This window comes from Rhinoraja longicauda, chromosome 28 (assembly GCF_053455715.1).
Source record: "Rhinoraja longicauda isolate Sanriku21f chromosome 28, sRhiLon1.1, whole genome shotgun sequence".
NCBI classification, from domain to species: domain Eukaryota; kingdom Metazoa; phylum Chordata; class Chondrichthyes; order Rajiformes; family Arhynchobatidae; genus Rhinoraja; species Rhinoraja longicauda.
In genome coordinates this window covers 22,146,963-22,219,051 of record NC_135980.1, presented here as the reverse complement: position 1 = coordinate 22,219,051, position 72,089 = coordinate 22,146,963, and the positions used below count along the sequence as shown (strand labels likewise).

Here is a 72,089-nt window from a genome sequence, read left to right as displayed (position 1 = left end):
GACAATGTGGTAAGTGTCTAATCCAAAATACCTTTGTAAGTACTATTTTAGAGCTAGGAAGTGAATGAGAAAGATGTCTGACCGTCTGACCCAGAGCTGCAGAGAACAATGGGCTTAGCAGGTGTTGGGTGTATGAACATTGGACAGTGAAAAAATAGGTCCCCCCCTTTGTGGCCAACATCAGGGTATATTAAAGGATAGTTTTCGTGAGAGTGTGGAAGTCAATTGTTCATATTCTATGAAATAAATTGCACAAACTGATTACTTCTGATTTGCTTTCTGACTGATCAAAAGATACAGCATGGAAACAGGCCCTTCGGCCCAGCAAGACCACGTCTACCATCGATCTCCTGTACACGCTAGTTTAATGTTATCCCACTTTCTCATCCACTCCCTGCACGCCAGCTGCAACCTACAGAGGTCAAATAACCAACGACCCTGCATGTCTTTGGGAGGTGAGAGGAAACCAGAGCATCCAGATTAAACCCACGTAGTCACGGGGAAAAACATGCAAACTCCACACAGACAGCAGCTGAGGGTCAGGTTCGAACCCAAGTCTCTGGCGCTGTGAGGCAGCAGCACTACTGTTGTATGCTGCCCATTTGCTAATGCAGAAGGTATTGACGAATTAATAGTGAAATATTTTTATTTCAGTTTATTAGCTGCAGACGTATGTTTAATGTTTCAAATGACTGCAGCTAAGGTAGACAGAAATTAGACTTTCCCTAAATTGAATATGAGATAGCAGCTAGACACAAAATGCTGGAGTAACTCAGCGGGACGGGCAGCATCTCTGGAAAGAAGGAATGGGTGACGTTTCGGGTCGGGCCACAGTTTAAGAATAAGGGGTAGGCCATTTAGAATGGAGATGAGGAAAAACCTTTTCAGCCAGAGAGTTGTAAATCTGTGGAATTCTCTGCCTCAGAAGGCAGTGGAGGCCAATTCTCTGAATGCATTCAAGAGAGAGCTAGATAGAGCTCTTAAGGATAGCAGAGTCAGGGGGTATGGGGAGAAGGCAGGAACGGGGTACTGATTGAGAATGATCAGCCATGATCACATTGAATGGTGGTGCTGGCTCGAAGGGCCAAATGGCCTACTCCTGCACCTATTGTCTATTGTGAGACCATTCGAAGGGCATTTGAATGGCCTTCATTCAAGGCCATTTTGTGGTATTTGTGTCGATCTTCGGTTTAAACCAGCATCTGCAGTTCCTTCCTACACATGATAGAGCAGCTTTTAATTTCCTACTATCCTTTTCTTATTAATATCTTCTCAGACAATCTCGGTATTGTTGCTAAAAATATGGATTGCACACTGTTCAAGACTGCCATTGGTGAAACCGGCATGACTCACCCAGATTAACGTAGATCTTGGCCGCCGAGTCCACACTGCTGGTGGAGTCTTGGGTGCTGAATGTGTCAGAGTCATATGAAATCGAAGATAGTTCTTGTGAGCAGGTGCTGTTCGAGTCCACATCAGAGACACCTTCACTCATTCTGACTGCGAACCTTTCCCTGTGAGATCAAACATAAAAGCAGTAGTAATTTTTCCCCCCCCCCCACCTCGTTTAAACTGACCAGACCTTTTTTCTTGATTCAGGAAGTTCTGAGGCAAGCTGATGTGCGACGTGACAAGCTCGCACCAATGAAAGGTGGTGCTCGCTGTAAACTGCCAAAAAAAAACAAACGCGAAACAACCAAATTAAATGCCCGTCCTTCTAACTGCCTCTGGACATTTGCGTCTCGAAACATATGAGTGCATGCGTGTGCAGTGCAGCTAAACCTTCATGCAGAGCGGATGTGCATTTTACTTTTCTGTTAAATCACCGCAAAAAAATAAAAAGAGCTCTCAGTTTCAGCTCCATTGCAGGAGGCTTAATGTGCCAAGGGGTTAATTACTTTGCAAGTGTCGTTTTGCGACTGGTCTTATGTTCGCACTTCTTCCATATGCCCACCCTTTTATTCACAGAACGTAGAACAGTACAGCACAGGAACAGGCACCTCTAGCCCACAGTGTCTGTCAAACATGACGCTGAGATAAATTAATCTCATCTGCCTACATATGATCCATACCCCTCTATCCCTGCTTGTCCACGTGCTGATCTAAAAGTACCTTAAACGCTGGTATCTTATCTGCCTCCACCACCATCTCAGGCACCCACCACTATCTATATACTAAAACTCTCGTTTGTTTGTTTGTTTGTTACTGAACTACAGCCAAAACGGTACACGATAGCGCGACAATTTTAGGCCCACCTTACTCACCGTCGTCCCTTTGGTGCTAATCGAAGAAGTTTCATTGAAATCGGTTATATTTTTAAAGTTATTCACATTTTTAAGTTTAAATCTATCTAGGGAGGGAGGTAGGGGGGAGGGGTTGAGGGGGATGGAGTGGGGGAGGGGAAGGGGCGAGGGGAAGGGGGGTGGGGGAGGGGGGTGGAGGGAGAAGGGGAGGAGAGTGGAAGGAGGGGGGAGGAGGGAGAGAGGGGGCAGGAGGGAGGGGGGAGGGGGAGGGGAGTGGGGAAGGGTGTAGGGGGGGAGAGGGGAGTGGGGGAGGAGGGAGTGGGGGAGGAGAGGGTGCTGCACCAAAGCAGGAGAGGTTTGGGCCCAACGGGTCCACTTGGTCTCGTGGGGGAGGGGGAGGGGGAGGGGGATGGAGGGAGGGGGAGGAGAAGGGGAGGGGAGTGGAAGGAGGGGGGAGAAGGGGAGGAGGGAGGGGGAGGGGGATGGAGGGAGGGGGAGGAGAAGGGGAGGGGAGTGGAAGGAGGGGGGAGGAGGGAGGGGGAGGAGGGAGAGAGGAGGCAGGAGGGAGGGGGGAGGGGAGAGGGGTTAGGGGGGTTGGGGGGAGGGGGGAGTGGGGGAGGAGGTAGTGGGGGAGGAGGTAGTGGGGGAGGAGAGGGTGCTGCACTAATGCAGGAGAGGTTTGGGCCCAACGGGTCCATTTGGTCTCGTGGGGAGGGGGATGGGGGTGGAGGGGGGGGGGTGGCAGGAGGGGGGAGAAAGGGAGAGGGGAGGAGGGAGAAAGGGGGCAGGAGGGAGGGGGGAGGGGGGAGGGGAGAGGGGAGGGGGGAGTGGGGGAGGAGGGAGTGGGGGAGGAGAGGGTGCTGCACCAATGCAGGAGAGGAACAGGATTAATCTACACTTGGAAGTGAGGGGATTAAGTCAGTGTGGTTCTGTTAGGGGCAGGTCCTACCCAACTTTTCCTTTCTCCTGACTCTCGGACTGAAGAAAGGTCTCGACCCAAAATGTCACCTATTCCTTTTCTCCAGAGATGCTGCCTGACCACCTGAGTTACTCCAGCTTTTTGTGCCCTACCTAACCAAGTTGACATAAATTTTGAAGAGTTGACAAAGTGTATTGATGAGGCTAGGGTGGTTCCTGCAGCCTACATGGGCTTCAGTAATACCTTCGACTTGGTCACACGAGGGAGGCTGGTGCAAATGGCTACCTGGGGAAATAGATGTAATTAGTACAGGTGTCAGAGGTAATGGGGAGATGGCAGGAGAATAGGGTTAGGTGGGAGAGATAGTTTAGCCATGATTGAATGGCGAAGTAGACTTGATGGGCCGAATGGCCCAATTCTACTCCTATCACTTATGACCTTATGATCTTATGATGAGATGCAATGATGATTCTCTGTTTAAACTGTACTTTATATCCTACCATTCGTGTGTTGGGCAGTCTGAAATCTAAAAATCTATCGAACGGCATGATTCCAATACCATTTCATGTAGCCGAGTTGAAATAAATTGTACTGTACTGCTACCTAACTAGTCAATAAAACGTGCAGTTAAATGTCAATGGAGAAATTAAGTTGAAAAGGACACTGTGTGAGATTCTGCAAAACTTCTGCATTTCCTGCTCTCTAGCACATATCTACCATTCTCATCTCAGTGCCCAGAGACCAGGCAGACAAAATGCAGCCTGATATCTAGGTCGAGACTGTCGTGATGGTTCCTGTGGCATTGCCAGAAGTCTCCTGCAATTGAGATGCTAAAACAAGGAACTGCAGATGCTGGAATCTTGAGTAAAGGGCAAAGTGCTGGATGTTTACTATCCTTTCACATTTGTACTTGGGTATGATTGTGCTCATGTGGAGTAAGATTTTACTGAATTGTATGCAAAGAAAGAATTTCACTGTGCCTAGGCACATGTGACAATAAAGTACCATTGAACCAGGTCAGGCAACATCAGTGGAGGGAATGAACAGATGAACTTTCAGGTCCGCTTAGTTTTCTCAATTAGGCTTCAAAGGTCTCATGACAGGTTTTGTAAAGACCAGAACATTTTATCTAGTGGCCTAGTTAAAATCCATCCACCGAACAACTCTCAAAACCAATGAACTGGTTTCTTATCTCATCGATGTTGCTAAGAACTTGCGGTACGAAAGCTGACTGCCATTTTGCCTCCAAAGTAACGTTCAGCAACAAATAGTATAAGAAAATAACTGCAGATCGAATGTATTTATTCACAAAATGCTGGAGTAACTCAGCAGGTCAGGCAGCATCTCGGGAGAGAAGGAATGGGCGACGTTTCGGGTCGAGACCCTTCTTCAGACTGAAGAAGGGTCTCGACCCAAAACGTCGCCCATTCCTTCTCTCCCGAGATGCTGCCTGACCTGCTGAGTTACTCCAGCATTTTGTGAATAAATACGTTCAGCAACAAATGATAATTATAAGTCACAAACACAAGTTCTGCAATATTTTCCTGTTAATACTTGACTTTAGGGGTGGCAGCGGTAGAGTTGCTGCCTTACAGCGCCAGAGGCCCGGGTTCGGTCCTATCTATTGGTGAGTTTGTACGTTCTCCCTGTGACCGCGTGGGTTTTCTCCGGGTGTTCCGGTTTCCTCCCACACTCCAAAGACATATAGGTTTGCAGGTTAATTGGTTTCAGTAAGAATTCTAAATTGTCCATAGTGCACAGGATAGTGCTAGCGTCCGGGGAGATCACTGGTCGGCGCGGACTCGGTGGGCTGAAGGGCCTGTTTTCCACGCTGTATCTCTAAACTAAACTGAACTAAACTAAACTAAACTAAAGACAAATAATAATTCCTGGTAAATTCCACTTTTTTTTTGCTGGGATCAAAATAGTATTGCTCGGTTAGTGAAAGGTAAGGATCGGGACACATTTGCTGTGCTGGCAATTAATGGCACCATGAACATTTTCTGAATGTACAAATTCTACTGCCTGGTTCAGTGTAGACCCACTGCTCACTTTATATAGCGAGGAAGCGATCCAATTTTGTGAGGTTTGTAACACAATTATCTGATCATCAGATTGAAAGGAAAGACAGAGATAACTGAAATTTCCGGTACTAAGTTCTGACGTTTCTTATCTGAAAATGCCAAGTGGTTTCCTCTGCAGTAAGACAGATTGCTGGTTGAGCTGCTCACAGGGGACTTGCTACCAACCTCCATGAACACCAACGTGTCTGCCTTCAGGCTACCAGCTGCAGATTTAGAGAGTGGAAGCTGCTAAAAGTTTCGGGCGGCATGGTGGAGTAACGGTAGACTTGCTGTCTGACAGCGCTTATAGCGCCAGAGACCCAGGTTTGATCCCGACTACGGGTGCTGTCTGCACGGAGTTTGTACGTTCTCCCCGTGACCGCATGTGTTTTCTCCGAGATCTTCGGTTTCCTCCCACCCTCCAAAGACGTACCGGTTTGTAGGTTAATTGACTTTGTATTAATGTATAAATATAAATTGTCCCTAGTGTGTAGGATAGTGTTAATATGCGGGGCAATCGCTGGTCGGTGTGGACTCGGTTGGCCGAAGGGCCTGGCTGTATCTCTAAACTAAATTAAACTAAACTAAACTAAAAACAGGCACATTTTTAGTTTAGAGTGAAGATAGACACAAAGCGCTGGGGATAACTCAACGGGTCAGGCAGCATCTCTGGATAAAAAGGATGGGTGTAGTTTTGGGTCAGACTGAAAGTGGGGGGTGGGGGGGGGGGAGAGGTAGGAAAGGGTCAGAACAAATCAGGGACGGCAACAGATGACCAAGTGCCATCTGTCAAGACATCAGGCAAATGTTTAGTTTAGAAATACAGCATGGAAACAGGCCATTTAGCCCGTCCACAGAGTCCACGCCGACCATCGATCACCAGTTCACACTAGTCACTAGTTCTATGTTATACCACTTATCCATTAAGATAACAGGCTTTGAAGGCCAAGGTAGGATTTTTAAGAACCTTGAAAATTGGAGGAGAGAAGATAGCACCAGAAACTTGACAACTCTTGAGTAGAAATAAGGAACTGCAGTTGCTGGTCTACCCAAAAGGACACAAAGTGTTGCAGTAACTCAGCGGGTCGAGCAGCATTTCTGGAGAACATGGAAAGGTGACGTTTCGGGCTTGGACCCTTCTTCAGACTGATTGTCGGGTGGGAGAGGGGAAGAAAGCTGTAAGAGAGGAGGCAGGACAAAGCATGGCAGGTAATATGTGGACACAGGTGAGTTTAAAAAAAATATATAGGCAAATGGATGGAACAAATGCCAGAGATAAAAACAGGAGGTGTGAGACAGATGGAATGAAGGGCCTAAACACTTGTGTACTGCCTCAGTGTAATCCACTATGGTTACATTCTTGTACTTAAGTATGATTGTACTTATGGACAGTAATATTCTACTGCATTGTATATAAAAGAAGTATTTCACTGTATCCAGATACAGGTGACAATAGAGTACCATTGAACCATTGATTCTCATCCATTCCCTACACACCAGAAGCAACTTATAGAGGCCAATTAACCTACAAATCCGCATGTGTTTGAGGACCAGTCTAGAATGCCAACTTGGTCGGCATGGACGAGGTGGGCCGATTGGGCCTGTTTCTGTGCTCTATGACTCTATAAAGGAATCTTTTTATCACCTCAGAATATTTTTGTCTCGTGATGTGGTCTACGGCAGCAAAACGTGCGCCGGTACAAGAGGAAATGATGGAAGAACACAACAGGCCAGTCACAAAATGCCGGAGTACCTCAGCGGGACAGGCAGCATCTCTGGAGAGAAGGAACGCGTGACGTTTTGGGTTGAGACCCTTCTTCGGGTCTGAAGTTGAAGGATCTACGGAATCCCTCGACGTAAAGCAAAGGACAAACGAAGTTTAGCTGAGCCAGACACCTGCAGCGCAGTGGTTGTCTCCATGACAACGTCGGCCTGTTTTGCTGGCTGATTGAAACATATCTATAACATATCTATCAGGTTCCCCTGCACCTGAGTAGGCATGCAGCGGAGAAACTTCTGGCAGTTCAGTCTGAAGAAGGATGTCGACCCGAAATGTTACCCATTCCTTCTCTCCAGAGATGCCGCCTGTCCCGCTGAGTTACATAGAAACATAGAAAACATAGAAAATAGGTGCAGGAGGAGGCCATTTGACCCTACGAGCCAGTACCGCCATTCATTGTGATCATGGCTGATCATCCACAATCAGTAACCCGTGCCTGCCTTCTCCCCGTATCCCTTGACTCCACTAGCCCCTAGAGCTCTATCTAACTCTCTTTTAAATTCATCCAGTGAATTGGCCTCCTCTGCCTTCTGTGGCAGAGAATTCCACAAATTCACAACTCTCTGGGTGAAAAAGTTTCTTCTCACCTCAGGTTTAAATGGCCTCCCCTTTATTCTTAGACTGTGGCCCCTGATTCTGGACTCCCTCAACATTGGGAACATTTTTCCTGCATCTAGCTTGTCCAGTCCTTTTATAAATTTTATACGTCTCTCTCATCCTTCTAAACTCCAGTGAATACAAGCCCAGTCTTTCCAATCTTTCCTCATATGACAGTCCGACCATCCCGGGGATTAACCTTGTGAACCTACACTGAGCTGCCTCAATAGCAAGGATGTCCTTTCTCAAATTAGGAGACCAAAACTGCACACAATACTCCAGATGTGGTCTCACCAGGGCCCTATACAACCGCAGAAGGACCTCTTTACTCCTTTACTCAAATCCTCTCGTTATGAAAGCCAACATGCCATTAGCTTTCTTCACTGCCTGCTGTACCTGCACACCAACTTTCAGTGACTGGTGTACAAGGATGCCCAGGTCTCGTTGAACTTCCCCTTTACCTGATCTGACACCATTGAGATAATAACCTGCCTCCTTGTGTTTACCGCCAAAGTGGATAACCTCACATTTATCTACATTATTTTAATGCATCTACCATGCATCTGCCCACTCACTCAACCTGTCCAAGTCACCCTGCAACCTCCTAACGTCCTCTTCACAGTCCACACTGTTACTCCAGCATTTTGTGTCTATCTTTGGTTTAAACCAGCATCTGCAGTTCTTTCCTACACACCTGACAGTGGCTTTGATCTTATCGAATGATCGGACTCGAAGCTCGGCTCTGCCTCCGCCCTCTGGTGGAGAGGGAAGGGGTTTGCAGGGGGGATGTCTGACGGCGGTGATAATCCAGACCCTGGTGATCAAACACTGAGGATGCACCAAGGCCCAGGACAGGAGCCAGTGTTTTTGCAGCAGAAAGCTCAATGCTGTGACACAGCATCTTCACACATTCTACCCTGGCACCTTCATGCACAGATCACATCATTCCATTCGGGACTTATTTATCAGCAATCTCTGTCGGTCGTGACTCAGGGTGCTTGTTTTTCACACTCTCTCTCACTCCCAATGCTACTGTAACCGTTGCATGCACAGCTCAGAGCCCCACACACACTTCACTCCAGCTCTGCCTTTACCCTTAAACATTAACTCTGTTTCTCTTTCCACGTCTCTACTTCCTTAGCAGATTGAGGCGATTTGGTATGTCGGCAAATATGTAGATACATAGTTACGTAGACAATAGGTTGGGGGTAGGCCATTCAATGTGGTCGTGGCTGATCATCCACAATCAGTACCCCGTTCATGCCTTCTCCGCATATCCCTTGATTCCCGCTAGCCCTAAGAGCTCCATCTAACTCTCCTTTGAATGCTCTCTTGAAGTTCTGCAGGCGTACGGTAGAGAGTATATTGTCGAGGCAGCTGCCTCAGAAAGGCAGCCATCATCATCAAAGACTCTCGCCACCCTGGCCAAGCACCCATTTTGCTTCTAAACATCGGTAAAAAGGCATAGATGCGAGGAGGCTGCTCAGATATTTCGCTGAAGGTCAAGAGTGCCCTCTTGTGCTGAGTCTGCAGGTTACCTTGTGAAGTTAGTGACAAAGCCACTTGCGGATAAATGCTATCAATGGTTCAATGATAACTGCAGCAACTCAATGCACCCACCAGATAAATGGGCCTAATGGGACAAGCAGCAGAAAGGTTACTAACCTTTTGTGCTAAAACGCTGTATGGTTTAGTTATGGAGAGATACAGCATGGAAACCCACCCGTTGGCGCTCCGAGTCCACAAGCACCAGGTTAATCACTCATTTACACTAATCAAACACTCATTTAACCCATCTTTATTCTCCATGCAGGCACAAACTGCTGGAGTAACTCAGCGGGTCAGGCAGCATCTCTGGAGAAAAAGCATAGGCGACATTTAGAGTCAAGACCCTTGGTCAGACTGAGAGTCTAAATCACTCTCTCAGTCTGAAGAAGGGTCTCGATCCGAAACATCACTTATTCCTTTTCTCTGAGTTACTCCAGCACTTTGTGTCTATCTTTGGTGTAAACCAGCATCTGGAGTTCCTTCTTACATGCTTAGTCTCTACATAGATTGTTGACATTTCAGGTCTGCATCCTTTTTCACACTGAAGAAAGGTCCTGACCCTAAACGTCACCTATCCATGATTTCTGGAGATGCTGCCTGACCAGCTGAGTTATTCTCGCACTTTGTGTCTTTTTTTTGTAAACCAACATCTGCAGTTCCATGTATCTCCTTTATTCTCTCCATCTTTAGATTCCACCACTCGCCTACACACAAGGAGCAATTTACAGAGGCCAATTAACCGAGCAAACCCTCACTTTCAGACGTGGGGGGAAATAGGAGCAGCTGGAGGAAACATGCAAACTCCACACAGATAGTACCCGAGGTCAGGATTGAACCCGGGTTTCCAGCACTGTGAGGTGGTGGCACTGCCAGCTTTGCCACTGTGTCACCTTATATTCTGAAGATAGACACAAAATGCTGGAGTAACTCAGCGGGACAGGCAGCGTCTCTGCAGAGAGGGAATGGGTGACGTTTCATGTTGAGACCATTCTTCAGACTGAAGTGAGTTAGGGGGATTAACAGTCACCAGGGGTCTACATATAATAACATATAATAACACATCATTATTTAAATAAGTATATCTATATGAACATATAAGGGTGTATGAGTATTTTTGTATTAATATCTGATACTTGATAAATATTGATTAGGGAATGGGGGTAGGATTAAATAAGTTCACACTTCTTCCTATTCCTTTTCGCACATGTTAAGTAATGGATGAAATTCCTTGTATTTCTTCTGTTTTTTTGTTTATTTTGTTTTTTAATTGATGTCTTTTAACATGTTCGAAATAAAATATAGGCAAAAAAAAAAAGTTACTCCAGCATTTTGTGTCTATCTTCAGTTTAAATCAGCATCTGCAGTTCCTTCCTTCACCTTATTTTCTTGGTCGAACCTACTGTAGGTGCATGCTATTATCTGAATCAGATGAGCTACAAATTGCCCAACTGAGACTCTTATAGCACTGTGCATTGGAGTGAAGTTCAGTTCAAGTTCTGGACTTTTCCCAAAACACACATTCCTATCCCGTGGAAATTGCAGCAGCCCCTTTTCAGATTAATTGTGGCTTTCATAGAGTCATAGAGTGATACAGTGTAGAAACAGGCCCTTTGGCCCAACTTGCCCACACCGACCAACATGTTCCATCTATCCTAGTCCCACCTGCTTGTGTTTGGCCCATATCCCTCTAAAACTGTCCTCTCCATGTACCTGGCTAATTGTTTCTTAAATGCTGCAATAGTCCCAGCCTCAACTACCTCCTGTGGAAGCTTGTTCCATACACCCACCACCCTTTGTGTGAAAAAAATCACCCCTCGGGTCCCTATTAAATCTCTCCAGCTTCGCCTTAACCTATTTCCTCTGGTTCTCGATCTTTAGCGGCCATTTTCTAGCCACCATGACACAGGATGCAGCCACAGGCATCAAAGGCCGAGAGGTGTTTGATTAGTGCGGTCTGTTTGAACCGCCTGATGCTGCGGTTGTCTGGTGACCACAGGCAGAGTTTGTCGAGTGGTCAGATGTTGGAATGTTGATCATTAACAAACTACCAGAGGTCAGGCAGCATCTGCGGATTGAAATAGACAGATGAGGAAAAAGACATAAAGTGCTGGAGTAACTCAGCTGGTCAGGCAACATCTCTGGAGAACGTGGATAGGTGTTATAGTGGGGAATGGGTGACATGTTGGGTCCAGATCCTTCTTCAAAATCGTAAATTGTCCCTAGTGTGTGTAGGATAGTGTTAGTGTGCGGGGATCGATGGTTGGTGTGAACTCGGTGGGCCGAAGGGCCTGTTTCCGCGCTGTGTCACTAAACTAAACTAAACTAAACTAAACTAAACTAAACTAAACTAAACTAAACTAAACTAAATTAAACTCATACTGTTCAAACAAAGTGCTGGCGGCAACAGCAAAAAGCCAGTGAAGCATGGCTGTATTTAGGGACGTGTTGCTGTTTGACTGAGAGATGGGAGTGTCGATATAATTATTCACGCGCGGCTGTGCCAAAAGGTTCTTAATAAGTTATGTGGCCGTAACTGAAGATGCTGCAGTGAATAGCTGGACAGATGGACAGTCTAGTAACTGGCAGCGAGGCAATTAATATGTGTACTGATGTAATTGAGAGTACAGTACTTTTGTGTAAAACTGTCATTTCCTGTTATACAAAAAGGCAAATGTTTTATTTTCCACTCATACCCCCTCCAACTGCTACTGATTAAATAGACTTCCTGTCACATTACATTGCTGTACAGAATTATTGGTAGCCAAAATGATATGATAAGGAAATGCTAAATGGAAAAAAAAACAGATGCCCAAGGCTCAATTCAGGCGATAAAATATCTTCTTCTTCTTAAGCCCTTTGCTCCTCTACGGAGCATAAGCCATTGACCAATGTCCTCCATCTCACTTGGTTGTTGGCGGTTCTTTCGATAAAATATAATCCAACAAAAAGTTGACAAAAACTATGCAACAACACCCATGGACATTTATTATTTATTAGGATAAACCCAGTAGAATATTCTCGTGGAGACACAAGGGACTGCAGATGCTAGAATCTTGAGCAAAACACAAATTGCTGGAGTAACTCAGCGGGTCAGGCAGCACCTTTAGTTTAGTTTAGTTTAGTTTAGTTTAGAGATAGAGCGTGGAAATAGGACCTTCTGCCCACCGAGTCTGCACCGACCAGCGATCCCCGCACATTAACATTATCGTACAAAAACACTAGGGACAATCTACAATTTGACCATTTTCTCCGGGTGCCCCTGACTCTTATACTCAATGATAAACACAAAATGCTGGAGTAACTCAGCGAGACAGGCAGCATCTCTGGAGAGAAGGAATGGGTGATGTTTCGGGTTGAGACCCTTCTTCAGATTTACAGTTTACAGAGGCCAATTAACCTACAAACCCCACGCATCTTTGGGACAGTTCAGTCTGATGCAGGATCTTGACCCGAAACGCCACCCATTCCTTCTCTCCAGAGATGCTGCCTGAGTCACTCCAGCATTTTGTGTCTATCTTCGATTTAAACCAGCATCTGCAGTTCTTTCCTACACATTTTGTACTCAATGCCCTGACTCTTACACTCCTATACTCAATGAGGGCAATGCCTTATGCCTTCTCTACCACTCTATTTACTCGAGTTACCACTTTCAGGAAGTTATGGACAGGGAAGTGTTTCAGGCAGTTTTAGAATAGAGAACAGTGCAGGACAGCAACAGGCCCTTCGGCCCACAATGTCTGTGCCGAACATGATAACAAGCTAAACTAATCTGCGTATGATCCATATCCCACCATTCCGGGCATATCCATGAGCCTATCTTAAAGCCTCTAAACACCACTATCATATCTGGTGCCGCCATCTCCCCCAGCAGCATGTTCTAGACACCCACCACCCTTAGTATTAAAGACTTGCCCTGCACATCTCCTTTAAAGATTGCCCCATTCACCTGAAAGCTATGCCCTCTAGTCTTTGACATTTCCATGCTGTGATAAAGGTTCTGACTATCTAGCCTTTCTATGGCATTTATACTTTTAAATACCTCTGTCAGGACTCCAATCAACCTCTGGCGTTCCCGAGAAACAAACCAAGAATGTCCATCCTCTACTTATCGCTAATAATTTCACAAGAAATGCCTATTTTCAATTACATACGGTGCAAATTTTGATTTTAGTTAGAACCAAATACCTTCTAAACTTTGCAGGGAGAGGTGGGGGCCGAGGGCCTGAAGAATCAGACGTCTTTGTTGTGTCTTTGCTCAAGGTTCTTCTTCTATCTTGACTTACAAAGAGCTCAGACGGAGTTGTGTAGGTGATGGTATTTTGGGCATACACCTGGAGGTGTTTCTGTCCCCAATACGCATCCAGATTCTCATACAGGCTGTTCTCATCCAAAATGTCCTCAAAGGCACTGTTGTTGGCGTTGGTGGATGCTGCCCTGTATTTTTGATTGTCGTTCAGCACCGGGAGATGAGCGTTCCCGCGTCGTGTCTCGCCACGTCCACTTGGAAAGTCGCTCCCATCCATTCTGCTTTCCGAAGGATTGGGATAACAGAAGAATTGCTGCCTTCTCATCGTGATGAAGTCCTTCACGAGAGGTCTGACTGCCTGCGATTTCCCCGTGGGAGACACGGCAGCATATGATGGGGAGGCATTGTCACCGTGGAACCTCCTGTGCTGCAGGTCGGCCTTTTTCCTCGCTGTCGTCTTGTAATTCTGTGCGGGGAAGTTGCTATAATTGCTGTCCATTTCGAAATTTCCTCAGGGGAGGTCCATTCCCATTCAATTATGCCACGTGTGGGAAGGAACAGCGAACGCTGGTTTAAACCGAAGATAGACACAAAATGCTGGAGTACCTCAGCGGGACAGGCAGCATCTCTGGAGAGAAGGAATGGGTGTCGTTTCGGGAGGAGACCCTTCTTCAGACTTATGCCATGGCCTCCCACGCATTCTCTGATAGAGACCTGAACTGATGACAAATTTGGTGCCAAATAATTCCTTGTTAACACCAACACGTCACTACGAATGTTTGACCATCATCTATTCAGTCCTGTAGAAAGATCCCGAGAATGGATATTCCTTAAGTACAAACCTAACAATTTTATATAAGCCGTCGCCACCGAGGAAGTGACAACGAGATGTACCAACGGGGGATAGTGGTCCCAAAATCCCTTCGTTTCCTTTCTGTAGCTCTGACGTTTTGCTCCACTCTGCAAACGTGCTCAACGCCAATACAGTCCTGGTCGAATTAATGACTGTTCTTCATCGATGGCTCTTCACGTTCCCCGGTGGTGCCTCTGCAATAATTCGGCTTTCTGATCATCGCTCCTCACATCCAATGGTTTATCTTCACAGGCCTACTCTTAACGGGTTAGAACAAGGCCTCTGCTGGTTCTGGGGCTTCCTGTGCTCGGGTCACAATGGTTTCAATGGCATCCAATGAATACACTCATTGACACACGGAGAACTTTCTACTGGCTTCCTCGCTAAGATATTGACAGTATCATTATGTAAAATCTAACGCGCACTTTCCGGTGTAACACACATTCATAAAATCTCTAATTTCAGAGCTGCACAGATGCACAGTTCAAAGGATCTGTGGCAGTGCCTCAGTAACCAGCTTAATGTTGAAGATTTCAATATTTTTCTTTCACCTGCAGAGAGTAACAAAAAAGTAACTTTCAGCACTTCCTTCCAAATTATCTTGAACCGCAAAAACTGAAATTTGTTCATTGCAGGTGTTGCATTCTTTAGTTTAGTATAGTTTAGTTTAGTTTAGTTTAGTTTAGTTTAGTTTAGTTTGGAGACACAGGGTGGAAACAGGTCCTTTGGCCCACCGAGTCCTCTCCGACCAGCGATTACCTGTACACTAGTTCTATCCTACACACTAGGGGCAATTTACAGAAGCCAATTAACCCTCAAACCCGCACGTCTTTTGGAATGTGGGAGGACGCTGGGGCACCTGGAGAAAACCCATGTGCAGGGAATACAGGGATATGGATCACATTCAGGCAGATGAGATTAATTGAACCTGATACCTCGTTCGACCCGGATGCTGTGAGCCGAAGGGCCTGTTCCTGTGCTGTATGTTCTATGTCCTATGCTCTTCTCTGACCAAATTCAACTTGAAAATTCTGACAAGGGGTCTTTGACCTGAAACTTTGAGACTGTTTCTTTGCCCACAGATGCGGGCTGACCTGCTGAGTATTTCCATCAGTTTTCGGTTTTGGTGTTGCTGAAAATTCACTTTCCACTCATCATTAAAATGACTTATTTAAGAAGTGCCTCGCACTCTAATCAACAGTTTACTGCCACCGAGGACCTAATAAAATTATTCATTGAGTGCAATTGCCAGGAGAATTTCTAACATTATCAGATCTTATTACAGTAAAACTATACCCATAGTCTATCAGCTGCACAAAGTTAAAATAAACTTGTGTTGTGTTACTGAGCTGCCATTTTGTCTTCAGTTTGGGAAGAGGGCCTCAAAATGCATTCAATGTCCATTAAATGTCCAGATCTATTTGCATCATTTTTTTTAAATTGGAAAATTACAAATGCATTAGGTCATCATTTCAAAATGGCAATGAAGTCATCAGTTTCTCCAATGGTTCAGTAGCTGATTTGTTCTGCTATAAATAAGTAATAATAAGAAAATGAATGGAATGGGAGACACTGCAGATTGCTGTAACCCTGAAGAACAAAATGGAGTAACTCGGCAGGTCAGACAATAGGTCCAAGCCCGCAGACCGGACTGGACTTTGAAAATGGCGCCAAGACCTGGTGGAGGACTATTTTGATGTACTTTGTACAAATTAGGAATTGTGCTTAGGTATGGCAATACTTAACTGAACTGAATGCAAAAACAAAATTTCACTGTACATCTGTACATGTGATAGTAAAGAACCATCGAACCATTAAGTAATTGAACTAAAGATAGACACACAATGCTGGAGTAACTCAACAGGTTAGGCAGCAGCCCTGGAGAAAAGGAATAGGTGACGCTTTGGGTCGAGACCCTTCTTTAGACCCTCTTATTCCTTTTCTCCAGAGATGCTGCTTGACCCCATGAGTTACGCCAGAATTTTGAGTTATCTTTGGTGTAAACCAGCATCAGCAGTTCCTTCCGAACTATTAAACCATCTGCACCTAACAGTTATGTAATCAGTCTGAAGAATGGTCCTGACCTGAAACATGGTCTTTCCATTTCCTCCACAGATGCTGCCTGACCCACTAAGTTCCTCCAGAACATTGTATTTTGCAAAGGAAAGAAAGCTATATTTTGGTTTTTTTCTTGACTGATTGATTGATTGAAAGATTCAGTATGGAAACAGGCCCTTTGGCCCATCGAGTTCACATCGATTGTCAATCACCCGTTCACATTAGTTTTATGTTATCTCACTTTCTCACTCACTCCCTATGCACTAAGGGGCAATTTGCAAAAGATAGACACAAAAAGATGGAGTAACTCAGGCAGCATCTCCGGAGAGCAGGAATGGGTGGCTTTTCGGGTTGAGACCCTTCTTCAGATTTACAATTTACAGAGGCCAATTAACCTACAAACCCCACGCATCTTTGGGATGTGGGAGGTAACTTGGAAGAAACCCACACAGTCACAGGGAGAACGTGCAAACTCCACACAGAGAGCACCTGAGGTCAAGATCAAGAGATCGTGCCACCTTCTCTGATGTATCCTTCTCAACACTTTCTACATGACTTGTGCTTCCACGGGATACCCACGCCGAACATAACACCAAGTTAAACTGAACTCTTCTGCCTGCACATTATCCATATCCTTCCATTACCCACATCGCCATGTGCCCATCCAAAGGTCTCTTAAGTGCCACTCTCCTCACCATCACCACCCCGGGCAGTGTGTACCCACATCACCACCCCGGGCAGTGTGTATTCCAGACACCCACCACTAGGGTTGTCAACCTCACTCCCAAATACGGGACAAAGGGTGATGTCACCGCCCCGCGCCCCACGTGACCTCACCCAGCCAGCGGCCACGTGCTCCCGCTCCCGCTCCACCAATGGCGGCCGCCATTGGTGGAGCGGGAACACGTGGCCGCTGGCTGGGTGAGGTCATGTGGGGCGGGGGGGGGTGGGTTACGTCGCCCTTTGTCCCTTATTTGGGAGTGAGGAAGTTGGCAACCCTACTAAAACGGTACAAGGGCGGTCCCGTACGGGACGAACTAATTTAGCCCAAAATACGGGATGTCCCGGCTAATAGGGGGCAGTTGGCAACCCTCCCCACCACCCTCTGTGTAAAAAAAACTCACCCTGCGTATCTCCTGGTGGAAACGGGGCAACTTGTTTGGTGTGGTTGGGCCAAAGGGCCTGTTACCATGCTGTGCAACTCTATGACTGCTGTATGTGCAGGGCAGGCTTTATAAACAGAGAGTGGTGAGTGCTTGGAAAGTACTGCCAGAAGTGGTGGTGGAGGCAGATAGTGGCGTTTAAGAGACTTTTGGATAGGCGTGTGGGTATGCAGGAAATGAGGGGATATGTATAATGATAAAAATTGGTCTTGGCATCATGGTCGGTATGGATTTTGAGGGCCGAATGTCCTGTTCTAAGACTGGATAGACTCGGCTTGTACTCGCTGGAATTTAGAAGATTGAAGGGGGATCTTATAGAAACGTACAAAATTCTTAAGGGGTTGGACAGGCTAGATTCAGGAAGATTGTTCCCGATGTTGGGGAAGTCCAGAACAAGGGGCCACAGTTTAAGGATAAGGGGGAAGTCTTTTAGGACCGAGATGAGAAAGTTTTTTTTCACACCGAGAGTGGTGAATCTGTGGAATTCTCTGCCACAGAAGGTAGTTGAGGCCAGTTCATTGGCTATATTTAAGAGGGAGTTAGATGTGGCCCTTGTGGCTGAAGGGATCAGGGGGTATGGAGAGAAGGCAGGTACGGGATACTGAGTTGGATGATCAGCCATAATCATATTGAATGGCGGTGCAGGCTCGAAGGGCCGAATGGCCTACTCCTGCACCTATTTTCTATGTTTCTATGTTTCTATGTTTCTGTTGAATGTCCTGTTCTATGATCTAAGTAGCCCAATATTTAGACTTAGGTGACACTTTGGAATCCACAGTCAGTTGTGTTTATTGGCAAAAAGGACTTCAAATTTGTCTTTTGATGGCCGGCAGGCTGATGACGAGAGAGTGATGCAGAGTGTCTTTTTCCTTTAATGAGATTACCTGGTAAGTTATGTATAAGGTTTTGTTTTTTGTGCTCCGAGCTCCGAGCCAGGCTCGTGTTACCCACGTCCGCCCGCTTGCAGCGTGTGGCGAAAGTCATCTTTTATTCAGAAGGCAGTGTCTGTGCATTGCAGAGCAAGATGCTGCGTGGCTCCAGGAGGAAATGTAAAAAGTCGGCAAAGTCGGAGGAGACCAGGTTGATGGAGAATGGAGCGGCCGATGAGAGTCAGACGCGGGCCACGGTGCAGGCTAAAGGGCCGGTGGCGAGCGAAGCCCCTGCCCCTGCCCCTGCCCCTGCCCCTGCCCCTCCCGCTCCCCGCGCCCGCCCCCGGCTGATATTCCACACGCAGCTGGCTCACGGCAGCCCCACCGGCAGGATCGAGGGCTTCACCAACGTTAAGGAACTGTACACCAAAATCGCAGAGGTCTTCGAGATCTCACCGACAGAGGTGGGTGCATTTGGGGAAGGTGACTGACTTTATCCAGTGCTTCACGTTGCTTGTGAATTAGTCTTACCAGTCTAAGGTAGACACATAATGCTGGAGTAACTCAGCGGGACAGGCAGCATCTCAGGAGAGAAGGAACGGGTGACGTTTCGGGTCGAGACCCTTCTTCAGTCTGAAGAAGGGTCTCGATCCGAAATGCACATCAGTCTGAACAAGGGTCTCGACCCGAAACGTCACCCATTCCTTCTCTCCTGAGATGCTGCCTGACCCGCTGTGTTACTCCAGCATTTTGTGTCTACCTTCGATTTGAACCAGCACCTGCAGTTATTTTCCTACAGTCTTATTTGTCTGATGCTTCAATCCAAAATCCCCATCAGCGCCATAAAATTGTGGTTCCATTTAATATACACAAGGTAATCAACTCAAAGATGAACACAAAATGTTGGAATAACACGGCAGCATCTCTGGATAGAAGGACTCCCGCTGAATTACATGACATGAACCGTCGAATTAGGAGCAGGGGTCGAAGTGACCCGAAACGTCACCCCTTCCTTCTCTCTAGAGATGCTGCCCGTCCCGCCGAGTTACTCCAGCATTGTGTGTCTATCTTCGGTGTGAAACCAGCATCTGCAGTTCCTTCCTATACATAATCAACCCAAAAGCTGCTGGTAAAAGGATTTTATCTCCGGCAAATGATCTATTTGTGTGCTTTTAGATTTCAGAGGATAATCTCAAAAAATGGACCAGTTGTCACGGTAGATGATTTATGAATGCAAACATAGATTTCAAATTCCTTTGTTGATTTTTACACTTGTCAACTCATTGCCTCAGTGTGATTGCTGGCAATATTGGATGATTATATTCCTGCAGGTTTTGCCTCGCTGTGCTATTCCATAGAGAGAAACAGCACCAGAAACAGGCCCTTCAACCCATCTAGTCTGTGCCGACCATTGACCTCATATTTATACTAACCCCAGTTAAGTATAAGAGCCAGGAAGACATATTGCAGCTTTATATGACTTTAGTTAGGCCTAGAGTTGCCAACTTCCTCACACCCAAATACGGGACAAGGTGACGTCCACCGCCATTGGTGGAGCGGGAGCACATGGCCGCTGGCAGGGTGAGGTCACGTGGAGCGCGGGGCGGTGACATCACCGTTTGTCCCTTATTTGGGAGTGAGGAAGTTGACAACCCTACTAATACGGGACAAGGGCGGTCCCATACGGGACAAACTAATTTAGCCCAAAATACGGGATGTTCCAGCTAATACGGGACAGTTGGCAACCCTAGTTAGGCCCCATTTGAAGATCTGTTTGCAGCTCTGGTCACCCCATTACAGGAAGGATGTGGAGCCATTGGAGAGGGTGTGGTAGCAGGTTACTAGAATTCTACCTGGATTCAAGAGAGAGCTCTTAGGGCTAACGGAATCAAGGGATATGGGGAGGAAGCTGGAATGGGGTACTGATTTTGGACGATCAGCCATGATCATATTGAATGGCGGTGCTGGTTCGAAGGGCCGAATGGCCTACTCCTGCAGCTATGTTTCTATTAGAGGATACTACCTATAAGGAAAGGTTGGCCCAACTTGGATTGTTTCCTCTAGAGTGTTGGAGGCTTGAGGGGAGATCTAATAGAAGTATATACAATTATGAGAGGCAAAGATATATAGACAGTCAGAACCTTTTTCTCAAAGACTAGAGGGCATAACGTTAAGCTGAGAGGAGCAAGGTTTAAATGCACCAAGCTCTGCATGGACATTGTGGGCTGAAGGGCCTGTTCCTGTGCTGTATTCTCTATGGTTAATGTACCCTATTCACCTGAGTCACCATTTCCAGTGAGCTCTGGACTTGGACCCCAGAGTCGCTCTGTACATCAATGCTCCTGAGGTCCCTGCCACTACTGTATATGTTTAGTTTAGTTTAGAGATACAGTGCAGATACAGGCCCTTCAGCCTACTGAGTCCGCAACGACCAGCGATCCCCTTATCGCTTATGCGATAACATAAGCTTAAACAGACTAGGGGCAATTTACATTTATAACAAGTATACAAACCCCAGCCAATTAACCTACAAACGTGTACTTCTTTGAAGGTGGGAAGACACTGAACCTCTCGGAGAAACTTCACGCGGTCACGGGGAGAAAGTACAACCTCCGTACAGACTGCACCCCGTAATCGGGATCGAACCCGGGTCTCCCGCGCTGCAAGCGCTGTAAAGCAGCAACTCTACTGCTGCGCCACCGTGCCTCCCGCAATTTGACTGCCCAAAGTGCATTGCCTCACACTAGTCCGGATTAAATTCCAATTGCCACCACTTTGTCCAACTTTTCAACTGATCTGGGTCTCTCAAATGTTTCTTAGAAAAGTTTTTTCGCGATCGACAACTCCATCACTTTATGTGCCACTGCACTTTTGTTAATCGGAATACCTACATTCTCTCCAACTCATTTAGACTTTGCTTTAGACTGTAGAGATACAACGCAGTAACAGAGCCTTCAGCACACCAAGTCTGCGCCGACCAGCGATAAACCTGTACACTACCACTGTCCGACACAATAGGTACAATTTTTACAATTTCACCAAAGCCCATGCAAACATTGAGTGTGGGAGGAAATTGGATCATATGATATGATATGATACCAAAGCCCATGCAAACATTGAGTGTGGGAGGAAATTGGATCACCCAGAGAAAATCTATGCAGTCACAAGGAAAACGTACAATCACCGTACAGACAGCAGCCATAGTCAGGGTCGAACCCAGGTCTCTGGCATTGTAAAGCAGCAACAAATTTAATGGAGATGTGTGGGGCAGGTTTTTTTTTACACACAGAGGGTGATGGGGGCCTGCAACACATTGCCAGGGGTGGTGGTGAAGGCACGTATGATCGTGGTGTTAAAGAGACTTTTAGAGAGGTACATGGATGTCCAGATAATAGAGGGATACAGATCTTGTACAGGCAGATGAGATCAGTTTAACATGGCACCTTGATCGACACAAACATTATGGGCCGAAGGGCCTGTTCCTATGCCGTACTGCTCCATATTCAATGTTTGAAATCAAACGCTAACATGAGCTTACATGTTTTCATCAGGCTCAGTACAAAAAGGTAAGGGGTGGAGAGGACTGTATTAATGTACATTTATGTTTTCATTGCAGGGAATTCCCACACAGAAGACATTTAGATCAACTCAATAGAGAACTCGAGATAGCTGGTTAAAGAATTGTCTAATAATTCACAATGCTGTCCTTCACAAATTCGATACATCTAAAAAGGAACATGGAATTCTGTGCCGATAAATAATCTGATTCCAAAATTACTGTCGTAGATAATCTTTTGACATGTCCAAGGCTTTGTTGGTCGACCATGTGCGATTCAAATGCATCACTTAAAAATGTGTCCTCTTTGTGCAAAGCATCAAATTGGTACCAATCGAAGGTAGACACAAAATGCTGGAGCAACTCAGCGGGTCAGGCAGCATCTCTGGAGAGAAGGAATGGGCGACATCTCAGGTCGAGACCCTTCGTCACCCATTCTTTCTCTCCAGAGATGCTGCCTGACCCGCTGGGTTGCTCCAGCATTTTGTGTCTACCTTCCATTTAAACCAGCATCTGCAGTTTTTTTTCCTACTCAAATTGGTGCCACATTCTCGCTGCCACAACCACAGGAACACACTTTGACAGTATAAACACTTGCGAATTCTTTGTAAGGGATGTGAAGAGTATCATGCAATGAACTTTTTATTTCTTCCGATACTTTTATAGGTCTTGCTAATGCTGTAATCTAATTCCCAAAGATTATTTTGACACAAAGCAATTAAATAAAACGGTTCATAAAAGCTGTGGTAAATATCCAACTGAGTGGAAAGTTTTGGTGGTTGATATTAATTTTGTAGAGATGTCGTCTCAAACATCTCTCTCCAATAATCACTAACCTGTTTTAATTGAGAAAGAATGGGTGACGTTTCGGGTCGAGACCCTTCTCTCCAGAGATGCTGCCTGTCTCGTTGAGTTACTCCAGGATTTTGTGTCTGTTTTCGGTGTAAACCAGCATCTGCAGTTCATTCCTACACAGCCTGTTTCAATATCTGTAGCTGCATTTTAAGTTTTTTCTTCTTCTTTTGTCCAGCAGATTCTGTTCTGCACGTTAAACACCCACAAGGTAGACATGCAGAAGTTATTGGGAGGCCAGATTGGGCTGGAGGATTTCATCTTCGCCCATGTGAAAGGACAAATGAAAGAAGTGGAGGTGACAAAGTCCGAAGATGCTCTTGGTCTGACCATCACAGACAATGGGACAGGCTATGCCTTCATTAAGGTACAAACATTGACTGCTCACCAAGTAGAGTTGTACAGTCATTCAGTCCCAAGACCCTTCAGCTCACTGCGTCCATGTTAATCAGCGCAGGAGAATGAGGGGCAGATCTTATAGAAGTGTATAAGATCACGAGGTGAATAGGTCGGGTGAACGCACAGAGTTTTTTTTACCCGGTATATGGGAATCAGTTATGGCACTGGGCCTGTACGCACTGGGGTTTAGAAGGATGAGGGGGGACTTCATTGAAACTTACCGAATAGTGAAAAGCCTGGATAGAGTGGATGTGGAGAGGATGTTTCCACTAGTGGGAGAGTCTAGGACTAGAGGTCATAGCCACAGAATTAAAGGATGTACCTTTAGGAAGGAGATGAGAAGGAACTTCTTTAGTCAGAGGGTGGTGAATCTGTGGAATTCTAATGCCACAGAAGGCTGTGGAGGCCAAGCCAATGGATATTTTTAAGGCAGAAATAGATAGATTCTTGATTAGTACGGGTCTCAGGGTTTATGGGGAGAAGGCAGGAGAATGGGGATAGATCAGCCATGATTGGATGGCGGAGTAGCCTTGACGGGCCAAATGGCCTAATTCTGCTCCTATCACTTATGACCTTATGTAAGCATTTTCACACTTCTGTACCTCTTACCTGATGGGGGAGGGGAGAAGAGAGAGTGCAGCAGGCCTTGCGGTGATCTTATAGAGGTTTATAACATCACACGGGAAGAGACATGGTGAACTAACAGAGTCTTTTACCCAGGATAGGCGAATCAAGAACCAGAGGACACAGGTTTAAGATGAGAGGGAAAAGATTTAACGGGAACCTGAGGGGCAACATCTTCACGCAGAGGGTAGCAGTTCTATGGAACAAGCTGACAAAGGAGGTGTTTGGGGCTGCTCCTATAGCAACATTTAAAAGATATTTGGACAAACACAATGATAGGATTGGTTTAGAAGGATGTGGGCCAAACGCTGGCATGTCGGACTAGTGTTGAATGGGGCACGCTGGTTGGCATGAGCAAGATGGGCCGAAGGGCCTGTTTCCACGCTGTATGGCTCTACGACTCTATGACACAACAAAAACCCAGAGGATGTAGGTTTGAGGTAAAGGAGTGGAAGATACTTTTTTTCACCCAGAGGATGGATCAATCTACCTGAGAGGGTGATGGCTTCCACAACATTAACAGTAATTTCTAGGCCAGCACTTAACTTGCCCAGGCTTGCGAGGCCAGAGAGCAAGGGCTGGTGAATGGGATTAGTGTGGATGGGTAACTGATGGACAGTATGTTGTGCTGCATGACTCCATGACTCAGCGCATGCAACTTTACAGAGGGGTTTATGATAGAGTGGGTGGGAGGGTTACCCAATTTGGTGCTGTCAGCCAACAGATTATACAATGTTAAATTACGGTAAAAGATCACCACTAGATGGAGAACAGCTAAAGTGAACAAAAACCTCAGTCCATCTTGTATCTTGTATACACTGGAATTTAGAAAGATGAGGGGGGATCTTATTGAAACATATAAGATAATTAGGGGATTGGACACATTAGAGGCAGGAAACATGTTCCCAATGTTGGGGGAGTCCAGAACAAGGGGCCACAGTTTAAGAATAAGGGGTAGGCCATTTAGAACGGAGATGAGGAAGAACTTTTTCAGTCAGAGAGTGGTGAAGGTGTGGAATTCTCTGCCTCAGAAGGCAGTGGAGGCCAGTTCGTTGGATGCTTTCAAGAGAGAGCTGGATAGAGCTCTTAAGGATAGTGGAGTGAGGGGGTATGGGGAGAAGGCAGGAACTGATTGAGAGTGATCAGCCATGATCGCATTGAATGGCGGTGCTGGCTCGAAGGGCTGAATGGCCTACTCCTGCACCTATTGTCTATTGTCTATTGTCTATTGTCATCTACATATGGACTACATATCCAACAGGGTTTTAACAAGTTCATCACAAAGGCTGGCTAAGTCCTGGGGGCAGAGTTGGATTCATGGGAGGTGGTCTTGGAGGGGAGGATGCTCCTCAAACTGCGGGGCATCTTAGACAATACAGCTCACCCCCTCCATGACACACTGGTCAACCTGAGGAGCACCTTCAGCAACAGACTGGTTCCACCAAGATGCAGCACAGAACACCACAGGAGATCCTTTTTCTCTGTGGCTATCACACTGTACAACTCCACCCCCTTCTGTCGTTGGGTAGACTGACTCCCCTTTCCCCCCTCTCCAATCTTTGCACAGCCCCCGATCTTTTCCACTCATCACTTTAATTTCATGTTTCATGTATCTTGTGTTTTATGACTGCTGGCCGATCAATCTCCCTCCTGGGATAAATAAAGTTCTATCGTATCGTATTGTCTCGTATATGTCCTGAAAGGGAGGTACGTAATGTAGTTTACGATGGCATTTTTTATTGTCTCGTGTACCTCGAGACAATGTATACAATCCAGTAAAATCGTACTATACCTAAGGACAATCATGCAAAAAGTAAGAGTCTAACAGTTGGAGTATAACAAAAATAGTGCATTTCTTCTGAGACAGTACACAAAGAGATGCCAAGATTCTGACACCAACTTGTATCTTTCAAGTATCAAGTTTGTAAAAATATCTCATATTGGCCTTAAATGCCCATTGTCCTGGCAACGGGCCTTTGGAAGGATTATGACATGGACCCCTGAATGCTGTGCTGGTGATATTGTCCACTGTATCTGGCCTGGAGGGGTAGCAAAGGTCGTTTGTGTGGCAGGACTAAATGTATTTGCATTACTTGCAGTAAGGGCAGGCACAGTGTCACGTCTAGTAGAGCTGCTGCCTCACAGTGACGGGTTCGATCCCGACCTTAGGTGCTGTGTGTGTGGCGTTTGCACGTTCTCCCTGTGACCACGTGGGTTTTCTTCGGCTGATTTGATTTCCTCCGACGTCCCAAAGACGTGCGGGTTTGTAGGTTAATCGGCCCTCTGTAAATTGCCCTGAGTGCCTAGGGAGTGGTTGTGAAAGTGGGATAACATAGAACTAGTGTGAACGAATGATGGATGGTAAGCGTGGACTCAGTGGGCTGAAGGACCGTAGGTCTAAACTGTTGTAGATGTCTAATGTACGTCTAAACTGTATGTCTGAACTGATCCATGCTGTATTTATAAACTAAATTCATTTACGATCAATTATTGGATTTTAACATCATTTTTAAACATTATTTGCCGCAGGATATCGAAACAAATGTTTAGTGCTGCATTTTTCTGCTTCTTATTGTTTACAGCCAAAGAAACATGTACATTTTGACTGGAGGAAACTGAGAGCAGAAAGATTTTGCTATTGCCTAGACTGCGTGATTTAAACTCCTAAAATGGATTGCTACACCACTAAAGATAGGGATCAGCATTAAAAACATGATTTCATTATTTTAAAATTAAGCACCAGATGGTAGGAGCCAGTCTGTCAATGTGGTCAAGATTTTTCACGGGGTGAACATTGGATTGATTGGGAAAATAATCACAGATTATCGTTAATGAAACCTCCATAAATGGCTTTGTTGTGAATTTGGCGTGAAATTAATGTTGGAACGCTTGTGTTAGGATCTATTAATGGGGTGGAAAGTGATTTCATGCATACTTTGGTGCAGTGATTTGTGGCTTGCAATCGCTCATCCCTTTCGGTTCTCTATCAGTATTTTCTTCCACCCCTAATCTGGTTTACAGGTTCCAGCAGTCTGCTCGGCATTGCTGTATGATGAGTTGTTTGATGTAGGGGGGGTGGGGGGAACAATCATCTGTTGAAAGAAATTTCCGAGAAGTATGTTGGGATAAAAACATGTGATTCTGGGTTGAGTGATTCTGTTTCTTTAATATTTCTTGGCAGAGTGGTCATCTAAGGCATTGAAATGGTTGGATCAATTCACACTGTCATTGACAGGAGATCAGAAAGCCACATACACATTACATAACACAGAACCTTCAGCCCTCAATGTCTGGTTTATGGTGGTACTTTATTTGTAGGTGTACCGAGGTACAGTGAAATTCATTTTTGTATACAGTCCAGTGGAAGTATCACTATACATAAGCACTTAGATTCATATTAGATAAGCATCTCAGACTGAAGAAGGGTCCCGTCCCGAAACGTCGCCCATTCCTTCTCTCCTGAGATGCTGCCTGACGTGCTGAGTTACTCCAGCATTTTGTGAATAAATACCTTTGATTTGTACCAGCATCTGCAGTTATTTTCTTATACTAAGTGTATAACAGTAGTACACTGAGGCAGTATATAGTGTTGCCATTTTCAAGTCTGTGCCCAACATGATGCCAAGATACTCTAATCTCATCGGTCTGGACATGATCCATACCACTCCATTCCCTCTATATCCATGTGCCGATCTAAAAGCTTCTTTAACACCACTATTGTATCTCCCTCCACCAACATCGCTGGCAATGTGTTCCAGGCACCCACCACCCTCTGTGTAATATATTTGCTCTGTTCCTCTCTTATAAACTTTGCCCCTCTCAGCTTAAAGCAATGCCTTCTAGTCGTTGACATCTGACTGAATACTCTAAATATGTCTCTCATAACTTTATATACTTCTATTAGGTCTCCCATCAAACTCATTGTTTTTAGCATAATACTCATGCCAACACAGGGAGAATGTGCAAACTGCACATGGACATCATCCGAGATTAGGATCTAACCCAGGACTCTGGTGGTGTGAGACAGCAGGTCTATCATCTGTGCCACCACAGTTATCAATTCAGTCATTGCTTTTCTGGAAAGTATCGTTCAATGTAAAAGTACCGAATAACCTGCTAGGACGTTGCTGGGTCCAGTTAAGAGGGAATCTTGATGGTGCTTTCATGTCAAGCCAGACTGAATAAAACAGATCATTAGCAAACATGATGAGTCATTGCAGCCATACAGTTGTCTCATGTCTAATCAACATTACTGATGTTAACTTGGTCAAATTTCTCAGCAGTTGGGTTAAATTCACAGTGTGGACTCAATTGGGCGGCACGGTAGCGCAGCGGTAGAGTTGCTGCTTTACAGCGAATGCAGCGCCGGAGACTCAGGTTCGATCCTGACTACGGGTGCTGCACGGTAAGGAGTTTGTACGTTCTCCCCGTGACCTGCGTGGGTTTTCTCCGAGATCTTCGGTTTCCTCCCACACTCCAAAGACGTACAGGTATGTAGGTTAATTGGCTGGGTAAATGTAAAAATTGTCCCTAGTGGGTGTAGGATAGTGTTAATGTATGGGGATCGCTGGGCGGCATGGACTTGGAGGGCCGAAAAGGCCTGTTTCCGGCTGTATATATATGATACGATATGATAATAGGGCTTGTTTCCCTGCTGTAGGTATCCATGAATGAAATTTTAATTCATAAGAAAGTAGGAGCAGTAATAGGCCACTCGGTCCCTCAAGCCTGACTTACCATTCCAGATGATCATAGTTGATTTGCCCAAGACACCATCTCCTCTTCTGTGCCCGGCCCCTCAATTCCCTGATTTTGCAAAATATTGAATTACTTCCTCTTAAAGTACACCCAATCATCTAGCATCCCCAACCCTTTTGGGCATAAAATTCCAGTGATTCAACGTCCCCTGCAAGAAGATATTTCCAGAGCAATAGTAGAGTCTGTGCCCGACATGATGCCAAGATACTCTAAGGATTCTGCCAAGATGTCTGTAGAAGGGTCTCGACCCGAAACATCACCCATTCCTTCTCTCCAGAGATGCTGCCTGACCCGCTGAGTTACTCCAGCATTTTGTGATACCTTCGATTTGTACCAGCATCTGCAGTTATTTTCCTACACAGTAGAGTCATAGTATAGTGTACACAGTACACAGTGCAGTGTGGAAACAGGCCCTTCGGCCCAACTTCCCCATGCCGACCAACATGTCCCATCCACACTAGTCCCAACTGCCTGTGTTTGGCCCATATCCATTTAGATCCATTAGATTTAGACATGTACCTGCCTAATGGTTTCTTAAACGTTGCAAAAGCCCCTGTCTCAACTACCTCCTCTGGCAACTTAACTTGACGTAACTTCAAAATTATTTACCATAGTCTGCATTCAAACTTAATTTTTTATAATGAACTTTGTGAATCATTGTGGCAAAAAAAAAAAGATTTATTTTCAGGGCGCTGATTGCATTTGTTTTTACTAACCAGTAGTTTGTGATTTCACAGAGGATTAAAGAAGGTAGCACGATCGACGGAATCAAGACTGTTTGCGTTGGAGACCACATAGAAGGAATAAACAATCAAACTATCGTGGGCTGTCGACATTACGAAGTTGCCAAGATGTTGAAAGACTTGCCTAAAGGTCAACCATTTTTGCTTGCATTAGTGGAACCAAGGAAAGCATTTGGTGAGTTAACCAACAGACCAGTCCAAGTGTCTAAACAAACATCATTCACACTTGTAACAATAACATTTAGTCGGTGAAGGCTACATTTTTTGATCCATTCTTTTGAACAGTTCATCTTGCAACAGTCCTAAGATTTTCTACCATTCTTTTGGTCAAGTCCAGTCAAGTTTATTGTCAAATGCGCAGGTACAGTGAAGTACAGGTCCAAAGAAAATCTTGCCTTCAGCAACATCATCGGCACATAGACTTAGACAACATACAAAAAAACACAAATGATGCATGACACTACACATAAATTCTACAAGATGTTGAATAAGAAAAAAGACTGTGCAATAAACAAGATATTAGTGCAGAAATACACAATTGGAAATCAAATCCACGGTCGGTCAAGAGGGGGTCTGTATTGTTCCGTTGCCAAGGGCGGCTTAGGTTGGTTCAAGAAGCTGATGGTTGTAGGAAAGTAGTTGTTCATGAACCTGGTGGTGTGGAACGTCAGGCTTCTGTACTTCATCCCAATGGCAGCAGTGGGAAGAGAGCATGGGTCAGATGGTGTGGATCTTTGATGACAGATGCCGCCTTTTGAGCCAAGGCCTCATGAAGATGCTGTCCCACCCCCTCCACTGACATCAGTCTGAAGAAGGGTCTCGACCCGAAACGTCACCCATTCCTTCTCTCCAGAGATGCTGCCTGACCCGCTGAGTTACTCCAGCATTTTGTATCTACCTTCGATTTAAACCAGCATCTGCAGTTTTCTTTCCTTCATTCCTTTTAGTGATTTCTATATTTATATTCTAAAATACTTTTAGAATATAAGAGGAAAATTAAAATACAAATCCGCATATCTTTAGGATGTGGGATGAAACTAGAGCACCCAGTGGAAATGTACTCTTTCACAAGGCGACTGTGTAAACTCCATACAGCGAACACCCAGGGTCAGGGCCAGGGTCAGACCCAGGTCTCTGGCTCTGTGAAGCAGCCGTTTTATCAGTTCTTTGTGCTGCCCTAGTTCAAGTCTTTCCATTTCAAGAAGGATGTGGAGGCTTTGGAGAGGGTGCAGAAAGCAGAGGTTGGAGAGACACGAGTTATTTTCTCTGTAATGTCAGAGGTTGAGAGGAGTCCTTCAGCATCTCTAAACTAAACTGAACTGACAAATAAACAAACGAGAGTTTTAGTATATAGATGTATCTTTGTGGAGTGCTCCCTGAATCATTGAAAACTATTAAACAAGGACAGTTGGGGCAATACAAGAATACTTTTATCAGTATAAGAGTCTAGAAATTAACTCTGAAACGGTACACGATAGCGCGACAATTTTCGGCCCACCTTACTCACCGTCGTCCCTTTAGTGCTAATGGAAGAAGTTTCATTGAAATAGGTGTTAAATTTTTAAAGTTATTTCCATTTTAAAGTTTAAATCTATCTCCGAGGGAGGGAGGGAGGGGGTGGAGGGAGGGAGGGAGGGAGGGAGGGGGTGGAGGGAGGGAGGGGGGAGGAGGAAGGAGGATAAGGGGGATTAAGGGGGATGGAGTGGAGGGGGAGGGGAAGGGGGGGGGGTGAAGAGAGGGGGGGAGGGAGGGGAGGAGGGAGGGGAGGGGGCAAGGGAGGGGAGGAGAGGGTGCTGCTCCAATGCAGGAGAGGTTTGGGCCCAACGGGTCCACTTGGTCTAGTCACTAAATAAAATCTCTTGTCCTTCTTTGTGCTGCCCTAGTTCAAGTCTTTCCATTTCAAGAAGGATGTGGAGGCTTTGGAGAGGGTGCAGAAAGCAGAGGTTGGAGAGACACGAGTTATTTTCTCTGTAATGTCAGAGGTTGAGAGGAGTCCTTCAGCATCTCTAAACTAAACTGAACTGACAAATAAACAAACGAGAGTTTTAGTATATAGATGTATCTTTGTGCATCCATTAATTCTATTTAAATTACAGCCATTTGTTTAAAATTGAAACCCAACCCATGTACCTTGAAAGGCAATTGCTTCAGCATCTACATTTTTAATTAGGATTGGTAAAAATAGGACAAATGTAAAATTTTCTCTATAACCGACTGATAAAGGGCTAAACGTCTGATGATGTTTCAAACTGACTTCACAAGTCTCACAATTGCACTTTTGATTTTATGACAGTGGCAATTGTTTGCACAAACCTATCCAGAACTTAAATGGACTTTTGATTGGTAACAGCAGGATACAAACATAATCTGCTATTCATTATATATCTTCGGCCTTTATTTATTCATGAAAGGCTGAATTTAATGTGTCTCAATAACATCTTCGAAGCTGCTCTCAGTGTTGAGCTCACAGTCCATCACCCTCAGTGACTACCCTCAGTGCAGGAAGGAACTGCAGATGCTGGTTTAAACCAAAGATAGACACAAAAAGCTGGAGTAACTCAGCAGATCAGGCAGCATCTCAGGAGAAAACGGAATAGGTGATAGTTAGGCCACTTAGGACTGAGATGAGGAGAAGCTTTTTCACCCAGAGAGTTGTGAATCTGTAGAATCCTCTGCCACAGAAGGCAGTGGAGGCCAATTCACTGGATGTATTCAAGAGAGAGTTGGATATAGCTCTTAGGGCTAATGGAATGAAGGGGGATGGGGAGAAAACAGGAATGGGGTACTGATTCTGGATGATCAGCCATGATTATATTGAATGGCGGTGCTGGCTCAGAGGGCCGAATGGCCAACTCCTGCACACATTTTCTATGTTTCGGGTCAGGATCCTTCTTCAGACTGAGAGTCAGGCGAAAGGGAAATGAGAGTAAGTTATAATGTCATACCTTCAGCTGACCACGTCCATGCCAACCATTAACTATTCATTCATTTTAATATCCATTCACAAGCACTTAGTGAGCCTTGGCAATGTACCTGTTAACCCAGATATTCCTTAAACATTATGATAGTACCTGCTACCTGCTTCCACTATCTAACAAACAGTCCGGTACTGACGCAGGCCATTCAGCCCACAATATATATGCCTGGCATGATGCCAAGATAAACTAATCACTTCTGCCTGCCCCGGTGAGTTACTCCAGCACAAATTCTGGTAATTTGCTTTATGTCTATGTTATAGTTCACACGACAGTAATGTTGCACCTAAGGTGAACAGAACAACTGTGCAGGATAACGGTGTGGGAAGAATTAAACAGTTTAGTTTTGTTTAGTTTGTTATTGTCATGTGTACCGAGGTACAGTGAAAAGCATTAGTCTGTGTGTTATCCAGTCAGAGAAAAGATCATACATGAATACAATCTAGTCATCCACAGTGTTCAGAGGACAGTGTACAGGTAAAGGATAAAGGGTACAACATTCAGTGCAAGATATAATATTGGAGTGCGACAATGTCCGATTAAAGACAGATCAAAGGTCTCCAGTGAGGTAGATGGGAGGTCAGGACCGCACTTTGACTGATGAGATGGGAGGTCAGGGTCGCTCTCTAGCTGATGAGATGGGACAGGAGGGGGAGGCATGGTGGAGTGGCGGTAGAGGTGCAGCCTTACAGCACCAGAGACCCGGTTTGATCCTGACTACGGATGCTGTCTGGACAGAGTTTGTACCTTCTCCCCGTGACCTGCGTGGGTTTTCTCCGAGATCTTCGGTTTCCTCCCACGCTCCAAAGGCGTACAGGCTGTTAGGCTAATTGGCTTGGTATAAATGTAAATTGTCCCTAGTGTGCGTAGGATAGTGTTAATGTGCGGGGATTGTTGTTCGGAGCGGACTCAGTGGGCTAAAGGTCCTTTTTCCGTGTTGTATCTCAAAACTAAACTAAACTAAACTAATGAGGACCACACTCCAGCTGGCCGCACTGTCTTGGAGAAAGCCAATCATCTGGAGTGTTGTTGGAACAGCACTCATCTTGGCAAATAGGCAGCATTCCTACACACTGCTGTCTTTGCCTTTAGATGGCCAAAACTGCTTCACAGATTCACTTGAAATAGATTTCCCAGCATCTGAACTACCTTTGAAGTCACAGTATTTTAGTCATCATTGTCATTGGCGGAGGTGGAACTAATTTGGGAAAGAAAACATTCATGAAACCAATAACACCAGATTTTCTACAGGAAGTAGTTAATATTTCAAGTCCAAAGAGCACTCATTCCAACAGAATATCTTTAATCTGAAACATTATCTGTTTCTCATTCCACAGATCCATACCTGAGTGTTTCCAGATTGTTCTGCTTTTGTTTCAGATTTCCAGCTCCTGCGGTTCTTTAAATGTTTTTGTCTAGGATTTATCTAAACACTTAAGAGGCCCAAAACCACCACCTTCTTGATGTCAAAAATGCCCTGACATTTTAGTATACCCCACACTGATCTCACTATCCACCAAGTCATTCTGCTTGGTGACTACCAAGTTTGTTATTATGATGGCATTTCAGGGACACTTGGACAGGTGCATGTGTAGGAAAGGTTTAGAGGGAGATGGGCCAAATGTGGGCAAATGGAATGGCTAGCTTTTGGGGCAGAGGGATATGAGCCGTGAGCGGGCGGGTGAGACTGGTGTGGATACGACATCTTGGTTGGCGTGGGCAGGTTGGGCCAAGGGGCCTGTTTCTATGCATGATTCTATGTCACAAGAAACTAAACTGTTCTTGTGCATGATTCTATGTCACAAGAAACGGAACCATCCCATCACCAACTAGAGAGTGGTCCTGATCTACCATCTGGCTCATTGAAGACACTCGGACTATCTTTAATTGGACCTTAGGCTGGGCTTCATCTTGCACTAAATGTTATTCCCTTTATCCTGTATCTGAACACTGTGAATGGCTTGATTATAATCATGTATAGTCTTTCCGTTGACTGGTTGACATGCGACAAGAAAGGTTTTCACAGTACCTCGGTACACGTGACTATAAACTAAACTAAACTAAACTGAACTAAACTAAACTAAATTAAACTAAACTTAGATGGGGAATCTTGGTCTGCATGGACGAGTTAGGCCCAAGGGCCTGTTTCTGCGCTGTATAACTCTAAGACTCCATGACTAAGACAAGTGCAAAGTACTTGTTTCATATCTCGTACTCATCCTCTAACACCAAGCATAAATTCCCTCCTTTTAAACAATGTCATAGATGTTGTTACAGTGGCCGGCATATTTGATTACTGATTACTGAGGTGCATATGCAGTATATGGTATTCTGGGAGAGAAGAATTCAGCATGATGTCTAATAACAGGATGTGAATGAATCCAGCACATGCTTCAGAATAAACTGACGCAATGTTGTTGGTTCTTTAATTTTGACTTAATGACCGCCATTGTTTGGCACTGTTGGAATTGTAATGCAGTGTTACGAATTCAGCAAGACCACATTAGGCAGTCATGATACTCTCAGTGCTCTGATCCTCGTGTCAATGATATCAGGCACAAAGATTCTGAATCCCCGATGATTCCATTCTAGGAATATTCTGCACAGTACTTGCACCAAATGGTATGCAGTGAGATTCATCATTTGTGACATTCTGTTCATGTTGGTTTTCCATCATAACAGGATGTTTGGCATTCGCTCACACTGAGACACGACATCTTATATGAGCAGTTAAATCAAGGATTGAGGGTTTCCTTGCACAGTGAACTGCCATTCGGCCTTTCATTTGTATGTTCATAAGTTTAGTTTAGAGATACAGCGCGGAAACAGGCCCTTCGACCCACCGAGTCCGCACCGACCAGTGATCCCCGCCCACTAACGCTTTCCTACATACACTAGGGACAATATACGTTTCAACCAAGTCAATCAACCTAAAAACCTGTACGTCTTTGGAGTGTGGGAGGAAACCAAAGATTTTGGAGAGAATACGCGCAGTGCACTCCCACACTGTACAACTCCTCCCCCTTCTGTCGTGGGGTAGACTGACCCCCCCCCCCCAAATCTTTGCACATCCCCAAACCTTTACACTCGCCACTTTAATTTCATGTTTCATGTACCTTGTGTTTTATGACTGTTGACAGACCAATTTCCCTCCTGGGATGAATAAAGTTCTATTGTATCGTAGGTCATGGGGAGAACGGATAAACTCCGTGCAGACAAGCACTTGAAGTCGGAATCGAACACTGTAAGGCAGCAACTCTACCGATGCCTATCATTAGTGATAGGAGCAGAATTAGGCCCTTCCGCCCATCGAGTCTACTCCCCCATTGAATCATGGCTGATCTACCTTTCCCTCTCAACCCCATTCCCCTGCCGTGTGTATATTTTGGACCGCGTTGCCGCAAGCTCTGTTTGCGCTCCTTTTACCTGTGAGGGACAGATTTCAGGCCCTGGATCGAGAAGATTGCAAAAAGTGGTGAACACTCCCCAGTCCATCACAGGCACCTCCCCACCCACGAAGCGATCTACAGGAGTCGCTGCCTCAAAAAGGCAGCCAGCGCCATCAGAGACCCACACCACCCTGGCCACACTCTCATTTTACTCCTGCCATTGGGTGGAAGGTATTCATATATCATATCATATATATACAGCCGGAAACAGGCCTTTTCGGCCCTCCAAGTCCGTGCCGCCCAGCGATCCACGCACATTAACACTATCCTACACCCACTAGGGACAATTTTTACATTTACCCAGCCAATTAACTTACATACCTGTACGTCTTTGGAGTGTGGGAGGAAACCGAAGATCTCAGAGAAAACCCACGCAGGTCACGGGGAGAACGTACAAACTCCTTACAGTGCAGCACCCGTAGTCAGGATCGAACTTGAGTCTCCGGCGCTGCATTCGCTGTAAAGCAGCAACTCTACCGCTGCGCTACCGTGTCGCAAAATGGAGTCTGAAAACTGTAACGTCCAGGTTCAGGAGCAGCTTCTTCCCTACAACCATCAGGTTATGAAACACTGCAACATCCAACCAAGCTCCGAACTACAGTACATAGACGGTGGGCATTGTTTTTTGTCTTTCCACTGTTTTTTTGATATACTGATTTTTTGCTTACTATAGTGTTCACAGAGTTCTGTGTTTGTATATCTGTTGTGCTGCTGCAAGGATAAAAGTCATTGTTCTGTTTCGGGACATATGACAATAAAACAATCTTGTCTCCTGACTCTTGGTTGCACCTTGACTTGTTGGCTGGCTGCTTCTCGCAGTTCTTCATCTGCCGTTACCTGAGGTCGTCATTTGCAATCATAAAGGAAGCCCATCAACGTCTCTACCTCATTAGAAGATTGAGGAGATGCAGTATGTTAGCCAATGGTCTCCTGAACCTCTACAGGTGTGCGGTAGAGAGCATATTGACTGGTTGCATCATGGCCTAGTATGGCAACTTGAACGCTCAGGAATGAAGGGAATTACGGAAAGTGGTGAACACTGCCCAGTCCATCACAGGTACTGACCTCCCCACCATTGATACTGATCCCAGGAATGGGTGGGTTAACATACGATGAGCGTTTGATAGCACTGGGCCTCTACTCCCTGGAGTTTAGAAAGGATGAGGTGGGACCTTACAGAAACTTACCGAATAGTGAAAGGCCTGGATGGAGTGAATGTGGAGAAGATGTTTCCACTAGTGGGAGAGTCTAGCGCCAGAGGTCATAGCTTCAGAATTAAAGGATGTTCCTTTAGGAAGAAGATGAGGAGGAATTTATTTAGTCAGAGGGTGGTGAACCTGTGGAATTCTTTGCCACAGAAGGCTGCGGAGGCCAAGCCAATGGATATTTTTAAGGCAGGGATAGATAGATTCTTGATTAGTACGGGTGTCAGGGGTTATGGGGAGAAGGCAGGAGAATGGGGTTAGGAGGAGGATAGATGGATCAGCCATGATTGAATGGTGGAGTAGAATTGATGGGCCCAATGGCCTAATTCTGCTCCTATCACTAATGAACTCATGAACCATTGAAGGAATCTATAAGAAGCACTGTCTCAAAAAGGCAGCCAGCATCATCAAGGACCCACACCACCCTGGCCACATTCTCATTTCACTCCCGCAATCGGGAAGAAGGTATTGGAGTCTGAAAACTGTGACCACCAGGTTCAAGAATAATTTCCTGCCCATCAGTATGGGTGATGGGCACTGACTAAACAATGCCGTTAATGCAGAAGCAGGTGGAGCACCACTGGAGATGCTTCGGTGATATGAAGAGATGCACTGGGGCCACAGATGCTGTCTCGTCCGTTGAATTCCTCCAGCACCTTGTGTCATCATCTTTTAGGAAGCCTTGTGATTGTGTTGATATCACCTCCCTCCCGTGGTTGATGATGGCAACAGAAAATGAAATGTTTCTGCACGTGGAAGCATGAGGTTGATCTCCTGCCTTCTCCCCATCGCCCCAGATACCCAACCTCGCAAATCATCCACCTCTCTTCCAGTCAAGTATCCGTGTCGGGGTCCCGAAACGGTTCAATGGCCCCTGTAGTTGTCATCTGTTTGCGTTGGTTACCTTTGCACCACTGTTTCCAGACAGCCCATGAATAGAGACAGTTCCTCCTGCTGTACGAATGAACTGCAGATGCCGGTTTAAACCGAAGATAGACACAAAAAGCTGGAGTAACTCAGCGGGACAGGCAGCATCTCTGGAGAGAAGGAATGGGTGACGTTTCGGCTTGAGACCCTTCTTCAGTCTGAAGATGGGTCTGTCCCGCTGAGTTACTCCAGCTTTTTGTGTCTGGCTTCAGTTCCTCCTGCTCATTGTTTCCATTGTTGGCCGTGATGTTCCATCACTACCCAAGGGTTCAGAAGGTCTATCGTGGTCTCTTTTAAGTCCCACTCACACATGGCATCAAGACCCAACATGTTTTGGATCAGGAATGGTTTACCAATTAGAAGCAGATTTGGATATTGTTCTGTTTTAATTAAGTTCTTTTTTTGTATTGAAACAAAGAGTTGTTTGAGTTCTCACAGCATGTGGTGGACGGTACTTAAACATTAAGTGAAAACAGGACTTCTTCTGCCTCAGGGTATTGTTTGTGCATTTACACTGGGACTGTTACAACTTTGTTTTTTCATTTACATTTAGAAATGCAGAGGAACAATTTATAAGTCTATTTATAAGGTTCTCTCCGGGTGCTCCGGTTTCCTTCACATCCCAAAGATGTGCGGGTTTGTAGGTTAATTGGCTTCCGTAAATTGCCCCTAGTGTGTTGGGCTTGGATAGGAAAGTGGGATAACACAGAACTAGTGAATGGGTGATCGATGGTCGGCATGGACTCAATGGCCAAAGGGCCTGTTTCTACACCGTATCTCTAAACTAAGCTTAACAAAAGTAAAGCAAACTAAACTGTACTGTGGGGTAAGGAGCACATCTAATTTATATTCTTGCTTGATACAATAATATCGAAGCTGGACTAGGGCCCGAGGCTCCTCAAGCTTGCGCTGCAATTTAACGTCATCATGGCTGATCTATGTTCGCCTCAGCTCCTCTTCTGCGCCATTTTTCTCATAACTATAGGCTTCGATCGTCAGAGTTTTGTGAAGTTTGTACCTTCTCCCCGCGACCGTGTTGGTTTTCTCCGGGTGCTCTGGTTTCTTCCCGCACTCCAAAGACACTTGCAGGTTTGTATAATTGGCTCGGGTAAAATTGTAAATTGTCCCCCGAGTGTGCAGGATAGTGTTAGTGCGCGGGGATCGCTGGCCGGCGCGGACTTGGTGGGCCGAAGGGCCTGTGTCCGCGCTGTAGCTCTAAACTACATTTTTAAAAAAAACATTAAATAGAAAGTGTTGGAGAAACTTAACAACTCAGGCAGCAACTGTGGAGGGAATGGATGGGTGTGATTTCAGATCAGGATCCTCCTTCAGTTCTTCAGTTTAGTTTAGTTTATTGGTACAGTATGGTTGCAGGCCCTTTGGCCCTCAGACTATCGATCACCCGTTCACACTGGTTGCATGTTATCCCACTTTCACATCCACTCCCCACACACTGGGGGCAATTGTACAGTGGGCAATTAACCCACAGACTCGCACGTCTCTGGGATGAGGGAGGAAACTGGAGCTCCCGGAGGTAACCCGCACGGTCACAGAGAGAACGTGCAGACTCCACGCGCAGAGAGCGCCCGAGGTCAGGATTGAACCCTGGTCTCTGGTGCGGTGAGACAGCGGCTCTACCGGCTGTGCATTCTCAAGAAAGGTCCCGACCCGAAGGAAACGCTGCCCTGAGCGTGGCCTCCACAGATGCTGCCTGACCCACTGAATTCCCCCACCACTTTGTGTTGTGTTCAAGATTCCAGCCTCCTCATGTCAGCTGAAGAATAAACTGTGGTTTGGCACAGATGCAAAGCGCTACAGATTTCCAATAAGTTCAGAACATTTCATCCACGTGCTGTGTCCCAGGGCCATCATTCAAAAGGGAACCTTACTACCCTCAAGTAAGCCAACAACATCTGAGTTTATTTTATTTTTTATCTCTTGACGCCTTCATTACCTCTGAAATTCCTTATCTGATATCCAGTAACAGATGTGCAAAAGCTTACTCCAACTAAGGATGAGGAAGATTAAAACCTTTCCCCTTCACTGCCCATTTGAGACTATGTTTGCCAACCACCATAGTATGAAAACAGGCCCTTCGGCCCAACTCATCCATACCGTCCTATGTCCCTGTCTAAGCTAGTGCCATTTGCCTGTACTTGGCCCATATCCCTCACAACCACACACACCACATAGCTCCCAAATGAGTCTGAAGAAGGGTCCCGACATGAAACGTCACCTATCCAGGTTTTCCAGACCTGCTGAGTTACTCCTGCACTTTGCGGCTTGTTTTGTAAACCGGCATCTGCTGTTCCTTGTTTCCACCTTCTCCCTCTCATCGTTTCCTGTCAATGCACCTGTCTGAAAATGTCTTTTTTTAACGTTTTAATCGCACCCACCGCTGCCACTTCCTCTTGCACCTTGTTCCAAATACCTACAGTAACAGCCTCTGTGTGAAAAACCAGCCGCCAAGTTCCCCTTTAAACAATCCCCCTCTCCACATTTCCACTTCACTCCCTGGAAACTAAGGGAAAGTGAAGCAGCCTCTCTACAACCTTGGCATCATGTTTAATCCTGCAAAGAGGGCGGAACAGTGGCACAGCGGCAGAGTTGCTGCCTTACAGCGTTTGCAGCGCCGCAGACCCAGGTTCAATCCTGACTACAGGTGTTGTCTGTATGGATTGAGAATGATCAGCCATGATCACATTGAATGGCGGTGCTGGCTCGAAGGGCCGAATGGCCTCCTCCTGCACCTATTGTCTATTGTCTATTGTCTATTGAGTTTGTACCATTCGTGGGTTTTCTCTGAGATCTTCGGTTTCTTCCCACCCTCCAAAGACGTACAGGTATGTAGGTAATTTGGCTTGGTAAATGTAAAAATTGTCCCTAGTGTGTGTAGGGTAGTGTTAATGTGCGGGGATCGCTGGTCGGCGAGGACCCGGTGGGCCGCAGGGCCTGGTTCTACGCTGTATCCCTAAACTAAACTAAACTAAGCTAAGCTAAACTAAACTAAACTAAGAACATCTATTTCCCCTCGACTCTGTCCTGATGCAGTACATCTGTTGCTGAAACCTTTGTACAGCCTTTTGCTATTGAAGAGTCAAGAGTCAAGAGTGTTTAGCTGTCACATGGGATGGGACCAGAGCAATTAAATTTTTACTTGCTGCAGCTTTGCAGGCACATTAACGCAACAATACAGTACTGTTAATTATCAGTTGTATAAGGTAAACACGAGGTAAAAATGATGGAGAAGACAGGAGAATAGGGTTAAGAGGGAGAGATAGATCAGCCATGATTGAATGGCAGAGTAGACTTGATGGGCCAAATGGCCTAATTCTGCTCCTATCATTTATGAACTTGCGAACTAGACCATGGTAGTGCAAGCCAAAGTGCGTAGTGCAATCTCGGCTGTGCAAAGTCCATACTTGTTCGGTGCTGAGGTAGGGTTGTGGTTCGTGTCGTGAAGGGTGGCTCAAGAGCCTGATGTTTGATGTGAAGAAGCTGTTCTTGAACCTGGAACTCAGGCTCCCGTACCATCTTCCAGATGGTGTTAGCGAGATGAGAGCTTGGCCAGGGTGGAGTGCCTTGTCGATGTTATTAGCTGGAGTAACTCAGCGGGACAGGCAGCATCTCTGGTGAAAAGGAACGGGTGACATTTCGGGTTGAGACCCTTCTTGAGAACGAAGAAGGGGTCTCGACCCGAAACGTCACCCATTCCTTCAACAAAAGTGAAGAATGAATATGATCACGCTAACTTCAGAGAAAGAGCGAGTCCAGGTCATGTAGCAGTTGAAGGCAAACGAGGTGTCTGTGAGGGATATATTGCTCGGGGCAACAGTGGAGGACATGCCCAGCAGATCAGACTGTACCGGGGAAAACAAATCTGATCCAAAATCACAGATGGGTGATTGCCAGAAGTCTCAATCCATTTGCAGAAACCCAAAGGCAGCCAGCATCATCAGAGACCCACACCACCCTGACCACACACTCATTCCACCCTTGCCATCGGGAAGAAGGTACAGGAACCTGAAAACTGTAATGTCCAGGTTCAGGAACAGCTTCTTCTCTGCAGCCATTCAGCTATTAAACACTGCAACCTCAAATATGCTCTGAACTACATAGACTATTATTGTTATTAGTGCACTGTTATTGTCTGTTTTTTTGGTGTGTACTTATGTGTGCGTGTGTGTATATATATATATATATATATATATATAATAATAATAATAATAATACATTTTATTTATATAGCGCTTTTCATATACTCAAAGACGCTTTACAGAGATTTTGAGAACATAGGGAAATTAATAAATAGATAAATAAGTAAATAAATAAATGAACAGAGAAAGGAGACAGTAGGTGAGGTGACCTTCAGTGGTTGAAGGCAGTACTGAACAGGTGAGACTTCAGCGATGTTTTGAATGTGGTGAGTGTGGGGGAGTCTCTAACGGTTTGGGGTAGTGAGTTCCATAGGGTGGGAGCAGCGATGGAGAAAGCCCTGTCCCCCCAGGATCTGAGTTTAGTCCGGATGTGGGGGGATAGGAGATTGGCAGCGGCAGAGCGGAGGGTGCAGGTGGGAGTGTGCCTGTGGAGGAGGTCGGTCAGGTAGGATGGGGCCAGGTTATGGAGGGCTTTGTAGGTTATGAGGAGGATTTTGTACTGGATTCTCTGGGGGATGGGGAGCCAGTGGAGTTTATAAAGGACGGGGGTGATATGGTCACGGATCGAGGTGTGTGTGAGTAGACGGGCAGCGGAGTTTTGAATGTATTGAAGTTTACTGATGATTTTTGAGGGTGCGCCATAGAGGAGGCTGTTGCAGTAGTCCAGACGGGAGGTGATGAAGGCGTGGATGAGGGTTTCTGCAGCTGTGGAGGAGAGGGATGGACGGAGACGGGCAATGTTTTTGAGGTGGAAGAAGGCTGTTTTTGTGATGTGTTTGATGTGTATATATATATATCTGATGCACATATATGTATATTTGTGAGTATGTGTATATAAACGCACACTGAGCTTTTTTTTCTCTTTTGTTTATTATATTATTTCCAGTGCACTATGTTTAGATATTCTGTTTGTGCTGCTGCAAGTGCTTCATTGTTCTATCTGGGACATATGATAATAAGAAAACTCTTGTCTCTCTTGCCTCAGAAGGCAGTGGAGGCCAATTCTCTGAATGCATTCAAGAGAGAGCTAGATAGAGCTCTTAAGGATAGCGGAGTCAGGGGGTATTGGGAGAAGGCAGGAACGGGGTACTGATTGAGAATGATCAGCCATGATCACATTGAATGGCGGTGCTGGCTCGAAGGGCCGAATGGCCTCCTCCTGCACCTATTGTCTATTGTCTATTGTCTTGACTCTTGACTCTTGCTACTTGGGTTGGCTGCTGTTTAGGCAAATATTCAGGAAACCTGTGTTGGCTCATATTCATCTCAGCTTAAGGGGCGGCACGGTTGCGCTGCGGTGGAGTTGCTGCCTTACAGCGCCAGAGACCCAGATTCGATCCTAACTCCGAGTGCTTGTCTGTACAGAGTTTGTACGTTCTCCCCGTGGCCTAAGTGTTTTTTTTTCTGGGATATCTGGTTTCCTGCCGCACTCCAAAGACATACAGGTTTGTAGGTTAATTGGCGTGGTATAATTGTAAATTGTCCTTAATGTGTGTAGATTAGTGTTAATGTACTTGGTTGTTGTGGGCTCGGTGGGCCGATGGGCCTGTTTCCACGCTGCATCTCTAAACTAAACTAAAATAAAATAAAAAATATAGTGTCCACCTGTTCTGAAGAACGTTAAAATGAAAGGCAAGTGGCAGTACATCTCTAATTCCCCGTCTGCTCTACTTCTCCCACTCTCGTCAGTTTAAGGTTGGCCCTAATGAACATTTTTTAGCATTGAGTTGAGTAGCCTTGAAATTGTCCATGTGGTATATCGAGTTTATGCCAACCATCTGTCAGTCGTTACACCAACCCCATTTTATTCACCACATATTCCTATCAACCACTCGCTCACTAGGGTGTATTTACTTTGGACTTTAGAGATACTGCAGGGAAGCAGGCCATTCGACCCACCGAGTCCGTGCAGACCAGTGATGACCTCCATACACTAACACTATCCTACACACCAGGGACGATTCTCAATTTTATCAAAGCCAATTAACCCACAAACCTGTATGTCTTTGGGGGTGTGGGAGGAAACGAGGGCACCCGGAGAAAACCCATGCGGTCACCAAGAGAACATACAAACTCTGTACAGACAGTACCCACAGTCAGGATTGAACCTGGGTCCCTGGCACTATAAGGCAGCAGCTCTACTGCTGCGCCTTGTCTGATTTCCATCCTGTGCAGCTCCACGACTCCCTATGTTTGCTAAACTGTGTTAAGAGTTAATATCTTTTCCTCTTTGGACTCGGGTCAAAATGATAAAAACTAATTGATACTTTTTCCAATGCATAAGCACCACAGTTTGCTCACAGGCTCAGCATAATATTCTGTAACATGTGTACATAGCTGAGAGCTGAATCCTATTATTCCAACGTCAACGGGTCTGTCCCTGTTGCTTCTGCCAAACACACACCATTCCAGTGGCTTTATTTTAAAGTGGTTTTTAAATATTTTTTTAAAAAATGTGGTTCCATTGAAGCCAGCAGTGGGGAATTTTGGAAGCAAATTGCATTAAAGTCCGATCTGTGTGGTGGCCTCCATGCGACACCCATGGGTTTTTTCAGGGCACTCCGAGCCATTCACAAGTGAGTGGAGAGACACAAAATTCTGGAGTAACTCAACGGGACAGGCATCTTCTCTGGAGAGAAGGAATGGTGACGTTTCATGTCGAGACCCTTCTTCTTGAGTCTGAAGAAGGGTCTCGACCCGAAACGTCGCCCGTTCCTTCTATCCAGAGATGCTGCCCGTCCCGCTGAGTTACTCCAGCATTTTGTGTCTATCTTAGGTGTCAACCAACATCTGCTGTTCCTTCTTACACGCAAGTGAGTGGAGTTGGGGTTGTCAGGGGTTGGAGCTATGTACCACAACTCTGTTAGTTCAACTGTTCCAGGATGCCACTGTGGACACCATTTGTGTTTTGTTTTAGCATTAGGTAGATAGAGAGGTGGAAAAAAAAAGGTTTTGGTACATTGGCGTTCATCAGTCAAGGTACTGAACATAACAAGTTCACAAGTTCACAAGTTATAGGAGTAGAATTAGACCATTTGGCCCAACAAGTCCTCTCCGCCATTCAATCATGGCTGATCTCTGCCTCCTAATCCAATTTTCCTGCCTTCTCCCCATAACCCTTGACACCCTTTCTAATCAAGAATTTGTCTATCTCTGCCTTAAAAATATCCACTGACTTGGCCTCCACAGCCCTCTGTGGCAATGAGTTCCACAGATTAACTTCCCTCTGACTAAAGAAGTTCCTCCTCACCTCCTTTCTAAAAGAGCACCCTTTAATTCCGAGGCTATGACCTCTGGTCCTAGACTCTCCCACCAGTGGAAACATCCTTTCCACACCCACTCTATCTGTGCCTTTCATTATTCTGTAAGTTTCAATGAGGTCCCCCCTCAACCTTCTAAACTCCAGTGAGTAGAGGCCCCATGCTGTCAAACACTCATCATATGCTAACCTACTCATTCCGGGGCACTCTTTTCGAAAGGGGGTGGGATGCCAATTTGGCCATGAGCACGGAAAATTCACCATCACAACTCTTTCAGTTATAATTAAAAACTATTATTTCAGATCTCAGATCCCCCCTGTTATTCCAAATCACGTTTTCTTTGGTTCTACTTAACATTCTGGCCTCTGTTCCAGTTCTATGGGAACACAATTCCCAGGAAAGTTCAGACTTAAAAGAAAATAATGCAATCCTCTTCTATCCAAACGCAAATGGCATTTGATCAATGTAGCAACTTCATTGATCAAGGTCCATTTCTTTGCAAATCCTCACCTAACCACTTCTGGCTTCCTCCTCACTTTTAAGAATCTCTTCAGCATTTACCTCCATTGCTAAGTTATTGGTCTTTGGGTCTGTGCATTGTTTCTACAAGTTCTTTGAATACATGATGATTTTCAGGTTGAATGACCATACGAATCCAATTTCCTTGATATCAATCTTGAAGAATGGATGGACTGGGCTTATATTCACTGGAATTTAGAAGGATGAGAGGGGATCTTATAGAAACATATTAAATTCTTAAGGGATTTCGACAGGCCAGACGCAGGAAAAAAATGTTCCCGATGTTGGGGGAGTCCAGAACCAGGGGTCACGGTTTAAGAATTTAGGACTGAGATGAGGAAAAACTTTTTCACGCAGAGAGTTGTGAATCTGTGGCACTTTCTGCCATGGAAGGCAGTGGAGGCCTTTTCACTGGATGTATTCAAGAGAGAGTTAGATTTAGCTCTTCGGGCTAATGAAATCAAGGGATATGGGGAGAAAGGAGGAACAGGGTACTGATTTTGGATGATCATATTGAATGGCAGTGCTAGATCGAAGGGTCGAATGGCCAACTCCTGCACCTGTTTTCTATGTGTCTATGTTTCTATGTTGAGCATTGACATTCGAGGAGTGCAGGTACATAGTTCCCAGAAAATGCCGTCACAGGGCGGCAAGAAGTCTTTTGGTACTTTGGCCTTCATCGATCAGAGTATTGTGTATTGACATTGGGATGTTATGTTATAGTTGTACAATGCGGAGTATTGTGTTCAGTTTGTGTCATCTTGCTGCAGGATGAGTGCAGAAAAGATCTGCAAGGAGGTTATCAGGACTCGACAGTCTGAGCTATAGAGGGAGGCTGAGCAGACTAGGACTTTATTCCTTGGAGCGCAGGATGCTGACGGGTGATATTATACAGGTGTATGAAATAATGAGGAGAATACTTGGGGTGAATGCACACTTTTTTCCCAGAGTATGGGAATCAAGAACCAGGAGACATAGGTTTAAGGTGAGAGAAGAAATATTTAATAGGTACTTAAGGAGAAGCTTTTTCACACAGGTGGTCGGCATATGGTACGAGCTGCAGGAGGAGGTGGTTGAGGCTGGTTCTATTACAACATTTATATAACCAGGATTTCCTCATTTTACTGGGTGTATGGAATAAGCTGCCAGAGTAACTACGACAGGATTTTAAAGACACTTAGGCAGGTACATGAATAGGAAATGTTCCGAGGGATATGGGCGAACTGCGGGGAAATGGGTCTAGCTTAGAGGGGGCATCTTGGTCGGCATGGATGAGTTGGGTTGAAGGGCCTGTTTCCGTGGTGTATGACTGAATGCTATGACACTCCAGTTAAGTTTCTTGGAGGTAATTGTGACTTTCTTTGACAGCATAAAGTTCATGCAATAGGCCGTTATTTTGGTTTCTATTGACACTGCAGAGATGCTCTTTTAAAAAAAAAAATCAAAAATATTTATTCAAATATTAAAATAATATATACAATACAATAAAACCAAAAACAGAACCCACCACCAGAATACTATACAAACAAATATACCAATTGAAACTATTATACAATTATATTACAATCCCCATCCAGGATACATCCAATCCCCCGCGGTGCCCAGCGGTCCCGGAAATCCTCCAGGGTGCCCGTGGACAGCACGTAGTCCCTCTCCAACACCACCCGGGCGCGGATGTAATCCCGGAAAAGGGGCGGGCAGCCGGCTCGGGCAGAGCCCTCTTCCGCCTGGCGTCATGAGTCGCGGATGGCCAGCTTGGCCAGGCCCAGGAGCAACCCAACAAGGACATCTTCGGCCCTACCCTCTCCCCTACGCACAGGGTGTCCAAAGATGAGGATGGTGGGTGAAAAATGCAGCCAAAAAGCAAGGAGCAGCCCCTTTAGATATTGGAACAGGGGCTGCAACCTCACACACTGCATGTACACGTGGTACACAGACTCTTCCAACCCGCAAAAGTGGCAGGCGGCTGGCGAGTCTGTGAGCCGCGTGAGGAACAGGTTGCAGGGGACTCCTCGGTGCAATACCTTCCACCCCAGGTCCCCGATGGAGAGGGGCAGAATCCCTGCGTAGAGGGACCCCCACCGCGGGGCCCCCTCGCGACCAGTTAAGTTTCTTGGAGGTAATTGTGACTTCCTTTGACAGCATAAAGTTCATGCAATAGGCCGTTATTTTGGTTTCTATTGACACTGCAGAGATGCCTTGGGATGGATAGCTTCTTGATGTTACACCGTCCAAAACATTGGCAGCAGAGGAACTCTGTGCTATAACATCAGGGCTTGGTTCTGAATAAGCCGCGGCTTATTCACCCAGCTTATTTCTGCCAATGCATTTTCCATCCGTATTTTGCAGACATGATCGCTCGAAGGACAAAGTGCGGTAAGTCTACGGGCGAGGCAAAAGTTGGAAGTGGACGGGAAACTTTGCGTTTAAGGTCAAAGGGCTCTGCGACTGTGGAAGAGGCTGTAAGTAAAACCGTGGCTGTTCTGATCTTGTCGCACATAAATCAAAAGTTCAGATCACTGTTTGTTGCGGCCCACGCACTTTTTTCTTATCTGCACTCTTGTTAATTTTCTCTCTGCGCTGCCTGATGTACTTGTGTACGTCGTGATTATAACCATGTTGCCTCCTTTTCCCCTTGAACCTTTGTCATTTACTCCATCCGTCTACATCTACGTCGATGTGGCATCCTCCCACGCTCCAAAGACGTACAAGTTTGTAGGTTAATTGGCTTTGATAAAATTGTAAAATTGTAATGCGTAGGATAGTGTGAGTGATAGTAGGATAGTGTCACTGGCCGGCGTGGACCTGGTGGGCTGAAGGGCCTGCTTCCGCGCTGTATCTCCAAAGTCTAAAGTCCGAAGACATCTGTTATCTTGAACCATTTTCCCAAAAGCAGTCAAATGGAACAAACAGAAAATATGATATCTGGTGTGCTTTGTGATTTCAAAGAAAATATATAGTGCTGGAGTAACTCAGCAAGTCAGACAGAATCTGTGGGGGGAATGGACAGGCAACATTTCAGGTCGAGACCTGAAGTCATCTAAAAAAAGGGTCTCAACCCGAAACGTCGCCTATTTATTACTTCCCACAGATGCTGCCTGACCCATTGAATTTCTCTGACACTTTGTGTTCATAAGTTCATAAGTGATGGGAGAAGAACTAGGCCACTCGGCCCATCATGTCTACTCCGCCATTCAATCATGGCTGATTTATCTTTGCCTCGTGACTTGTGTTCTACTCAAGATTTCAGCATCTGCAGTTCCTTGTGTCTTGAAAGAAAATGTGTTCATTTCTTCTTTCATTTTCAAAGAATCAATGTTTCCACTTTTGTAGCCAACAGAGTTCGAAGAACGAGCAACCAGGAAAGTGGACGATCTGCTGGAAATTTACATGGGCATCAGAGACGTAGAGTTAGGTGAGTGTTGAACAGCACCTCATATTCCACTCGGGTACTCTGTGGAACAGCACCTCACATTCCGAAGATAGACACAAAATGCTGGAGTAACTCAGCAGGTCAGGCAGCATCCAGGGAGAGAAGGAATGGGTGACGTTTCGGATCGAGTCCCTTCTTCAGACTGATGTCTGGAGAGAGGGGGCTGGATAAAGATAGGATGTAGCAGGAGACAGGAAGACTAGTGAAAGAACTGGGAAGGGGGAGGGGATAGAGAGGGAAAGCATGGACTACCTGAAGTTAGAGAAGTCAAGATAGACGCAAAGTGCTGGATCAGGCAGTATGGATAAGTAACGTTTCGGGCCGGGACCCTTTTTCAGACTGATTGCAGAAGGAAGGGAGGAAAAAAAAGTAAGCCATAAGGAGCTGGACAAATCAGGGCTGGCAACAGATGACCTCAGGCGAGGGGGTTCCCCAGTGGGCAAATTTGTGGACAAGGGTTAGATATAGAAGCAGGTGTAAGCCCAAAAGGGATACATAATTGCAAACTGTAAATCTAGTTAATGTACTTCATAATCCACTTGGGTAGGCTGCAACCTAACAGCATGTACATTGAATTATCCAATTTTAGGTAACTAGGCTATAAATAACTCCTACTTTCCCCTTTTCCCCTCTTTCATCCCTGTACCTCATCTGAATGCGAAGGATTTTTCCCTTCCACCTATATTCCTTCATTTTAGTTTTTGATTTTGTGCCTCTTCAACCATTCCATTCCATCTCACACTTTTTCTCTTTTCATCTCTGGCCTCTGTCCAAACTTCTGCCTAATCAAAATCCCGCCTCACCTGTATCCACCCATCACTCGCCAGACATTGTCCCATCCCCATTTCTCTTTCAGCTTCCCCCCTCCCCTCCCCCATTACAATAAGTCTGAAAAAGGGTCCCTACCCGAAACGTGGCCTGTCCATGTTCTCCAGTGATGCTGCCTGACCTGTTGAGTTACTCCAGCACTTTGTGTCTTTCTTTTGAATGACGTTGAGACTGACTAGTTTCACGGTAGCTTTCTGCATGGAAAAAAGCTTGTGCAATGAAGTGGGATTAAATACTGTTCTCATACTTTGATGTTTTACATTACTCCGTCACCATTTCCCCTTCAAAACTGTTGGTCTAATATATTTCATGCATCAAAGGGCCAAATGGCCTACTCCTGCACCTATTTTCTATGTTTAAATCCAACCTCAACAAATTACGGCAATTAAACAGTTCTCAATGAAGTAACTTGTCAAGCACTACCATCTGGTGTGGTCTGATGCTTTATAAAAATCAGTCCACTATATTAACAAAAATGACCCTGTAAATCTGATTTATTGTCATTGCCAGTTTACTGGAAGGAATGCAGACTGACAGTTATTTTCACATGTGGCTAGAATTAATCATGTCATATTTTTCTTTTTTTTTTACAAAAGAAGCTAATGAATCTTGCAGAACATTGACTCTTGCCGACTTTCCAACTCTTAAAAACATCCGGGTATATTCACGACTGAAACTATATAGAATGGCTCGTTAAAAAATAGTGTTCCCTTGCAAGGTCGATAGATAAGGGCACGTGCAGAGCACGAGAATTAGTTCTAAATAAGATCTACATATAGATATGACCTTGCCCTCTTTGTCCTCAAAATTGAGGAGTCAAACAAATGACTTCTCACTGCAAGGATTCTGAGCTTGTAACAGCTGGGAACATGGTTTTACTACGTGACCTGAGCATGATTTAACAAAAAAGACACAAAGTGCTGGAGTAACTCAGCGGCTCAGACAGCATCTCTGGACAACATGGAGAGATGACGTTTCAGGTCAGGACACTTCTTCAACCTACCCATATTCTCCAGAGGTGCTGCCTGGCCAGCGGTACTCCAGCACTTTGTGCCTTTTATTGTAACCCAGCAACTGCAGTTCCTTGTGTATCATCTCGTGATTTAACAAATTCTAGTAAGGTACTCATAATCCCAATTTCTATAAAACAGACAAACCACAACTCCTGATTACTTTGATCTGTCAATGTCTGCAGGTTTCTCAATTTGACCCAGGAATTCCTTGGTTCAACTTATTCTTTACCACAAACCTGATTAAAATTATGTGATTTGTTCTCCAGCGCTGTTTAATGCTCTATCTGATGCTGTTCTCCTCACGTTAGTCATAGCAAAGTAAAAGAAGTATGAAAATAAAGACAAACTATTTCATTGTGAATGGGTGCTTAATGGTCGGCGTGGACTTTGTGGGCTGAAGGGCCTGTTTCCTTGTTGTATCTCAAATATAAACTAAACTAAATTAAACTAAGCTAAACTAAGCTAAGCTAAGCTAAGCTAAGCTAAGCTAAGCTAAACTAAACTAGACTAAATTGTTGTAGATTCATATGTGCACATAAATCTTATTTATATGTTATGTAAATATATTAATGCATAAATGTATTAGTATATAAAATTATGAGATGCATTAGAAACAGATAGAAACATAGAAAATAGGTGCAGGAGGTGGCCATTCGGCCCTTCGAGCCAGCACCGCCATTCATTGTGATCATGGCTGATCGTCCCCAATCAATAACCCATGCCAGCCTTCTCCCCATATCCCTCGATTCCACTAGCCCCTAGAGCTCTCTCTAACTCTCTTGATCGGGTATTGATCGGGTAGATAGTCAGAACCTTTCTCCCAGGGTGGAAATAAAGATACAGTACTTTAAGAGTACTCTTAAGGTACTCTTACTTTAAGAGTAAACACTAAGTAGTGTTTAAGAGGCTTTCACAGAGGCACGTGGATATGCATTGAGATGCTGTCCATTTTACTATATTCTGCACTGTTTATTTTCTCTTTTGCACCGCCTATTGTGCCCATGTATAGTATGATTTGCCTGGATAACACACAAAACAAAGTTTCTCTCATGTGACAATTATAAACCAATACAAATTTTAATGTGAACATCCTTCACATTGCTCATTGTGGTGGTATTCAACATGGCTGACACGTAATTGTGAACAAGTATTCACATAAATGAGAAATACTATGGATGTTGAAATAAATAGAACATAGAACAATACAAGAACAGGCCCCACTGGCCCACAATGTCTGTGCCCAACATGATGCCAAGTTAAATTAATCTCCTCTGCTTTTGCAGGTGATCCATAATCCCTCCATTCCCTGCATATTCATGTGCCTATAAAGCCTTTTATAAATGCCACTATCCTATTTGCCTCCACCACCACTCCTGGCACCACACCTCTCTGTGTAAAAACATCCACACCCACCACTCTGTGTACAAATCCCACTCTGCACATCTCTCTTGCAAGTAGTTTTATTGAAATCGGTGTTATATTTTTTAAGTTATTCACATTTTAAAGTTTAAATCTATCTCCTAGGGAGGGAGGAGAGAGGGAGGGGGGGAGGAGGGAGGATGGAGGATAAGGGGGTTGAGGGGGATGGAGGGGGATGGAGGGGAGGGGGAGTGGGAGGGAAGGGGAGGGGGAGGGAAGGGAGGAGGGAGGGGGTGGAGGGGTATGGGGGGGAAGGGGAAGTGGAGGGGGGGAGGAGAGGTCCACTTGGTCTAGTCTCTTTTAAACTTTGCCCCTCTCCTCTTAAAACTATGTTCTCTAATCCTAGACATTGCCACTCTGGGGAAAAAAACATAGAAACAGAAAATAGGTCCAGGAGTAGGCCATTCGGCCCTTCGAGCCAGCACCGCCATTCAATATGATTATGGCTGATCATCCAAAATCAGTACCCCGTTCCTGCTCTCTCCCCACATCCCTTGATTCCGTTTGCCCTTAGAGCTATATCTAACTCTCTCTCTTGAAAACATCCAGTGAATTGGCCTCCACTGCCTTCTGTGGCAGAGAATTCCACAGATTCACAACTCTCTGGGGGAAAAAGTTTTTCCCCATCTCAGTCCTAAATGGCCGACCCCTTATTCTTAAACTGAGACCCCTGGTTCTGGACTCCCCCAACATCGGGAACATTTTTCCTGCATCTAGCCTGTCCAATCCCTTCAGGATTTTATATGTTTCTATAAGATCCCCTCTCATGCTTCTAAATTCCAGTGAATATCAGCCCAGTCGATCCATTCTTTAATCGTTTGTCAGTCCCGTTATGACTGTCTACCCAATCCATGCCTCGAATGGTTTTATATACCGATGTGGCTTCCTTCCATGTTGCGCCATTCGATACTATTAGATAAATGTAATGGAGGCAACTCCAAGAGTGCTTATTGACATGCTTTGTCCCGTTCATTCCTGCCTGAAGCATGGAGGAAAATATGATGAGTTTTCTTGCAACTGTTAATATCTAATCCACACATTACCATATTAGGAATTATCAAATTCTTTCAACCCACTCCTTAGTCGCCGCCACTTTGAGTGGAGACAAGAGCAAGTGTTTGGCAGCTAATTTTATTTCTGAAAGATGATTTAAACAAAGTAGTTATTGCCAATTAATCATGGATGTGAAGTTGGGACAGCATGTGGCGTCATGTGGAATGCCTATTTTCTTGGATTTTAAAGAAAATCCAACTATTTAAAATGACACAGAGTGCTGGAGTAACTCAGCAGATCCGACAGCATCTCTGGAGAACATGGATTGGGGACCTTTGGATAGAGTACTTCATAAGATGGACTGTGGCAGTTCATGAAGCACCTCACCACTGTCTTCTGAAGGGCAGTTAAGGATGATCCGAAGTTAATGATGGTCTCAACTCCATCCCCGCCCGAACTGCACCCCACTAAAGCCACACGTTAATGGTTTAACAATTGCTTTCCCAGAAAAAAAAAGGGTTGTGTCATGCTGTTATTTTCAATAGACAATAGACAATAGGTGCAGGAGGAGGCCATTTGGCCCTTCGAGCAAGCACCGCCATTCAATGTGATCATGGCTGATTATTCTCAATCAGTACCCCGTTCCTGCCTTCTCCCCATATCCCCTGACTCCGCTATCCTTAAGAGCTCTATCCAGCTCTCTCTTGAATGGTATTCAGAGAATAGGCCTCCACTGCCTTCTGAGGCAGAGAATTCCACAGATTCACAACTCTCTGACTTTTCATTATTAATCAACCTCAAATTAAGTGATTTATTACTTAAATGATGGTGTAACAGGGTGGGTCAAGCAGCATCTCTGGAGCACATGGACAGATGACGTTTTGGAATGTCCATGTTCTCCATGAAACGTTGCTTATCTACGTTCCCCGCAAGGTGTCACCTAACCACGTTCTCCACAAAATGTCACCTATCCACGTTCTCCAGAAATGCTGCCTGACCCGACCTGTTGAGTTATCCCAGCACCTTGTGCCGTTTTATTGACCAGAATCTGCAGTTGCTTGTATCTAATTAAAATGGCCTTGTCCAACATTGCATACATCTGTGCGCTAATGTGTATATCTCCGCTTAACTCAGAAACGATGGCCTGAGTCTTCTCTGTTTTATGATTCTGAAACCAGAGAACGCTCTGGTTTGGAGACGGAGAAAGATTCTTGTGAAAGTTCATGGAACGTCCTGTCAAAATCTTTATTGGAGAATCCCAAAGATCCAGAGCCTGAATGTATCCCTCTCTCAGGCCAAAGTGGGCGATACCTTTCCCTTAGATGGTCACCTCTAGTTCCAAAGGCCCCAGGCAGGTGAACATCCTCCTGGAATTATTTCCTTCAAGCCCTCTAAGAACTGTATATGTTTACAACCCATGTGTGGGAAGGAACTGCAGATGCTGGTTTAAACCGAAGATGGACACAAAATGCTGGAGTAACTCAGCAGGATTGGCAGCATCTCTGGAGAGAAGGAATGGGTGATGTTTCGGGTCGAAACGTCTGAAGAAGAGTCTCGAGCCAAAACGTCACCCATTCATTCTATCCAGAGATGCTGCCTGTCCCGCTGAGTTACTCCAGCATTTTGTGTCTGTTTTTCGTATCAATATTGAATTTTCCAATTTAAGTAATACTATCCACACCCCCTTGTCTCTTTCCTATGCAACCCCCCCCCCCCCCACCTTGGTGAGCATGCATCTCTCCCATTTTTCCACCCCTCTGCCCTACAATCCTGCCACTTTCCACCTTTATCCTTCCCTCTGGCTTTACGTTTCACTTATCTTCTCTCCCTACCTGATGCCTTATTGTCTCATTTTCACATCAAGGCTTTGTCACTTATTCCACGCATCAAACCACCTTCATCTCTATCCACTACACAATAGATCCACCACTACCTAAAACCAGGCTTTATCTTGCTCCAAAGCTCCCACCCAAACATAAAACAGTACAAACCAGGAGCAGGTCCTTCAGGTCACAATGTCTGTAAAGAACATTATAGTCAAGACATAAGTTGTACTTATTTCCTCTGCCAGCACGTGACCCATATCCCTTTGTTCCCTGTATTCCTGCATCGAAACGTATAAGATTATTAAGGGGTTGGACACGTTAGAGGTAGGAAACATGTTCCCAATGTTGGGGGAGTCCAGAACCAGGGGCCACAGTTTAAGAATAAGGGGTAGGCCATTTAGAACTGAGATGAGGAAACACTTTTTCAATCAGAGAGTTGTGAATCTGTGGAATTCTCTGCCTCAGAAGGCAGTGGAGGCCAATTCTCTGAATGCATTCAAGAGAGAGCTAGATAGAGCTCTTAAGGATAGCGGAGTCAGGGGGTATGGGGAGAAGGCGGGAACGGGGTACTGATTGAGAATGATCAGCCATGATCACATTGAATGGGGGTGCTGGCTCGAAGGGCCGAATGGCCTCCTCCTGCACCTATTGTCTATTGTCTATTTCTAGTCAAAGAAGAATAGCTTCTAAAGTGGTGTTCCTAAATAGCATGTTTTTGTATTTCCATCATTAATCTGTTGTGTTATTAGTCATTTTGGCTCCTTGGAAGCAACCTGTTGCTGTGTGTGAGAAATTAATGATAAATTAATAAAATTACCTTCCTGTACAAATTCCTCTACCTTTCATGTGCAGTGATTTAGAAGGATGTTTATAAGGATGAATGGGGACCTCATTGAAACTCTGATTAGTGAAAGGCCTGGATAGAGTGGATGTGGAGAGGATGTTTCCACTGGTGGGAGAGTCTTGGACCAGAGGGTACAGCCTCAGAATAAAAAAACATACCTTTATAAAGGAAATGAGGAGGAATTTCTTTAGTCTGAGGGTGGTAAATCTGAGGTATTCATTGCCACAAATGGCTGTGGAGGCCATCATTGGTTATTTTTAAAGCAGACAGTAACTCTGTTCTTGATTAGTAAGGGGTTATGGGAAGAGTAAGGGGTTATGGGAAGATTATGGGAGAAGGCAGAAGAATGTGGTTGAGAGGGAAAGATAGATCAACCACGATTGAATGGCAGAGTAGCTTGATGAGCCGAACAGCCTTATTATGGTCCTATAACTTACGATTGGCAGAGTAGGCTCGGTGGAATGAATGACCTTATTCTGCTCTTATGACTTATGAATTTATGAACTATTTTTTGCCTCATTATGATATCTGGAGCCAAATGCAGTTCCTGAGCACACACCAAAAACCACGGATGAATATAGAAATCTAAATGACCAAACCAGATGTCTGATATGATGAAAGGAGTTCAAATGAAATTCATGCACATTTTAGGTGAAGTACAGATATGTTTTGAGATTTAGTTTAGTTTAGTTTAGGGATACAGCGCGGAAACAGGCCCTTCGGCCCACCGGATCCGTGCCGACCAGCAATCCCCGCATATTAACACTATCCTACACACACCGGGGACAATTTTTACATTTACCAAGCCGATTAACCTACAAACTTGTACGTTGTTGGAGTGTGGGAGGAAACCGAAGAACTCGGAGAAAACCTAACGGTATATCGCCGTTTCATTATCACGTGACCTCTGTTGGTCCAGAAACACGGACAATTCAGAAAAACTTGAAAACCCAGGCAGCCGTAAGATCGGTGTTCAACCTGTAACATGTGAACTCTAATTATTTTTTAGAGGGATAGGCTTGGTAAAGTTGTAAAATTGTCCCTAGTGTGTGTAGGATAGTGTTAGTGTGTGGGGGTCGCTGGTCAGTGTGGACTCGGTGGCCCAAATGGTCTGTTTCCACGCTGTTTCTCGCAACAAAACTGAAAACTAAAGCAAGTTAGGCAGTAATTATATTTTTGGACTGCTAATTCTTTGCAATGATTTCTTCTTCAATACGAAGATAGACACAAAATGCTGGAGGGACTCAGGGGGACAGGCAGCATCTCTGGAGAGAAGGAATGGGTGACGTTTTGGGTCGAGACCCAAAGGCAGTGGAGGCCAATTCTCTGAATGCATTCAAGAGAGAGCTAGATAGAGCTCTTAAGGATAGCGGAGTCAGGGGGTATGGGGAGAAGGCAGGAACAGGGTACTGATTGGGAATGAACAGCCATGATTACATTGAATGGTGGTGCTGGCTCGAAGGGCTGAATGGCCTCCTCCTGCACCTATTGTCTATTGTCTATTGTCTTTCGAGACCCTTCTTCTCGACCCAAAACGTCACCCGTTCCTTCTCTCCAGAGATGCTGCCTGTCCCGCTGAGTTACTCCAGCATTTTGTGTCTTATCTTCGGTTTAAACCAGTATCTGCAGTTCCTTCCTAAACTCTTCTTCGCTATGTCTGAGTTTCTAGGCAATCAGAGTGATCCATGAAATCTTTTGTATCGTCACAAAGTAATTATCTTTATCGTTTGTTTCTCGTCCAGCTGCAACAATGGTGGAAACTGGAAAAGATAAGAAGAATCCAGATGAGTTTGCAGAGGCTTTGGACTCCGTCCTTGGTGATTTTGCGTTTCCAGATGAATTTGTTTTTGATGTTTGGGGGGCAATAGGAGATGCCAAAAACGGTCGAATCTAACACGATTAAGTACAACGTGTGGAATTCCTCCAACTATGGGTATTATCTGACTCCTTGACTTTTCCCTTCCTTCAGGATTAAGCACTTTTAATCAACGTAGGATAATCTGAACCGTGATTACCGTATGTAATTAGAAATTTAAAAAAACATAATTTCAGTTTATAGACACAAACAGCAGGAGTAACTCAGCGAGTCAGGCAGCATCTCTGGAGAAAAGGAGCAGGTGACATTTTGGGTCGAGACCCTTCTTCCCGAAACGTCTCCAGAGATGCTGCCTGAGTTACTCCAGCTTTTTGTATCTATCTTTGGTGTAAACCAGCATCTGCAGTTCCTTCCTATATAATTTTGGTGCAAGTAAATATGTATTATGAAACGTTTGGGTACGCCGAAACACTTATAGATTTAGGAATCACAATTATTTCTCTTTTAACTTTGGATAATAGAGTGTTTTGGAAAGCAGGAGCAAAATTATTTTTTTTCCAGATGAAATGTGATGTTGAGCTGCTGTTTTCCGAAGCGCCTGTGCCCGAGCTGGATGACTCCATGACTCTATGAGTCTATGACTCTCACTTTGAGGGGTGAAATGCAGATTGTGCACAGCCGAGGCCCAAAGGTGATTCTTTTGATTACAGCCAGCCTTGTAATGAGTGTCGTCGTGACATGATACAATATCAAGGTCCTTTATTGTTTTGCAAGTCCCCAGCACAGATCTGGAAAGTCCTGAGCTGAACACAAGTCATGCAGTTGACCATGGGGAATATTACTGGCCGAGGCGATCTCCCGGTTGCCAAACATTTTAACTCCCCTTCCCACTCCCATACCGACCTTTCTGTCTTGAGCTTCCTCCACTGTCAGAGTGAGGCCACACGCAAATTGGAGGAACAGCACCTCGTATTTTGCTTGGGCAGCTTACAACCCAGCGGTATGAATATGGATCTCTCTAATTTCAAGTAACCTCTGCATTCCCTTGTTCTCTCCGCCCCCTCCCCTGCCCTCATTTTTCTGCCTGTTCCACTCTTCGTATCCATATATCCCTTTGTTGTCACCTCTTCCACAGCCAACAATGGACCATTGTGGGCTCCACCTTTCCTTGATCATCGGTGCTGGCTCTGATTTGTTCTGAACCTTTTCATACCTCTAGTTTCCCTCTCCCCCGACTCGCAGCCTGAAGAAGGGTTTTGACCCGAAACTTCACCTATTCCTTTTCTCCAGGGATGCTGCCTGTCCCGCTGAGTTACTCCAGCATTTTGTGTCTATCTTTGGAGACATCCCACTCCAGCTGGTAAGAGGAGTGGAGATCTTGAAGGAGTATTGGGTTAGGCTCAGCTGGTTCCCCCCATGGTTAAGTAGCCCTCCAAATCTCACTGCAAGGACCGCAGATGAACGATAATCATCTCCAATGAATTGGTTATTTAAGTGCTTGCAACCAAAGGATCCCCTACAAGTTCGCGGGGAGAAGGAAAGAAATCAAGACAGCAAGAAATAAGATAACTTTTTTTCCCCCCCATGGTAAATTGAAATTGCATTTATTATTGTAGCTATGTTCAACTTTTAATTTTTGTTGTTGTTAATCCAGCAGACACTTTTCTTTAGTTTGGATTTAAAGTGCTTCTTGCATTTTATGATATTCACTAAGCAAACAGTCTCCTAATTTACGACATAGAAGAGAGGCAGTAAACGCATTGGCTTCGAAAGCATGACGGACCCTAAATTTTCAGCACAGATTGTTTACAAAATCATGGCTCTAGAAATGCATTGGATTTCCTTGTGAAAGATTTTGTTTGAGCTTTATTACGTTAGTAACACCATCTCCATTGTTTGAAAGTATAATATACTGCGTTGCAAATAAAATTATATGATAGTCATGAGCCAAGAAAATTTGGAAAATGGCTCAATTACAAAACTATGTATAACAGAAGGACTTGCATTAGAGATGTCCATTTTAATTTTGCACTGTGAGTGTGACATTTAACATTTACACCATGTAAAACTTATGAAACTATGAAACTTATAAAACTAAACTCTTAGTGTAAGAAAATAACTGCAGATGCTGGTACAAATCGAAGGTATTTATTCACAAAATGCTGGAGTAACTCAGCAGGTCAGGCGGCATCTCAGGAGAGAAGGAATGGGTGACGTTTCGGGTCGAGACCCTTCTTCAGACTGAAGAAGTGTCTCGACCCGAAACGTCACCCATTCCTTCTCTCCTGAGATGCTGCCCGACCTGCTGAGTTACTCCAGCATTTTGTGAATAAACTAAACTCTTATGTTGCTTGAGCCCAATTGAACACTAAGATGGCAGTAATCCTTTGGTTGTAAGCACTTAAATAAGCAACTTATTGCAGTAACAGGTCACCAAAGAAGGTTCACTTGCTCACTTTTTCCCAGGATGGAAAAAAAATCAAACACCAGAGGGCAGAGCTTAAAGGTGAGAGAGGCAAAGTTTAAAGGAGATAGATGTGCCGGGCAAGTTTTCTACACAGAGGGTGGTGGGTGCCTAGAACATGCTGCCAGGAATAGTGGTGGTGGAGAGAGAATGGCATTTAAGAGACTTTTAGATAGGCAAATGGATATGCAGGGAATGGAGGGATATGGATTGTGTGGGTTTCCTCTGGGTGGTCCGGTTTCCTCCAATATCCCAAAGATGTGCGGGTTTATGGGATAATTGGTCCTAGTGTGTAGGGAGTGAATGCCTAAAAGGGATAGCATAGATAAGCGATGGTCTTGGCATCAAGTTTGGCACAAACGCAGTGGGCCAAAGGCCCTGTTCTTGTACTGTACTGTTCTATGTTCTATGATTGGCCTAGACCCGATTACAAAGTCTGTAATTTTATAAAATATCAAATGAGATTAACTATATGCAGAATGTTATCAAAGTATTTTGTATTACTTTTTAAGAAAAATCATACACCAGAGAAATTTGAAGCAAGCACCATTCAGTTTATGTGGCAATAGATTTAAGTGGAGGGAGGCATTAAATATTTAGAGAGAAGTCACAGATATTAGTCATGGTCAGATATCAGGCAAGCAGTGACATAATACAGACGAACATTAAACAACACAGGAATGCAATAGTATTTGCTGGAGAAAGACACAAAATGCTGGAGTGGCTCAGCGGGACAGGCAGCATCGCTGGAGAGAAGGAATGGGTGGCACTTAGAAGGATGAGAGGGGATCTTACAGAGACATATAAAATTATAAAAGGACTGGACAAGCTAGACGCAAGAAAAATGTTCCCAATGTTGGGCGAGTCCAGAACCAGGGGCCACAGTCTTAGAATAAAGGGGAGGCCATTTAAAACTGAGGTGAGAAGGAACTTTTTCACCCAAAGAGTTGTGAATTTGTGGAATTCTCTGCCACAGAGGGCAGTGGAGGCCACGTCATTGGATGAATTTAAGAGAGAGTTAGATAGTGCTCTGGGGGTTAGTGGAATCAAGGGATTATGGGGAGAAGTTGGGCACAGGTTACTGATTGTGGATGATCAGCCATGATCACAATGAATGACAGTGCTGGCTCGAAGGGCTGAATAGCCTCCTCCTGCACCTATTTTCTATGTTTCTATGTTTCTATGGGTCGAGACCCTTCTTCAGACCCGACCTGTCCCACTGAGTTCCTCCAGCATTTTGTGTCTATCTTCGATTTAAACCGGCATCTACAGTTCCGTCCTACACAGTATTTGCTGGAGTTTGTCTCTGAGCCTGAGTCTTGGACTCATTTGAGAATATAAGCTGGTAGTCAACTAGAGGAAGAATTTTTCTGGCCCTAAATCTTGAACGCGTGGCCTTAGAAAACAGGTGGAGGGAGGCAGGTGCTCTCAAATGATTGAGCATCTGAATTTTCAAAGCGTATCAGGCAGCTTCCAAAGTGATGGTATAAATGTTTAGTTTAAAGATACAGCATGGAATCAGGCCCTTCGGCCCACCGAGTCCACACCGACCATTGACCACCCCCTCATGCTAGTTCTTTGTTATCCCATTTAGGCATCACTCTCTACACACTAGGACCAATTATCCTATAAACCCGCACATCTTTGGGACATGGGAGGAAACCGGAGCACCCAGAGGAAACCCACTTGGTCACAGTGAGAACATGCAAATTCCACACAGACAGCACCCGAGGTCATGGTCGAACCCAGGCCATTGGCCATGTGAGGCAGCAGCTCTACCAGCTGCACCAGTGTGCCATTCTATGAGATTAAAAATGGGATTAGTATAGATAGGTACTTGATGGGTGGAATAGACATGGTGGGCCGAAGGACCTGTTTCTGTGCGGTATGACTCCGAGTCTACGACAATCAGAAGGTGACTTTTCAATCCTTAAGTTAATTGTTGCCCTGAAATAGGAACGTTTCGGTGCTCCTGCAGTTTGCATGTGGCCTCACTCTGGCAATGGAGAAGGCCCAGGACCAATGGAGAAGGCCCAGTATGGGAATGGGAAGAGGAGTTTAAATGGTTAGCAGTCGGGGAGATCTGGTAGGCCTTGAAGGAAAGAGCACAAGTGTTTGGCAAAGTGGTTGCAGGATCTACGCTCGGTCTCGCTGATGTAAAGGAGGCCATATCGGGAACGCCTGATGCAGTGGATGAGGTTAGAGGAGGTGCGTGTGAACCTCTGCCGCACAAGTGAGGGCGGTACGGCGGCACAGCGGTAGAGTTGCTGCCTTACAGCGCCAGAGACCCGGGTTCGATCCTGACTATGGGTGCTGTCTGTGTGGAGTTTGTCTGTTCTCCCAGTGACCGTGAGGGTTTTCTAGGGGTGCTCCGGTTTCATCCCATATTCCAAGGTCGTAGAGGCTTGTCAGTTAATTGGCTTCTGTAAATTCCCCCCAAGTGTGTAGGATGTGAAAGTGAGATAATGTGGAAGTGGTACACGGATGATCGTTGGTTGCCGTGGACATGGTGGGCTGAAGGGCCTGTTTCTTTTAACTAAATTTTTTTTTTAAGTGTGTGGTTTGTACCAATCTGTTTTTGCCGTAAAATCATTGTGAATGGTGCATAACAATGTTGTATTTCCCAAATAGTTTCCAGACCATGGATTTTAAATCTGTAAGATCTGAAGTTATACTTGACCCAAATGTCATGGAGAAACATTTGCATGAAGAATATTAACTAAAGACTACAATCTCAATGAGCATGGAAAAATTGTGGACAGAAGCAACAACCGAGTGCTAGGGATACAACAATATAAACTCCCCAAGTCTCACCTTTGCCCAAAGCAACTATATTCATTCTTCTGTAGAATTTCAAGTGCCACTAAACGTAACTTTCAGGATTGAAGTGAAATCCAAATCACAATGTTAGAAACTTCTGATAATCATTGATTTTAAAAAAAAAAAAAGGTCCTTAATTCATGCTGAATTTCAATTTTGGGACCTGATTTTGAACCAATGCTTTCACTGAGATCAGCGATTGCAAGTAACATACTTTGAGGGCATTCTTGGATGAAACTTTTCATAAATATTTGCTATATTAAGGACAAGATTCCAGCACAGCGCAGACATTAATCTTTCTGTATTTGGATTGTATTTATGTTTAAGATTCTTTTAATTCTTTGTGTATCTAACTTTGGATCATTCTAAAAGTGTAACAGTAAGAAAGAAGACCTCATTAAAATTGTGTTTGATTCTTTATTAAAACGGTATTGAAACTTGCGTTTGAAAACAATGATACAGCGAGCCATTTCGACCAGGTGAAAAGAACACGAATACTGGAGGAATTCAGTGGGTCAGGCAGCATTTGTGGAAGGGATGGACAGGCGATGTTTCAGGTCCGGGACCCTTCTTCACTCTTGAGTTCCTTCAGCACTTTGGGTTTTAGACAACAGACAATAGACAATAGGTGCAGGAGTAGGCCATTCAGCCATTCGAGCCAGCACCGCCATTCAATGTGATCATGGCTGATCATCCACAATCAGTACCCCGTTCCTGCCCTCTCCCCATACCCCCTGATTGCTCATGATTCCAGCAACCGCAGTTCATTGCGTCCTGCAGATGAATAGAAATGTGTCTTAGGATGAAACACATTGACCACAGCAAAAGTTCCACATTCCTTCTTCTTTCTGTTCCCTTCGGGCAGAAGATCCAAAAGCTTGAAAGCTTGCACCTCCAGATTCGGGAACAGCTTCTCCCCCTCTGTTATCAGATCTCTGAATGGTCCTTCCATAAGCTTGTGCACACCACCCAATTCTCCAACCTACCTCGTTGCAGACATTGACCTTTTTCTCTGGAACTGTTAGTCTTTTACAATGCTGAGAACCTTATTCTGCACTCTCTACCTTTCTCTCCACTTTACCTTTCAGACTTGAGTTTGGCTTGAGATTGGCACAAAAAGCTGGAGTAGCTCAGCGGGACAGGCAGCATCTCTGGAGAAAAGGAATGGGTCCAGACCCTCCTTCGGAATTGGCTTGGTTGTATTCATCCTGTAGCATAATCTCATTCGATAGGATAGCATGCAGGCAAAAGCTTTTCACTATACCTCGGTGGTACACATGACAATAATAAACCTAAACTTATATTTCACAAAATGCAGCAACCCTGTCAACAAATCCAGCTGATGAGAACAACTGTGTTCTTTGGAAGGGAACAATTCCCTTTTCAGTCACCCTCATGTACGGTGTAATCTGTTGGGATAGCGCACAAAATAAAGCTTTTCACTGTACAGTAAACCTCGTTTTTACGGAGCTCTTTATAATGGATTTCAGTCGTAGCGGACAGTCCTGTCAACCTTCCCCGCCGACGCTACCTCCGACCCGGCCGCTTCCAGGCTGTGGCCTGCCACCGCCACTACCGACCCTTGCCCTTTCTCCGGTTGCCTGCGCGCTGCGACCATTGACTCCGCTGATCCTTGCCTCTCCCCGGCCGCCAGCAGGCCACGGCCGCCAACCCACCTGGACTCCAGGCCCAGTTCCAGTCCGAGAACCTGAGGAAGGGTCTGGACCCGAAACGTTACCTATCCACATTCTCCAGAGATGGTGCCTGACCCGCTGAGTCACTCCAGCACTTTGTATCCTTTTGTGTATTAACCAGCATCTGCAGTCATTCGTTTCTACTGCTTATACAATGATAATACTTTCTTGCTTGTGGTGAACCTGTCGAATTCTTTGCCACAAAGAATTGGGTGTGGAGGCCAAGTTAGTAGATATTCTGAAGGCAGTGACAGATAGATTTTTGATTAGTACAGGTGTTAGAGGTTATGGGGAGAAGGCCGGAGAATGGGGTTAGGAGGGAGAGATAGATCGGCCATGATTGAATGACAGAATAGACTTGATGGGCCGAGTGGCCTAATTCTACTCCTATCACTTCTGACCTTATGGCGGACAATTGGCAATAACGGACACCATTCCCTCCCTATGGTCCATTATTATGAAGGTTTGCTGTATCTTGGTACACGTGACAATAATAAACCAATACCAAATACTTGCTCTGAGTTACTGTTATCCTCTTAAAACCATAATGGTGCCTGGATAGCACGCAAAATGAAGCTTTTCACTGCACAATAAACCCTTGTTTTCACGGACCTCTTCATGAGGATTGTGGTTATAGCGGACGCCATTCTCTGCCGATGTCACCACCAACAGTAATAAACCAGTATCGAATAGTTGCTCTGAGCTACTATCATTCAGCACAAAACATGTCTGAAGAAGGGTCTTCACCTATTCCTTTGCTCCAGAGATGCTGCCCGACCCGCTGAGTTACTCCAGCATTTTGAGTTTATCCTCAGTTTAAACCAGCACCTGCAGTTCCTTCCTTCCACATTACATTTGCCCCACTCCAGCCTCTCGGCTTCAGGTTGAGACTCCCAATAGAATGTCCCTGAAAGGGAAATGTGTGGCATTTTGTTTTCCCACACTTGCCATCCTACATCCAGGCTGAGATTAATAGCTTCCCCAAAATAGAAGCTTTTGGCTGGTTCTCATTACGATTTCCCCAAATTATTCACAAAACCGTGCCACAGCCACCAACCAGCCTGTTTGCACAGAAACTGCTCACTGCAAATCGTTCCCAGCGAACTCATTTGAACTTTAGTTTAGCAACAGTTTAGAGAGATTCAGCATTGGAGCAGGCCCTTCGGCCCACAGAGTTCACACCGGCTACTAATCACTCATTCACACTATGTGTAGGAAGGATTTGCAGGTGCCGGTTTACACCAGAGATAGATACGAAATGGTGGAGTAACTCAGTGGGTCAGGCAGCATATCTGGAGAAAAGGAATAGGTAGACACAAAAAGCTGGAGTAACTCAGTGGGACAGGCAGCATCTATGGAGAGATGGAATGGGAGACCCTTCTTCACACTGGTTGGGGATAAGGGAAACGAGAGATATAGACGGTGATGTGGAGAGATAAAGAACAATGAATGAAAGATATGCAAAAAAAAGTAATGATGATAAAGGAAATAGACTATTATTATCTGCTTGAAGGGTGAAAACGAGAGCTAGCATGACTTGGGTGGGGGGGGGGGGATAGAGAGAGAGGGAATGCCAGGGCCACCTGAAGTGTGAGAATTCAATATTCATTCATTCGGGATGTTTTTTTAAACCAATATGTAGAAGAACCGAATAGAAGCCAGGCCATCCTAGACTGGGTATTGTGTAATGAGGAAGGATTAGTTAGCGATCTTGTTGTGCAGAGCCCCTTGGGCAACAGTGACCATAAAATGGTGGAATTCTGAATTAGGATGGAGAGTGATATGGTCCTGAACTTAAAGAAAGGAGAATTTGAGGATATGAGACGGGAATTGGCTAGGATAGACTGGCAAATTATACTTAAAGGGTTGATGGTGGAGATACAATGACAAGGATTTAAAGACTGCATGGATGAACTCCAAAAATTGTTCATCCCTGTCTGGCGAAAAAATTAAACGGGGAAGGCCGCTCAACTGTGGCTAACGAGGGAAATCAAGGATAGTGCTAAATCCAAGGAAGAGGCATGTAAATTGGCCAAAGGAAGCAGCAAACTGGAGGCCTGGGAGAAATGTAGAACTCAACAGAGGAGGACAAAGGGGTGAATTAAGAGGGGAAAACAGGGCACGAAAGAAAGCTTGTGGGGGATATAAAAACTGACTGTAAAAGCTTCTCTAGATATGTAAAAAGGAAAAGATTAGTGAAGACAAATGTAGCTCCCTTACAATCAGAGACAGGTGAATTTATAATGGGAAACAAGGAAATGGCAGAACAGTTAAATGAGTACTTTGGTTCTGTTTTCACTAAGGAAGACACAAACAATCTCACAGAAATACTAGGGGACCGAGGATCGAATGGGAGGTAGGAACTGAAGGGAATCAACTTTTGTCAGGAAATGGTGTTGGGTAAACTGTTGGGACTGAAGGCAGATAAATCCCCAGGGCCTGATGGTCTGCATCCCAGAGTACTCAAGAAGGTGGCCCGAGAAATCGTGGATGCATTGATGATCATTTTCCAATGATCTCTCGACTCGCGATCATTTCCTGTGGACTGGAGGGTAGCCAATGTAACTCCACTTTTTAAGAAAGAAGGGAGAGAGAAAACTGGGATTTATAGACCAGTTAGCCTTACATTGGTAGTGGGGATGAGAATCTATGCTATTAGCTAGTATAGTCAATTAGAGATATTATATTTTGTTGTAGTAAAGATGGTTTATTTTGTTGTTTTAGCTAATATAAAATGGATGCTTATTTTAGTGGAAAGCAGTAAGATGGATGCTTGTGGCAGAAATGTTATCCTTGGGAACAGAATGTGTTTGTCCCTTTACGAGTGATAAGGAGTGTACAGAAGAGATGGGCTATTGTCCTCTCCCACTCTGTCTGACTGCGAGTACTGTGTATTGAAACAGTAAAGCAAGGTCATGCAGCTGCGAGATTGCTCGTCTATAGAGATAAGAAAGTTTCTTTCTTATTAGCAACTCCTTATTTGGGTGCGTGTGAAAGTAGGAAAAGTTTGAATCCACGCTAGGTAAATTGATGCGTTTCTCTAAATACATGTGACTTATATTAATGGTTTGGTTTTTGAGCATGTGACCTGTATCAATGATTTTGTCTTCTCTGTAACCATGGAAATTGTATTAGATGTGTAATTGGTCATTGTATTAGATGTGTAATTGGTCCTTGATTTCTTTTTGTCACACCTCTCTTTTTCTGTATAAAAAAGTAAACAATGGTGGAGAAGTTGTTCTTCCTCTCCCCTGAGTTGAGCTCTCTTCAGACACTAGTGTTGTGTCTGGAGATCTTCTCGGGAAGAACCCCATGGTGGAATAAATCTGATGTGCTAATCCAGTATCACATGTGATTATTCAGACTGAAGGTAAAGAATTTGATTTAACATTTGGTGGCAGCGGTGGGATTTCAAAAGACAATTACCACGAGTTCGCGGCCAAGGAGCTGAGAAGTCTCGGAGGCAGAGAGAGGAATTGGGCCCCCGATGCAAGTGGTTTGTTTTACTGCATCGGTTTCCTCTGATCTGTTGTCTGATGATGAATTGGCCATTCGCTAACTCTTGTGTGATATCTTGACGAAATCAGGTCAGTCTGGTGAATACTGGAAGCGGCAGATATTTTGGTCAGTGATTGGTATCACTGGGAGTCGACTATAATTAAATGATATCGATATCAATACCACTGGGTCAGGTTTCAGTCCTGAGAGAGTGGGGCACAGGTCAGGTTTCAGTCCTGAAAGTGCGGACGTTGTTCAGGTTTCAGTCCTGAAAGCGTGGGTTACAGTCGCTGTAAGATTGGGTCCGATTGTGTGTATGAAAGTGTGAAGTGTTGTGGGGGGTATTAAGATGTGTGACGTTTGGAATGCGACTGTGTAATTTGTGTCATTTGCAACGCACTGTGTTGAATTATCAGTCAGCAAGATGGGTAATCGTTTGGATACTACAACTGAATCAAACAGTGCTTTGCAAATCTTATGTGAACGGTATCCTGACAAATCGGAGCAATTCAGACAATTGTCGGGGGAGTTAAACAAGAAATTAGGGGATGACTTTTGGCCATTAGAAGGAATAAAGGCTCTGGATGATGTTAAGAAGGTTCAGGAGATAATTTGGAAGAGTAATAGGGGTACTCTGGCAAAGGAACTTATTGCCCTGTGGAAACAGTATTGTCAAGAATTAAGGGAAGCTTCAGTGTTGACAAGTTGGCAGGATAATGCTTTGAAATTGGGAATAGGAATTACAGGAGGGGGAGTGGCTAAATCAGCCGGAGTGTTAAAGAAGGAATGTGCTCATGAGAAACGTTTGAGACAGAAGTCTGGTAAGACCCTGATGGGGTCTGGGGATATGGATGTAAGGGATTACGTAGTCCAATGGCTGGCTTTCCCCGAACGAAGGGAGACTGTTTGTTTCCTGATTTGGATGAATGGAATCACAGAATTGCCTGAAGTCCCTAAATCCCCCATATGTTGTCAGGATGGCAAACTGGAGTCAGCAGCTTTGAGCATTCTGCTCAGCCAGCTGAACTAGTTGTCCTAATACAACAGAGCAGATTTCCGTTATGAAATGATCTGCCCACACAACAGGTCAAACACCAGGGGATGTAGGGACCGTTTAGGAAGCTAGAGAGGCGTCCCGGGGACAGCGGGTGGTTGTGCCTAAAATGATGGGCCAGACTAAAAGCTCAAATAAAAGCAAGTCTCCCTTGGAAAGGAATGCCAACCATCCAAGACGTCATTAAATCACAGGAGGACGCTCCTGACTGGGATAAGGTACTGTGGAAACAGCTCGGGTGTACAGTTGATTGTGAATCTAAACTGTGGATCACCCCTGCTGGACAGGCTTGTATGTCAGATGATTTAGCAATGTGGGTTATTGAATATATACACTTTGCAACTCATTGTGGTGGTAAAGCAACCAGTGATATGCTCCTAGCCACATGCTGGCATTCACGGTTACAATCTCTGGCTCAAGGTATTAGCAATCGTTGCCTGATTTGTCAGCAACATAATCCTGGAAAGGGTGTACCTTATGAGATGGGTAAAACACCATTGTCCGTGGATCCCTTTGAGACCCTCCAGATGGACTACAGTGAGCTGGAGAGATGTCAGTGTTATAAATATGTATTAGTTATTGTAGATGAGTTTAGTAAATGGATTGAGGCTCACCTGACAAAGGATAACAAAGCCTCTACTGTCGTGAAGTGTTAAATGAGATTATTCCCAGGTATGGAATTCCAAGCCGATTAAGTTCAGACAACGGCTCTTATTTCATGGGTCAAATAAACAACGAATTCTGTACCCAGATGGGCATCCAGTAATAGTTGCATTGTGCCTACAGACCTCAGACTGCCGGACTAGTTGAAAGGGTTAATCAGACCTTAAAAGTAAATTGGCCAACTACAGGGTGAAATGGGAATTACATGGGTCAAATTACTTCACGTAGCCCTGTTCCAGATACGTGCTACCCCGGCTGGGGAAGCACGGCTGAGTCCTGCTGAAATTATATCCAACAATCTGACCTGGACCTTGAAGGGAGTAAAAGTGCACTATCAGATCCTTTGTGTCTGGACTCCTGAAAAAGGTTCCTGGGAACACAGTGGTCACATAGAAGCCAATAAGCCAGTAAGAAAGTTTTATGAATTGGAGACTTTAAATTGAGTAACCCGTCCCAGGGAAGATGGGGTCTGTAGAAATACTTTATAAATTGGTCAGTGTGTTAACCGAGTTTCCCTCCTGGAGGGGAAGGGGGGATATGTGTTACTTAGACCCTGGAAAACGTACATATTACACACAGTTATCAGCTTGTAACCAAGAGATTAGGAGACAAAGGATGGTCAGCGTGGGGGAAGCATGGAATGTAAAAGCCGAAGGCAAAGCAAGTTTATTTATATGGCACATTCCAGCAACAAGGCAATTTAAAGTGTTTTACATAAAACATTAAAGAGCAGGAAGCTGAAATAGAATAAGACAGGTATAAAATACCAGAATAAAGGTTACAGTGCAATGTTAGAATTAATAATTATTTGATTTAATAAGAGGCAGCGTCAAACAGAAGTCTTCAGCCTCGATTTAAAGGAACTGAGTGTTGCAGCGAACCTGCAGTTTTCTGGGAGTTTGTTTCATATATGTGGTGCATAAAAAAATAAATGCAGCTTCTCCAGGTTTATTTCTGACTCTGGGACAGAGAGCAGATCTGTCCCAGAAGGCCTGGGAGGTCTGGATGGTTTATAGTGTAGCAGAAGATCAGAAATGTATTTTGGCCCTAAACCATTCAGTGCTTTATGAATCAACAGTAGTATTTTGAAATTAATTATTTGATAGATTGGATGCGAGTGTGAGACCTCAGAACTGGAATGATGTGATTCACTTTCTTGTCCTAAGTGAAACTTGAGTGGCTGCTTCTGAAACCGCTGCAGCTATCCTGCTGAGCCATGTCCTTTAACCTTTGAGATATTCTTAAGGTGATAATAGACTGACTGAAGTCAGTAAGCAGGCGGAGTAGGTGCTATGAGAGAGAGAGAGAGAGAGAGAGAGAGAGAGATAGGCAAGAAATGGAAGAAATAGATTGAGGAATGGAAATATGAAGAAAGAGGTGTGGGAGGAGTTTCAGCATATTGGATGGATAATCTAAGTTGTAGAGGTATAGAGTTACATACGAAGGAAGGCATATTGAAAGGTTGGGATGTATTATTGGCAGAGTGCCAATGGCATGATGATCAGGAGGAAAAATGCAGTTGGCCAACAGGATTGTAAACAATTGGTAATGCAAAAATGGAAACCTAAGCGAAATAACCCCGAGGACTCCTTGTCTGGCATGGCGACCCTGTTTATAGAAGAGGAGGATGAGGTGTAAATTGGGAAAGTCGGGAATGGTGTAGAACACCTCCCCCATATGCCCCTAGCTACCTGTCCCCAAGAGCAGGAACTGCCCCACTAAGATCCCATCGGGGGGGGCATCGGCACCCCCACAGGGAAGGGCATCCCCAGAGGAAGATGATACCGATAGCGACCGGGAAACTGAAAAGGAGGATGAAAGGAGGGGAAGGGCTGAGGCAGAAGAGGAAGGAGCAGCAGTAATTGAATTCATCAGTGAGAGAGTGCAACGAAGAGCAAAGGAAACGCGAGGCTGAGAACCAGCAGGAAATTAAAAAGACTAAAAAGATAATGCTACTGAGA

The 72,089-nt window shown here is 44.9% G+C and overlaps 1 protein-coding gene across 1 annotated transcript; it reads left to right on the top strand.

Annotated features, from left to right (window-relative positions):
* Positions 1-18,494: 18,494 nt before the first annotated feature.
* On the top strand, positions 18,495-58,013 carry LOC144607206 (PDZ domain-containing protein GIPC3-like). The gene is made up of 6 exons (XM_078423887.1): positions 18,495-18,803; positions 22,929-23,114; positions 29,266-29,446; positions 48,113-48,225; positions 49,097-49,178; positions 57,862-58,013. Exons 1-6 carry the CDS (start codon positions 18,495-18,497, stop codon positions 58,011-58,013), a joined length of 1,023 nt encoding a protein of 340 aa, XP_078280013.1.
* Positions 58,014-72,089: the final 14,076 nt, after the last annotated feature.

Bases quoted from the DNA above. Each gene is read 5' to 3' on its own strand.
- LOC144607206 (XM_078423887.1), top strand. From the start codon at position 18,495: ATGCTGCGTGGCTCCAGGAGGAAATGTAAAAAGTCGGCAAAGTCGGAG. The intron at 48,226-49,096 runs GTAAGTAAAACC...CCACTTTTGTAG, and splicing joins CTGCGACTGTGGAAGAGGCT to CCAACAGAGTTCGAAGAACG. The intron at 49,179-57,861 runs GTGAGTGTTGAA...TTTCTCGTCCAG, and splicing joins CATCAGAGACGTAGAGTTAG to CTGCAACAATGGTGGAAACT.